Source organism: Mixophyes fleayi, chromosome 2, assembly GCF_038048845.1.
Source record: "Mixophyes fleayi isolate aMixFle1 chromosome 2, aMixFle1.hap1, whole genome shotgun sequence".
NCBI classification, from domain to species: Eukaryota; Metazoa; Chordata; class Amphibia; order Anura; family Limnodynastidae; genus Mixophyes; species Mixophyes fleayi.
The window spans coordinates 111548278-111620366 of record NC_134403.1 but is presented as its reverse complement, the minus strand read 5'-3'; the positions used below and the strand labels follow the sequence as shown (position 1 = coordinate 111620366).

General features: G+C 39.7%; 3 protein-coding genes across 5 annotated transcripts in view; 2 read left to right on the top strand and 1 right to left on the bottom strand.

The window, feature by feature from the left end:
- The window catches only part of DIS3 (DIS3 exosome endoribonuclease and 3''-5'' exoribonuclease), a 33054-nt gene extending 9080 nt beyond the window's left edge, over positions 1-23974 (top strand). The window contains exons 11-22 of the mRNA XM_075199817.1: positions 241-357; positions 666-767; positions 4319-4383; positions 4473-4557; positions 5928-6055; positions 6779-6865; positions 7335-7491; positions 8094-8308; positions 9116-9284; positions 16378-16536; positions 22504-22626; positions 23607-23974. Of these exons, the coding sequence (XP_075055918.1) occupies positions 241-357; positions 666-767; positions 4319-4383; positions 4473-4557; positions 5928-6055; positions 6779-6865; positions 7335-7491; positions 8094-8308; positions 9116-9284; positions 16378-16536; positions 22504-22626; positions 23607-23690 (1491 nt within the window). The 3' untranslated portion in view covers positions 23691-23974. The remainder of the gene's footprint in view (positions 1-240; positions 358-665; positions 768-4318; positions 4384-4472; positions 4558-5927; positions 6056-6778; positions 6866-7334; positions 7492-8093; positions 8309-9115; positions 9285-16377; positions 16537-22503; positions 22627-23606) is intronic.
- Positions 23975-44207: 20233 nt separating this feature from the next.
- On the bottom strand, positions 44208-59336 carry BORA (BORA aurora kinase A activator). Of its 2 annotated transcripts, none has more exons than XM_075199813.1 (13): positions 58934-59336; positions 57586-57748; positions 54064-54170; positions 52981-53026; positions 52170-52251; positions 51645-51710; positions 51184-51240; positions 50729-50958; positions 47401-47554; positions 46178-46743; positions 45774-45905; positions 44551-44710; positions 44208-44423 (listed from the first exon to the last, which is right to left on the bottom strand). In XM_075199813.1, the coding sequence occupies exons 2-13, from the start codon at positions 57730-57732 to the stop codon at positions 44362-44364; spliced, it is 1809 nt and encodes a 602-aa protein (XP_075055914.1). In that variant the 5' UTR covers positions 57733-57748; positions 58934-59336; the 3' UTR covers positions 44208-44361. The 2 variants fall into 2 exon arrangements, with proteins under 2 accessions (XP_075055914.1, XP_075055915.1); XM_075199814.1 differs by having other exon boundaries at positions 59124-59336.
- Positions 59337-59506: 170 nt separating this feature from the next.
- Positions 59507-64498, top strand: MZT1 (mitotic spindle organizing protein 1). Of its 2 annotated transcripts, none has more exons than XM_075199815.1 (3): positions 59507-59715; positions 61362-61529; positions 64025-64498. In XM_075199815.1, the coding sequence occupies exons 1-3, from the start codon at positions 59664-59666 to the stop codon at positions 64168-64170; spliced, it is 366 nt and encodes a 121-aa protein (XP_075055916.1). In that variant the 5' UTR covers positions 59507-59663; the 3' UTR covers positions 64171-64498. The 2 variants fall into 2 exon arrangements, with proteins under 2 accessions (XP_075055916.1, XP_075055917.1); XM_075199816.1 differs by having other exon boundaries at positions 59515-59715; positions 61362-61507; positions 64025-64173.
- The last annotated feature ends 7591 nt before the right edge of the window (positions 64499-72089 follow it).

Here is a 72089-nt window from a genome sequence, read left to right as displayed (position 1 = left end):
AATTCCTAACACTCAAATGCTTTTTTTTTCAAAATGTAGTGTCGTGGACACCACCACATAAGTATTCTAAAAACACACTTCCAGGACCTTTAATTTTTCACATTTTATATTTCAAATAATACCCTTTACTTGTTGTGCTTATTTTGGGTGGAGTAGCACTTGCTAAGCTGTGTAAATTTAATGGCATAACCTGTATGGGTAATCATGGTTTAAGAGTGCGGCAAATCTTTCCACCTGCAGGATATGAAGCATAGAGTTGATCTGAGACATCTGTCTGTGTGTAGTGTGGATCCTCCTGGCTGTACTGACATTGATGATGCACTGCATTGCCGAGAACTAGAAAATGGCAACCTGGAGGTGGGTTGTCCTCTACTATATGAAAATTACTGATATATATCATTCCGTATGCAAAGAGCTGAATTCCTTATTATAAAAATAACTATTTGTATACATCTGACCAATGCACGGTAGATATATTAATTCAGTGATGTTTCCTCCTGCAGTTAACAGTAGATAATAATTTGTATATGTATCTTATATTTATTGTTTTAGTACTTTTATTATTTTGTTAATACTTATTTTAAAAGTTTGCCTAGTAAAAGAGCAGTATGAATAAATAATGGATATTACTGGTTGAATGTCGTGAGTGTTGTAATGTATTATAGGTTGGCGTGCATATTGCAGATGTCAGCCATTTCATTAGGCCTGGAAATGCTCTAGACCAGGAATCTTCAAATCGGGGAACCACTGTGTACCTGTGCGAGAAGGTAAGTGTCATGGAAAGATATTCATAAGGCACGCATGTCGGTAACAAATTTGACTATGTATTTTTTTTACATTCGCCAACTACATTTAGAAGTATTTAAACACGCGTTCTGTTTACGATTGCTGCAATTCACCACATTCATGGATATGCTGTCAGAAGTTCTTCAGCTTTTTCAATATTCGGTGGCTTTATCTTCACTCTTTTTTTAATGTTTTTATTCATTTAGTTTCTAAATAAGATATGACTGTCGCTGTTTTTGTAGTTTTGTTGTCTCGTATTATAGTAAATCAATTTTATTTTTTAATAAAGTAAATTGAATAGATATCATCTATATACAATGTGTGCAATTTCTGCCTGGTTTTTCGTGGTCAGCAGTGTAGATTTAACACAAAGCTTAGTGATTATTTTGCTGTATAGTGAAAATCTGGTTAGTAAGGGTGCTGCTCACCCTGTTTGCTGTGGTCATAATATATATTAAAAAAAAAAAAACCCAGTGCAACAAAGAAAGCTCCATGCCAAATAGAAAAAAATGTAACTTTCATTGACTCTATTAGCCTTGACCACTAGGGATAGTCAGGTGAGTCCTCAAGGTCTCCCCTGAAAATGAAAAGTTTAAAAGGATAAAGTTAGGTTTTAGTTCCATTGGTCTTGTTCTTAGAACTACTTCAAAGTATAAAATAGCAGAAACTAAGAGCGCTAGAACTGAGTGATAGTCACACACGATGCTGAAAAAATTAACATATATTAAATTTAATATATCCAAAACATGAAACATGGAATCAACCATAAAAATAACAAATTATTAAATTGCCCACTGCAAAGGATAAAACTATAGTGAGCTAAAAGTCCAAGTACAATTGCTGCAGATAATATCAATAAAAGAGAATGGAATCACAGCCAAATTGTAAAGATCAGCTGGTGGTGACACTTATCTGAAAATATTTAGAGTCAAAAGGTGGTGGGAGCTGGTGCTAACAAACTTACAGTACAAGATCACAATATATAACAAAGGATGAGCCAGACGTATCAGCTATATTCATGTTCTCCACACAGTCGGCAATTGGGAAGCGGCTCCTTTTTACAGCCCGATAGGTGTAGCGGAGTTAAAGCATAGAAATAGATAGCCCGTCATCGCTGATGCTCACATTTCCAACTCCATACAAGGAGATGATAGTGTTGATCCACCATGCAAAGGTTAGGCTCTGTAATGAGTGCCCACCGGATCCAAATTTCAAAAGAGGTAGCACTGTGTCGATTTAAACCAAACTGAATGAGTGCAGTCAAAAGTAATAAATCGATCCAAAAAAGTTTCTGGCTTGTTTCTTTGTCGAACAGACAATTTCATCAGAGGAAGTGATAAATATAAGATCATCAAGCTCACGGTACTGTTTGGATGTCGTTTTCTGTAATAGTCCCATGTCTAATAACAAAACTATATTTTGTGTTGCCAATTGCCTCTCTATCTCTCTATACGCTTTCTAATGCTACCTAACGCTCAATATGTCCAAAACATAACACATAATATTTCTCCTCCAGAGTCGTTACTCCCCTCAACGCTTCCTCAATGATTTAATGTTACACTTGACTCACCTTCTGCTTTATTCCTCATATCCAGTCTCCCTCTCCCAGTCCTGTCACATCAGCTTTGCCAGAATATGCCCTTTCCTTTCCCAAGATGCTGAACTTATACATTCTCTCACCAGCTCCTACCTTGAGTGCTACAGCCTTCTCCTATCTGGCATTCCCCTTACTCGTATATCTCCTCTTCAATCCATTGTAAATGTCGCAGCAAAATTGATCTCCCTCTACTGCCGCTCCACGTCTGTTGTACCACTTTCAAATTCCTACATTGACTTCCTGTATCCTCTAGAATCCAATTAAAATTACTCCCTATTACCCTCAACAAAACCACCCTTTCATGTAACTGTATCTCCTGCCTACAAGACTTCTTATATACTGCTATCCACTTAAGGAATTCCCAACCATGCTGATCAGACTTTTCCACAGTTTTCAAATCTTTAAACTCTCTTAAAACTCATATTTTTATTAGATCTTGCCATCCTCTCGTCTATACTACGCACAATAAAACACCCTCACAACTGTCCCAATCTCCACTCTGAGCCAAACTCTCTCCTCTTGTCTCAGCTGTACCCACTTCCAATTAGAATGTAAGCTCTCTCACAAGCAGGGCCCTCACTACCCTTTGGTTTCATAGCTGCATTTTTGTGGTTTCCCTTGACTGTCATGGTGAGGATTCCACCCTTAGCTGGGATGGAAGTTACCCTCTGTGGGATTCAACTCACTCGGGTAGACCAGGATATATCCAAAATAAGACTTTATTACGACAGCACAACACCACAAGACGTTCACAAGTTACAGGGTAAATGGTAGCATGTATTCTCCAGCAGCCTCCTGCAGTCAGCACTCCAAAGTTATAATCTCTGTCTCTTTCAGGATCTTATCCTCCCGCAATAATACCACTACCGATTAGCAAAACAGTTAGTGTGTCCCCCAGCCTGAGATACTGGCTCACACCGCCCCTGTCCTGGTAGGGTTTCCTCCAGCGGCACCATGATGCTTGCCCCAGAGTCCTTTTTGCTGGTATCTTGTACACCAGGATCCTCCAAACTAGAATAGCTCCCCCTGGCATTCTCCTCGCCCTATATTATTTTCTGTATACACAGGAAGTAGGGTCAAATGTCTCAAACCTCCCCTTTTACAGAAGGGGTCTCCCAGTCAACAATTTAGCTGCTAGACATACTGTCCCTGTTATCTTGATTAGACAATAGAATGACTTGACTCAATTAGCTGTTTTGGCTGGGGTTACAATAGTACATCAAGGAATGACACTGCATGCTTACATGGAACAATAAGACTTTTGACACATTATATCAGCAGTGTTACACAATATACGTCTGTGATACCTTTTGATACAATTACATTTATATTGATACATATTGATACATTTCCCCATGCTATTTCAACCAATATATTACTGTGGAGGCACATTGTATATCATTAGAAGTTCTAACCTCAGTACCTCTCAGGTTACCTGTTGACCTAGCTAATTAACATGGGCTGCCAACTAGTTATCTCAGACATTGTTCTGATTACAAACCAAATCTCAGCTGCCCCCATAACAATGGACATTGGAGACAAATGGTAATTACATTAGCTAGCACAAGCAAAATGACTGCTGCTGTTCTGTTATTTTCACACAGTATGGCAATATTCTTTATATTTATACTACATACAATGTCGCAGGTAATAGTATGGGCAAAATGTACCTAATAACACTAAATAATACACCGATGCTCTGGTGTATATACTTAGACTGGGCCAAGGATTAAAAAGTACATTAAACCGTGAGAAACGGGTGATGAATACAAAGTTCTCAGTCCAGTAACAACCCATTTCCTCACAGTCATGTTTTCTGAATGTCCTGTTTTCCCCACCGTCCAGCACTGCAGAGCACTGTAAAACCTTACAAATAATAAGTATTCATCTAATATGTGTAAATGACAATGAAGCCACTTTGTGATATCTTTCCAGAGAATTGACATGGTCCCTGAGCTTCTCAGTTCAAATTTATGCTCGTTGAGATCAGAGGTGGACAGGTATGACTTTATATTTTTTTTTTTGGTTGTTTTTATCTTTCCATCTTTTTCTTGAAATACCATGTCTTATGTTTTCTCTTGTGTTCCAGATTAGCTTTTTCATGCATTTGGGAGCTAAGCCAGGATGCTAAAATTATAAATACCAAGTTTACAAAAAGTGTTATCAATTCAAAAGTAAGTATTTGTATTTTATAAACATATGGATGTAATTTGACATTTGGAGATTTCCTGATGGACCTGCGTAAAATAAGTTTGAGACTTATTCATGCGTAGTGCAACACTTTCTACATACTTTAAATTAACAGATTTAAATTTTTTTTCGTGACACAACACCCAACCTTTCTAACTATATATAAAGAGAATGTTATTAAACGAATAATATTTACAAAAAAGTTTTTTTGTCTTTGTTGCAAAATGTATGTGAACCTAGGATGATTATCTTTTTTTTAATTTTTTTTATTATATAAGACACCACAAAAGGTCCGCAGCGCCATGCATGATTTATACAGACTGCAATGATCCATAGCACATTATATAATACATAAAAAAAACAAAATACAAACACCAGACATACTCAATATACAAAAAATACACAGATAACATGGTAATGCAGATCAAATTATTTACGGGACAGTGTCTATGTTATGGTAATGTCCACTGTGAAATAGGCCTGAGTTCAATAAATCGGGGCAAGGGAAGCAGGCCAAGAGGTGTAAAAGGACAACACGAGGAAAGAGGGCCCTGCTTGTGAGAACTTATGGCCTAAAGAATGCCTAGCTATATTTACTGGCTAATAACCTTAGGGGAGAAAAATTGGAAATTTTGGCAGATATCACAGTGTTGGTCCCCAGCAAGAGTGGGCTCCTTTAATAGTTTGTTTCAATTCAATTGGATTATCTTTGCATTTTGGGAAATGCATTTGTTACATGACAGACAACACTCACTGGGTGCAATCATCAACTGGTCACACTAAATGTGCTCAGGGTAAACTGTAAGCAACTCTGTTTGGCCAGCTTAAGATCAGATCACAGGTGAGGCAAACAGTACAGGAATGCATCATTTTAAAGGGTTCACCACTGTTCTCAAAAGCGTACGTGACGGTAAAACTGTAGGTATATGATCCCATATGAAGTGTTTGTAAATAAGATTGGCCTTTTAAAGTTTGAGCAATGTTTAGCTACAATGTTGGTATAAACTACATTATATTGTATTTCTGCAAATTAATAAACTAATTTGTGAGACCACCTTATGCATTTAGTGCCAACCAAGTTTCTTAGTCATATACTTATCTGATGACCTCATGTTTGCACCTCCTCAAAGAAACTCACCACGGACACCTGATGTAACTATGAAGTATGAGAGGCTAAGAATTAACACTACAGTAAAGTAATTAATTAGAATGTGTGTGGGGAGGGTTGGGGGGTCTTTTAACTGTGAAGTGTCTACAATTTTCTCAATATAGTATATTTCATGTATTTTAACCAAACTCAAAGTATTTTATTTATGGAGTAATGTGTCCCACTATCTCATTTTCTCTCCCGCAGGCTTCCCTTACCTATGCAGAAGCACAGATGAGAATTGATTCCCCCGACATGAATGATGAGATTACCAAAAGTCTTCGTCTGCTGAATAAATTAGCAAAGATTTTCAAGAAGCGGAGAATAGATAATGGGTAAATTATTGAATATTTTTTATTTTCCTGACCTTTTGCTTTGGAACTTTGCAATCTGTCATTGACGCAGAATTGGTTTGTTAGTTAAAGGGACTTGATACTGAAAATAAATATGCCCATGTCTGAGAGATGCTTTATGCAAAGGAAATTCTGCAGGTAAAGCTAAACATTCAGTTTGACATTTTTCATATTTGTGCACTGCTCTCTGCACTGGCAGACTCTGTCTATAGCTCTATGGAGAGCCTCAACTCGTTAAAACAGCATGACTGCATCACAGGTAGTGACAGTCAGGATTGGAGAATCCCCCCTTATTGGCTCTATGCAATGGGAAGGGCATCCCCTTTTATATGTGTTTCCGTAAACTCCCCCTTTTAGCTGGGAGATTCAAACATTGTGCTAATAATTTATTGAAGGAAGCAGTACCACATTTTAACCTTAAGATGGAGCAATCTATTATCTATATAGCTGTTATGTGCCAAGCAAATTGTTCCTCATAAATCGTAATGCATGCAAAAGACCAAGATTGGATGAGGATACTTTGTACTTCTATAAAACTGAAATAAAGTGAGGGATTTATTCATAAATGTTTCTAAACAATGATGTAGTATACAACACATGTTTGATAGGAGTCCTATTATTTATTTTATTTTTTAAAACTGATACATTGCACATAAGACACAGCATTTGTTAACATGTAAAGTAAGTAAAATATTTTTGTTACAGTGCCTTAACCCTTTCTTCGCCTGAAGTTCGTTTTCATATGGATAGCGAAACCCATGACCCCATAGACCTTCAGACCAAGGAACTAAAGTATGTTGTGAGATCTTGTTGTTCTGCATACCTGGCTAAATGCATAGTCTTATTTGGAGCTGCATGTGAACTATTGAATATAATAACAAACTAGGTTCTGCAGTTTAGACATTTGGGAGAAGGTTTAAGCAAAGTGAGAAACTGTGCAAAGTCTCCCATCCCTCTACAAAGGTAAACCTAGCTGTCATGTTTTGTTGTTTCATTCATACAGTTTGGTTGTCTATAATATAGGCTGTATATAAAAATACTTCCTTTTCTGTACAAAGGATTTATGCCAGTTTAAAACACTTGTCATCTTGTTTTAGATATATTACTACTACTACTGTGTACTTAAATACCATCAGTTCACGTATAAAAAAAAGATTATCTTAAAATCTGTTTGGGATGCACTTGCATTACCTATCTCCAACCCTGAATAAAATACAATTTTTATTTCAATTAATATCTCAATATATTTTCATTGTTTTAGGGAAACCAATTCAATGGTGGAAGAGTTTATGTTACTAGCTAACATTTCAGTGGCACAAAAAATCTATGATGAATTTCCAGAGTATGCTTTACTGCGCAAACATCCCGCCCCTCCACCAGGAAATTATGACATTCTTGTAAAAGCTTCAAAGTCCAAGGTGATGTTGTATAGGGCTGGATTCGCCCATTATCCCAATAGAATGTTGGGTTGATTTATGTCTTAAAGTTGAATGTAGTCAACTGCTTTGTTAATGACCTCTGTCTGTTATTCTGCATTGCGACAATTTAGGACGGCACCCAGAGCCCACTCGTAATGTGACCAAATATTTATTCCTGTTGTATCATCCAGAACATAATGTTATGAAATTCTGTATATCTAATTTGTAAATATATTTAAATTTAAAGATTGGTAAAACTAATCCTATATATCTGTTGAATGTAAATATAATTTTCTTTAACAAATATTCTAGGTTTGTTTATATATTTTTTTTTTAAAAAAAATGATATAACAATATTGGAAGTGGAACATACTAGTATAAATATTGGAGAGAGGCTGCATCTTTTCTGTTTTTGGCTGGCTTACAACAGCTGAAGCGCTGAGGGCCACTCATCCGAGGTGAATTTCATGTCTCTGGTCTGCAGTTCTGTAATGGATAGGTTATAACATTATTTTAGTCATAGTTTAGGTAATCATGAGTTGTAGAACGTTCTTTTTTAAAACACATAACCTTTACCAACAATGCATTCATTTTCGTTCTAGGATTTAGACATTAAGACGGACTCCGCTAAGGCTCTGGCTGACTCTTTAGACAAAGCAGATTCTGCGGAATTTCCTTATTTGAATACACTGTTGAGAATTCTAGCAACTCGTTGCATGATGCAGGCGGTCTACTTCTGCACCGGAATGGACAATGATTTCCATCACTACGGTCTAGCCTCTCCTATATACACACACTTCACCTCACCCATCAGAAGGTTTGATATTAAGTAGATACTTGACATACATGGGTTGTTGTTATTATTATTATTATTATTATTATTATTATCATTATCATTTATTTGTTAGGCACCACAAGATTTCCGCAGTGCCGTACACAGTACAAACAGTAGACTATACAGGGTGATGTATAGGTGATGGGTTGATGTATATATAACAGCAAGATATGTAGATGGGCACACTGGACAGAAAGTACAATATGTCATTGGGGGTCCATCATCTCACAAGTTTTCGAAGTATGGAAATTAAGGGTTTACGGTATTCTAGCGGGGGTAATTTAATTACTTGCTGAAAAGCGCAATGATGCGCTGTAAGCCACAGCAGCTAATAAAATGCAGCTTTCTATTAGTCTGATAAAATATGATATCTGATTGTATCATGTACCAGTTAGTTCATTCAGCAAAAAGTAAAGCTTTTATAATAAAATGTTGCAGTGTGTACAAATGTGCTATACCCTTAGCAACCATCCACATTCTGTCTTTTTTTTTTTTTTTAACAGTTTAGAAAATAAAAGTAAAGTCTGTTTGTTAGGGTACACTTGCACACATGTCGTAATGTTCTGAAATAGCTCCCATATTTTCTGCCCTTAGCTTCATACTGTAAACATGGTTTTGAGAGAGAGAAACTACTTCCCATGCTGGGACTGTAAATGAGAGTAGGACCCAAACCTTTACAAATGTTATTTGTACATCATTTATTGTAGTCATTTTGGTGTAATAAATGTAAGTGTTCAGGCTTATATTGCTGTACATTTCCCATATTAATTCTTGCATTATCCTTTCAAGGTATGCTGATGTAATAGTACACAGACTTCTTGCTGTAGCCGTGGGAGCAGATTCTACATACCCGGACCTTACAGACAAACGTAAACTGGCAGAAATTTGCAAAAATATCAATTACAGACACAAAATGGCTCAGTATTCACAAAGAGCGTCAGTTGCGTATCACACTCAGGTATGTACATATCAAGTTAATTTGCTACGGTATATAAAATAAAGCGTATACCTTAAGTTTTTAGTTTTGTTTGGGAATTTTAGAAGGTTGGCTAATGATGACCGTTTGAGTAGATGCAAATATGTGGCAGGTAATTTAATATGGTGTGCATTAAATCAAATCAGAGTACAACAGACTAGAAGGAACATATGCAAACCTTGCAACATTTTGGCTCTTCCATCTCAGTCATCGCCGTGACTCAGGCAGTGAGGACTGAACTTGGTCACAATTCTTTCCCTCAGGTAACTGGGGTGATTAAAAAGCACTCTCTGGATTCCCAGCCTCGCCAGATGGGGGAAAAGGTGCAGTGAACAGAAAGCACCATAGTATGTTCCATCTCAGGAGGAGACCAATAGAGCCACTAGAATTTCCCTTAAACCAACAGTCCGGGGACACTTCTCACCATGTGGTTAGAAGGCCCTGTGTGGAGTAAGGCACTATTTCGTCCAGTCTTGGAAAAATTAACTTCTCAGGCCACTGGAGGAAAAAGTTTCTTTCTCCCAGTTGCTGCACCTAAGTCTAAGGGCAAAAGATTTCACTCCTTTCGCTTTGTCAGAAGACCTAGGAGAGTAGCCCTTCAGGGGTCCATTCAGTCCCTGTCGACACCGGGAGTGATAGTTTCTGTTTTGAAGTAGCAGTGGGGTTTTAGGAAAATAGATTTCTTATCACCCCATTCTGAATCTCAAATCCCACAAAACCCACTTGAGGGTACCCAGCTTCTGGATGGAATCAGTCTGTTCTGTAATCAACTCCATGGAACGGAATGAGTTCCTGGCTCCTGGTATCCTTGGATATCAAGGATGCTTATTTTCACATACCCATATGGGTTGGCCACCACAACCTTCTCAGATTTGCATTGGACTCGTCTCCCTTCCAATTCAGGACTCTACCATTCGGTCTGGCAACAGCACCATGGGTATTCACAATGGTGATGGAGGTCATGGCAGCGAGTTTACGTCAGGTGGGAGTTAGTCTTGCCTCGATGATCTCCTGGTGAAAGCATGTTCAATCTCTCTCCTTCTGTCTCACCAGCGTTGGGTTATCAATTTCAAAAAGTCCAGTCTAGTTCCTACTTGGCGCATGGTTTTCCTGGGCCTCTTGTTTGACACCAGGTGTCACAGAAGGTCCTCCTACCTCAGGACAAAATTCAGACAATCCAACACCAGGTGAAGTACACTGCTATCTCTCAGGTGAATCTCCATCCTTCCGTACATTAAGCAAAAGCTGTGCAATTTGCTCGCTTTCACTCATGGCCCCTCCAACTCGAGATCCTTGCAAAATGGACAAGATCAGATCCTCACTTGGAGACTCTGTTTTTCAGGCTGTCATCTGCGATTAGTCTCTGTTGTAGTGGCTGCAGACATTGACCCTCAGTCAGAGACGCCCCTTTTTGGTGTGGGATTGGACCATAGTAGGACCACAGATGCCAGCCTCTCAGGCTGGGGTGCAGTGACTCTCAACCTTGTTCTGCAGGGTCTCTGGACCCGGGAGGAGGCGAAGCTCCCCATCAAAGATTTATAGATGATCTTCAGTGCTCTAGTCCAAGCAAAATCCTTGTTGAGATGAAGATATGTTCAGGTTCATTCCGATAATGCCATGGCTGTGGCGTACATCAACTACCAAGGGAGAACCAGAAGTTCCCTTGCTATGAAGGAGGTGGCCAGAATCATGCAGTGGGCAGAACTAGTTTCAGCCATAGCAGTGGTCTTTATTCCAGGGGTGGACCATTGGGAAGCTGTTTACTTGAGCAGGCATACCATTCTCCTGGGGAATGGTATCTCTATCCAGAGGTGTTCGCACAAATTGTACATAGGTAGGGTCAGAAAGAGGTTGACATGACAGCTTCTTGGCTGAACTGCAAGGTGAACATGTATTGCGCCAGAACACAGGATTCTTAGAGGCGTCTCTAGTGGATGCCATGACAGTTTCCTGGAATTAAAGACTGGTTTACATATTTCCTCCTATCCCAATGTTGCCTCGGGTATTGAAAAAAGCACAGCGCAAGAGGGTTCCAGTGCTCCTTCTAGCTCCTGACAGGCCGAGAAGGTCATGGTACACATCTTCTCGCCATGACTATAGATTCACCTTGGCGACTCCCTCTCGGTGAAGATCTTCTCAGCCAGAGTCTGTTCTTCCATCAGGACCTAACACGGCTGGATTTGATGGTCTGGCAGTTGAAGTCTTAATCCTTAGACAAAGGTCTCAAACAAGGTCATCCAGACTATGATACAGGCCATAAAACCCATATCTAGCAACTACTATCTTATCTGGGAGACCTACATTGGTTGGTGTGAAAAACAAGAGGTTCCTCCTACTTCCTTCCATCTGGCTCTGTTTTTTTTTTTTTTTTTTTTTTTAAAGGAGGCTTTGGACAAGAGAGAGTGGCGTCCTTTAAGTAGCAGGTTTCGACCTTTGTCTGTTTACATCCACAGTTTATTTAAAGGGATCCTCCACGTTCAGCCACCTTTTGTTCCTCCAGTGGTTTTTGCAGCACTTCAGAAGTCTCATTTCTCGCTTGGAAGGTGGCCTTCTTACTGGCGACTTTCCTCTACCAGGCAGGTGTCGGAGTTGGCAGCTTTGTCTTGTGGGTCATCACTTCTCGTTTTTCATGACAACCGGGCAGTTTTACATAACAAGCCCTCTTTTCAGCCCAAAATAGTCTCAAAATTTCATATCAACCAGGATATTGTTATTATTATTATCATCATTTATTTGTTAGGCGCCACAAGGTTTCCGCAGCGCCGCACATAGTACAAACAGTAGACTATACAGGGTATAACAGTACAGAATAATAAACAAAAGTACCAATACTTCAGAAACTCCAGGCGGGCAGATGCAATAGACACAGAGCAGAAGAACGGGTAAGGAGACAGGAGGGAAGAGGGCCCTGCTCAAGCGAGCTTACATCCTAAGGGAGGGTTAAACAGACCAGGCACAAGAGGAGCCAGTTGAGGGAATGGGAGAGAGGGGAGAATGAGTGGAGGAGATGGGGGTTAAGTGGATGGTTGGTAGGCTTTGAGAAAGAGGTGAGTTTTGAGTGCACGTTTGAAGGAGCACAGAGTAGGAGAGAGGCGGATGGAGCGAGGGAGGTCATTCCAGTGAAGGGGGGCTGCACGGGAAAAGTCCTGGATTCTGGAATGGGAAGAGGTGATCAGAGTGGAGGAGAGGCGGTGGTCATTGGCCGAGCGCAGGGAGCGGGTGGGAGTGTGAATGGAGAGGAGGTTAGAGATATAAGGGGCAGTAGAGTGGGAGAGAGCCTTGTAAGTGGTGGTGAGGAGTTTGAAAAGAATTCTGTAGGGGAAGGGGAGCCAGTGTAGGGCAAGGCAGAGAGGGGAGGCAGAGGAGGAGCGGCGTGAGAGGTAGATGAGTCTTGCGGCCGCATTGAGTATAGAGCGGAGGGGGGAGAGACGGGAGTGGGGGAGGCCGGTGAGGAGGAGGTTGCAGTAATCCAGGCGGGAGATGATGAGTGCGTGTATGATGGTTTTGGTGGCCTCCTGAGAGAGAAAGGGACGGATGCGGGCGATGTTGCGTAGTTGGAAGCGACAGGCTTTGGCAAGAGAATGAATGTGGGGGGCAAAAGAGAGAGAGGAGTCAAGGGTGACACCCAAGCAGTGGAGTTGGGTGACAGAGGAGATGGTGGTGTTGTTAACGACAATGGAGAGGTCATGGTGGGATGGGAGGCTGGGAGGTGGGAAGACAATGAGTTCAGTTTTGGAAATGTTGATTTTGTGAAAGCGCTCCGACATCCAGGAGGAGATGGCGGAGAGGCAGTCAGATACCTGAGCGAGGAGGGTGGAGGAAAGATCAGGTGAAGAGATGTAAAGTTGAATGTCATCAGCATAAAGGTGATACTGAAGGCCAAGGGAGGAAGTATAGAGCGAAAAGAGTAGAGGGCCGAGAACAGAGCCCTGTGGGACTCCTACAGCGAGAGGGTAGGGGGAGGAGAAAGAACCAGACATGGATACAGAGAAGGAGCGGTTAGCGAGGTATGAGGTGAACCAGGCGTGGACAGAACCAGAGAGGCCGAGAGAGAGAAGAGTTTGCAGCAGGAGGGGGTGGTCCACGGTGTTATCCCTGCATTACCTCAAGAGCTGCAATCCACTATTCAGGATTCCCTCCTTCATTTGGATGTGGCCAGTGTCTGTCGGATTTATGTGGATCGTGCGGCTTCAGTGCAGTCCCTTGGTTTTGTATGATTAGAGGCCGGCCAGCAACGACTTCTGAACAAACAGTCGCCAGATAGATTACTGCAGCTATTTGTCACGAATATCTCCGCGGGATCTCCAGTATCTGATGTTCTTAGTTGTGTCGCGCAGTTAATCGGTCTTCCGTCCACACGTTTACCAGATTCTACTATTTTCACGTCTTCATGGCCAAAACTAAAGTTTTTGTAATCAGTTTTACGGACAGATTAATCTGAGCGTTCGCACCCATGGGGGCAGCTTTGGAACATCCCCATGGTGAGCAGTGTAGCGTAAAATCATCTGTTTCTTTTAACACAGTTGGGGACACTGCTCTCCCATCACCTTTTCTGACTGTTCTGTTGAATGTGACTTCGAATGAGCACTCAGTCCAGGCGGTATAGAGGAGAGCAGGCTAGACAAGTCTTTTAGTACCTGACTCCACACAGCGCCCTCTATATCCCATGGTGAGCAGGGTCCTCCAACTGCGTTGAGAAGCAGATTTTACGGTAAGTACAAAAATCTAATTTTTGCTGATGGTGGCTGCCACAGTGGTCCAAAATTTGATTTCTGAGAGGTACTATGACGTGTATCCAGGGGGTGTTTCTTGGAGAGTACAGGGCAATGAGGTCCTGTGCACATGACTTTTGCATCCAAAAGGGGGTTCCCTTCAGATAGCTGGCAAGGACAGCAGCAGCTTGGACCCTCTATTAGCCGCTCCATTTCAAGGAATTATTTTTTTTTTATTTTTTTTTTTAAGATCTGTGTTTTGAACTACTATGCAGCAGTTCTTTCTCACTTGTAATTTAGATAAGCGGATGGCAAGTTGACTGAGGTACTTTGTCTGAGTGGAAATGTCAGACTTTGAGGAGTGAATGCCAGATGAGAGGCCTTAAATATCCCCACCACAGTTATTCCTGTGCAAAATGCCAGATAAAGCTATCTGCAGGCAGCCAGGACGCCCCAGTACTCCTTGTACTGCCCTGCAGTCTCTGGCTGCACCTTCTGGGGGAAATAAAATTACTCTGGCAATGCCAGAGCATAAGTGAATGCAATCCTTTTCTCTGCGTTTGAACCACATTTCCCACCTTTCAGTCTTGGTGGTTGGACTCTACAGGCACAGCAACTGCTTCTGTTCTGGAACTTACATTGATCAGAACCCTGATTTCAGTCTGTTGCAGACTTGTTGCAAGTCCTCCAGGACCAAAACTCTTTGATGTGCAAACAAAGAATTCATCTATTCTCTGTATAGGGGAGTGCTATCAGTCTGCAGAACAGCCGTCTGGTCTTCACTTTGAAGTTTTGTGATCTGTCATAAAGCACTTGGCCTGCAACTTTATGCTTTTATGTTGTCTATAGTTGTTGTTATTCATCATCATCATTTATTTATATAGCGCCAACATATTCCGTAGCGCTTTACAATTGGGGACAAACACAGTAAACTAATAAACTGGGTAAAACAGACAGAGGTAAGAAGGCCCTGCTCGCAAACTTACAATCTATGGAACAATAGAAGTTTGACACATGAGGCTAAGGCTAATCTACATTTTTCATTTCGGCCCAGCCAGGCTGCAAAAGGTAAAAGTGACTCATAGGCTAAATGATCCTGTCACACAACAATGTTGGTCAGGGGGTAGTTGTCTTGTGTGAAATTGTGTAACGGGTGGTAATAGGGTAATGTAGTGAGGTTAAGAGGGTGGTTGAGGAATATTACAAGCTTGTCTGAAGAGGTAGGTTTTCAGAGAACGCTTGAAAGTTTGTAGACCAGAGGAGTCTTATTGTGCGAGGGAGAGAATTCCATAGAGTGGGTGCAGCCCGAAAAAAGTCCTGTAATCGGGAATGGGAGGATGTAATGAGGGTGGATGAGAGACGCAGATCTTGTGCAGAACGGAGTTGCCGAGTTGGGAGATATTTTGAGACGAGAGGAGATGTATGTTGGTGCAGCTTTGTTGATGGCCTTGTAGGTTAGTAAAAGTATTTTATATTGGATTCGGTAGAAAACAGGCAGCCAGTGTGAGACATACAGAGTGATTCAACAGAGGAATAACGATTTGCAAGGGAAATCAGTCTTGCCGCAGCGTGCAAAATAGATTGTAGGGGTTTGACTCTGTTTTGGGGAAGACCAGTAAGGAGGGAATTGCAATAGTCAATGCGGGAGATAAGTGCATGAAGTAAGGTTTTTGCAGTGTCTTGCGTGAGATATGTGCGAATGTATGTAGCATGATTTAGATATAGAGTCAATGTGGGGAACAAAGGATAGGTGTGAGTCAAGGATTACACCTAGGCAGCGAGCTTGTGGGGTGGGATTTATGGTCATGTTATCAACAGAGATAGAAATGTCAGGTATGCTCTTGTTGGTGGGTGGGAATATTATTAATTCTGTTTTAGAAAGATTACGTTTGAGTTGGCGAGAGGACATCCAAGATGATATGGCAGAAAGACAGTCAGTTACACGTGACAACACAGATGTCGAGAGATCAGGAGAGGATAGATCGATAGATTTGGGTATCGTCCGCATAGAGATGATACTGAAATCCAAAGGAACTTATTAGAGTTCCAAGAGAAGCGGTATAGATAGAGAACAGTAGAGGCCCTAGCACTGAGCCTTATCTTATATTTACTTTATACTATTATACCAATAGCCTTATAATTTACAGTAGGGAGTACATTGTCCATTATCGCCTCCTCCCACTGCTCATTTTCCATTGTGCCAGCATCCTACAACTAGAGAAAAGGGTACCGTACCACACTAGTGTCCTATATATAAATATTGTATGGGATTGATGGGTCGTTACTTGAACGGTCCTCGCTTCAAGTTTGTGGTGTTTTATTGATATATATTTCCTGTAACACATGCATTATTTCTTTTACAGCTGTTCTTTAAAACCAAAGGAATTGTGAATGAAGAAGGCTACATATTGTTTGTTCGGAAAAATGCTATTGTTGTGCTGATCCCCAAGTTTGGATTAGAAGGCACAGTCTTCTTTCAGGAAAAGGAAAAAGTAAATCCTAGACTGATTTACAATGATGAGGTAATTTGCACTCTGTGGTGTCAGTTATGTTACTATTTGTATGTTAAACTAGAGTTTCAGTAAAAATGGTCATATTACATATTTAGTTAATCTTAGGGAATAAAAATAAACCTCTATTTCACGCAAAGTCCCCATTGCAAGTTCTCCCCTTAATATGAAATATCACCCTTATTATGAGCACCAAAACAATGTATTAATCATATAAACATGAGTTTGCCTCCTGTAAACACTTTGGGTTTTCACATTGCTAATTGATCTGTACATTGTAAAAATTTTGTTAAGAATGTCATGGCATTATTGGATAAATGAAAATAATGCTTTAACCGTTTATAAGGTTATTTTAACCTTTAACCCTAATGGCCTATATAAATTTCGCAAAAATCTAACCCACTGTCATTAAAATCAAACCCTTACTCAAATTGTTCTGTTCCCTTGCTGACAATTCCAGGTTCACTCTGTTTTTTGTTTTTTTTCTCCTTATATTATTGAATTGACTGTTCCATGGTGATCAGTGGTAGTCAGCATATCAATGCTGACTACTACGACGAGACTTACTCCGAAGGGCTCCTTCCCGACCATCAGCGATGACAGCTCCTCTACAAAGCGACTTCACCCAATCGCGATCAAGTAAGAAGCCTCCTCCACTTGATGACGTCATTCATTATGGCGACGGTATAATCGCTGTTGTTAATGGGGTGATGTAAGCATGCACCCATGTACAATGTAGCTTACAAAGCCCTCTACATTGTACATGGGTGCATATTTACTTACATTACCCCCTTAACAGCGATAATACCGTCGCCATGGTGAATGACGTCATCAAGTGGAGGCGGCTTCTTACTTGATCGTGATTGGGTGAAGTCGCTAGAGGAGTCGTCATCGCTGATGTTCGGGAAGGAGCCCTTTGGAGTCCTTATTTCTTGTTGGGGTACTCGGGCTTCGATATGCTGTACCCCACCCATGGTGATGCCAGCAATACTGGCATTATTGTACATGTGCCTTCACGTACAATAGGTTAATTTAGTGCTTGTACTGCCAGTATTGAATTGACATGCACAGTAAATAAAAAACAGCAAAGGAGAGAGGTGGGCGTTCAAGAACTGTAGAACCAAGTATTGGTAGCAGTCTATCATTTGGAAGATTTAAAGAGAACAGAATGACAAACTACCAATGGGCGGGGGAGTAGGGCAGGACAAAATTATCAAGGCACTAGTCAAGAACATCGATGCATCAAATAGGGCATGAAAACTGGGACTTTTAAGTGCTGCCTGCTGTTATTAATTAGAAAATACTATGGACACTGAATTTAGGAGTAGAGGAAACCTGCACAAGTGTGAGAACATTGAAACCGGCATTTTGAAGAAATGGATGGGCTCTACCATTCTGAGACAACTGGATCAACTGGGAATCCGTCTGATCCTTCACTGGTGGCTGATGAAGGATCTTCTGTCCATGGTTAGTTTCTTTGCCACATGGTCAGAAGATCCATTGTCACAACAGACACAGGCCTCCTACGCTGGGGTGTCGTGGTGTTACACATGCACCTTTCCGGGATCTGGTTGCCTCAGTGAACCACTATTCCGATAAATGTCTTGGAATTGAAGGTCATGTTGCTAGCTCTGCAGTGGGCACAGCAAGTTCTGCAGGTTACTGAAGCGGTACATCTCCAGTCCGACAATGCCACGGCCGTGGCATATGTAAATCTTCATGGAGGTACCAGACGTGTGGGAGGCATGCAAGTGGCAGCTCAGATTCGGGCTTGGACGGAAAAGTTTGTTCCAGCCATGTCGGCAGTGTTCATTTCCTGGGTGGAAAACTGGGAGACAGACTACTAGCAGACATGAGATGTTGCCTAGCAAGTGGTCCCTCCATCCGGAGGTTTTCCAAGCACTGGCCCAGAGATGGGGTTTGCCTGACATCGACCTGATGGCTTCTCCTCACAACAGGCAAGTGAACAAGTTCTGTTGTAGAACCAGGGATCCTCTGAAGGTAGCAGTGGACGTACTGACCATGCGCTGGGACTTCCAGCTGGGATATCTGTTCCTCCTATTCCAACGCTGGCCCAAGAACTCAGATGAGTGAAACAAGGATGGACTACCTGTGATCCTGGTGGCTCCACATTGGCCATGTCGGGTCTGGTTCGCAGAATTTCTGCGACTGGGAAGTGAGCAAGGCCGGCGTCTACCACTTCACAACGAACTGCTACTACAGGGGCTGTTTCGGTTTCGGGACCTTCAACCGCTGGCTTTAACGGCATGGCTGGGCGTCACCCTCGACTCCTCGCTCTCTTTTTACCCCCACATTCAATCCCTTGCACAATCCTGTCGCTTCCAACTTCGCAATATCGCCCGCATCCGGCCCTTCCTTTCTCATGAAGCAACCAAAACCATTATCCATGCTCTTATCTTCTCCAGGCTGGACTACTGCAACCTTCTCCTCACCGGCCTCCCCCGCTCTTGCCTCGCCCCCATCCGTTCTATACTCAATGCAGCTGCGATGCTCATCTTCCTTTCTCGCCGCTCCTCTTCTGCCTCACCTCTCTGCCTTGCCCTTCACTGGCTCCCCTTCCCCTATCGTATCCTTTTCAAACTTCTTACCCTCACCTACAAGGCCCTCTCCCACTCTACTGCCCCCTATATCTCCAACCTTCTCTCCATCCACACTCCCGCCCAGTCCCTGCGTTCGGCCAATGACCTTCGCCTCTCGTCCACTCTGATCACCTCATCCCACTCTAGAATTCAAGACTTCTCCCGAGCTGCCCCCTCCACTGGAATAACCTCCCACGCTCCATCCGTTTGTCCCCTAACTTGTGCTCCTTCAAACGGGCACTCAAAACCCATCTCTTCCTTAAAGCCTACCAGCCTTCCACCTAAGCCTCTCTCCATGCTCGCTCCCATCCCCTTGCTCCTCCTCTGTTGGGGTGCACGCTTGCTCTCCCCCCTCTGACTCCCTTTGTGCCGGCTGTCTGTTTCCCCTCCCTTCAGGATGTAAGCTCTTATGAGCAGGGCCCTTCTCCCTCCTGTCTCTCTACCTTCTCTTTTGCTCCTTCTCCATTACATCTGCTTTGCCTGGAGCCTCTGAAGTTTTGGTACTAGTTGTTTATTGTTCTGTACTGTTATTCCCTGTACTGTCCATTGTTTGTACTGTGTTCGGCGCTACGGAAACCTTGTGGCGCCTTATAAATAAATAATAATAATAATGGCTATTGAAGCCAGTCTTTTGTGGGCAAAAGGTTTATCCACCAGAGTAGTGGACACTATGTTGCAAGCTAGGAAGTCGCCTTCTGCCCGCATTTATCACAGAGTGTCACGTATCTACATCAGCTGGTGCGAGCGTCACTCTTGCCACACGGGGGCTTTTCGACTTTCTAGTCTCTTGTCCTTTCTTCAAGATGGTTTGTCCACAGGTCTTGGCTTCAGCTCTCTGAGAGCCAATGTATGGGCCCTCTGTCTTATTTCCAGAAGAAAATTGCAGAGCTGCCAGAAGTGAGGATCTATCTTCAGTGGGTCTTGCATATCCAGCCTCCTTATGTTCCGCCCACCCATAGCTCCCAGGGATCTGAACTTGGTGCTAACTATGCTTCAGAACGCATCCTTTGAACCATTGAACACGGTCGAGTTCAGTTTCCTCCTGTGGAAGGTAGTTTTTCTCTTGGCCATAGCAACTGCACGTTGAGTGTCAGTACTTGGATATTGCCCATGATGGGGGTCTTCTGCAAATGGTTCATTCTTTTCAACCTAAAATGGTTTCAAGTTTCTTCGGAATCAAGTTTCTTTGGAATCAGGATGGATCTTTGGGCTTACAATCCATGAAATTTTTGAATGTTTGTGCCCTTCACATATATGTCAAACGAACTTTGTACATTCGCAAGACAGATTCCCTCTTTGTGCTGTTTGCAGGCTTATAAGAGGGGATGGCCGGCTACTAAGCAGTACATCGCCAGGTGGATCAGATCCACCATTATAAAGTTCTGTGTCGCAACAGATCAGCATGTGCCTATCTATATTGCCACCCATTCCATCCTCTCAGTGGGTACTTTTTGGGCTGCACGAAATAGAATTTCAGCATCTCAGCTTTGTGAAGCGGCCACCTAATCCTCTGTCCATAAATTTAAGGTTTTTGCATCACAGACGCCAGTTTTGGGTGCCGGGCTATCAGAGCAGTACCTCACTTAGGAGGCTGCTTTAGACCATTTTCATGGTAGCGGTGTCTCCCAAAAAGGAGGATTTTTATACTAACAATCCTTTTCTCTGAGTCCATACGGGGAAACTGCGGTCCCTCCCTTCTGCCTTCTGCTCTTTTCTCGGTTGTCCTACCCTTCCTTGGGGCATTATAAATACACTAAATATGCAGGGGGTTGCAGAGTGGAGGGGCCTGCCTATAGGTTAAACAAATAATTAACTGTTTGAGTGCCAATTCCTAGCTCCCGTCATACAACCCATGGTAGCAATGGCCCCAGATGGACTCGGAGAAAAGGATTTATTGTAACTATAAAAATCATCCTTTCTTCCCATTTAACTACATTAACCCTCAAGGAAAAATACACCTTTTTGATAAACTCATTGGATCGAACCTATTAAATGTTGTGCATAATCTTCAAGAAAACAAAAACATTCTCCAGTATTTTAAAAGATGAACTTTTGCAAGAAATCTTAAACTATATTAGGTCATTGTGGACACCATGCACAGAGAAATGTGATAGATGCATAGTAGGACTGAGTTACTACCCTCACGCAAGGCCGCACTGGTCCATGCTGAACATGATCTAATAGTTGCTGCTAGGTTACACAAGGATAACCCGGTACAAAAAAAAAAAAATATTCTAAATTTAAAGTGATGCATAGCAAATCTTGAACTTGTGTATAGTCCTTAGTAGTCCTTCACAAACGTACAAAACATGCAGGAGCACCGACCTTCTTATTTTGCACAGATGTATTTATTTGTCTGCTTTGTGCATATTTAGATGGATGCCCCCATTCTGGCTTTGGGAGCTGCCTATAGAATATTTGTCTCCTACTAGCAGGATTACTAGTTTGACTGGGAATTGCGCCTGAGAGTAAAAACGTCATTTTACAGTCCATCTTACTACTACCTTATGACCTTCATTAATTTCAGCTTCTGTTTTGTTTTGTTTTCTAATATACCTTTTTGATTTAGCCTAACTTATGTCTTTTATGATGAGTGAGGGGACATCCAGACTCTTATTACATGTTATTTTTGATTTTTGTTTGGCTGATGTAATAAGGACATTCAAAGTGAATCTAGTGTTCAAAATGTACTTACTAGGTGCAAAAGGCTGAATGAAAGTATAGCCTGACACCCAGTTTCTAACAACTCAGGATGTGTAAAATACAATTTCTTTTGCAGAGAGAAAAATACTTATCATATTCCTCACCCCTCTCCCAATCTCTCAGATAAGCAGAGAACACCTCCCCTAAATGCACCTTCTCCACCTCCTGAATCTCATTTAAATAATCTTGTCTTGCAAACGTAAATAATAATTTTGCCCATGGCACATAACTAGGTGCTTTCAAATGCCTAGCACGCACTTTGCAAGAAACACCCATCTGCCTCCCATCAGAAGATGCAAAATTGTGCACCCCAGCAAATGGCAACATTTTTATGAACGTTCACATCTATGCTTCAGTCACGAAAAACACTTGAATTTTGAGCAGTCTTTGTGTCTCTGCAAATGTTAAATAAAAATATAAAAAAGGACTAGTCATTTACCCAGCATTACTTTCCTTTTTATGTTATAACCTGCATCTATCCACATACCAAGATCTCATATATTCATTATAATGCTTTTATATTGCATATGGTTCGGAGTGTCAGCTGTGAATTCTAGGCAAAGGCTGTGTCCCTTCTGCACGTTTCAGTGCAAGTAATATAAAATCTCCATTTTTTTTATTTATTTATAATATTTTGAGTGTGCAATTAGCTTGTTTTTATTTTTTTCCTTTTAAGATTCCTTCTTTAACAGTGGAAAATACAACTTTCAACATGTTTGACAAAGTTAAAGTTAAAATTACTTTGGATGCATCAAACATCCAGCATCAGAAAATCCGCATGGTGCTAGTAGAGCCGGAGGTCAGTGATTATCTTATTTTTTATTTACTACATATGTGTATCACAAACAATTCATAACACTTTCAGTTTGCTTTATTTTTGTTTTATTCTCAGAGGTTAAATGTTTATAGTTTTCTTTGACAAAAACAAACACAAAAAAATGTGACTAGTACACAAAAGGATAGTGGGTTAATGCATATCATGTTTTTGTTGCAATCAGCATGGTTTTGCTTCTCAGTAACTGAAGCTGAATGGTATCATAGGGCAGGAACTAACAAATGTATAGGACTGGTAGATTAAGAGCTTATGCAAAGACTTCGTATGATTTAAGGACAGAGAGAGACTGGTGCAGTAACCAAGGGAAGGAATCACAGTAAGATGAGAAAATAGACTGGATCAGAAGTCTGCTGTGAGCAGTGATATATCGAAGGGTCAATTAGTAGTAAGGCAGAAGTTGAATGAAAACATAAGCAAGACCAGACACAACAAAATATATAAGACAAGACCAAGTTGGTAATAACACATGGTACATGTCATCCATACCACTACTGGAGAACAGCGTTTCTGGTCTCTGTGCATTTGGGCCTATAGCATCCAATTTGCCCCTCAAGATTGCCCTCAATTATGTATGCATGAAGAACATTAGATGTACATTAAGGCAAACTGAGGGTGACAGAACCAGGACAGGCCTAGAGGTTGCTGGTGATTTTGTTACACAGAGGACAGACGTGATAAACAAAAAACACAGAACAGAAGACCAGTAGTAGAGAGCAATACCAGTAGTTAATGAGCAAGAACTGAGGTCTTGGGTACAAATCTTAACAAAGCTTTACCGTATTTTTGTATTAACTGTGCATGTGGATAAGCAAATGCAATTGTGGGGTTATTTTTAGAACTTCCCCTGTACAGTCTATGGTTGACGGCTTAGTGGATGTTACATAAAGAGGATTGTATCTTGCTTATAAGAATATATTCTATAATGAACTCTCTTCTTGTGATAGATACCAGGTGTTACCTCAAATGAAGATGACCAACGGAAAAAAAATGGTGAACCAATTTCCAAGAAGAGCAAGCTAGGAAAATAAAAGCATTGCAGTGGAAACATTGTATTTTACATTGAAAGGACATTTTAAGTAGTTTTATTCTTCTGGTTTTATATATGTATATTTTTAATACATGTGATCATGACATTGGCCTTCATCTACAAATGTCTTTTCTGGTAAATTGAGCACACTTATGTGCTACTATGTTGTTTGTATGTGTTTTGGTATTTTGTCAGTTAGAACATAAGTAATATTACACTTGCTGTTTAAACTGCTTGAAAATTACAGACATGTTTTGTAGCACATAAAGATGCTTTTGAACACAACGTACATTTAGATGGTTTTATTTGCAACAGTTATGTCTGAATATCCCAGACAAGCCACCTATGTCATATCTCTCCGTAAAGAACCCTAGGGGACCTTGAAAAACAAGGTATGGTTGCAGTTGGCTAAGAAACGCAAGTTTGGTTGCTGATGAATTGAAAGCCATAGTATTGCCAGCTTTATATGCTGATGGAAAAATTAGGTTCCATCCTTCCAGATGGCAGTGTTGCATGTTCATGTTGAAGTATAGAATGTGGTGAGAAGAGCTTGGGCAAATATGCAAATAAAAGCAAGGCGGGGGTGCAGCAATGGTGATATGTCATGCTGAAACATCAGTCATTCCAAAAAAACCAAAAAAAAAAAACCAGATGTGCATTCACAATTAGCAGGAATGTTGTCAGCATGGTTACAAGATAATCACAATCTTGATATGGGCGCAAAGGACATTCACTCTTAGTCAGACCACTTACATTTCTCACTTTAGCTGTAAGTCTGTGCTCCCGTATTTAATTATAGTCTGTTCTGTTGTCGATTTGGATATATGCCACATTTCACATAAAAGGATAGAAATAAAAGGCAACAATAGTGAAGTACATCACACTTAAAGTTTTAATAGTTAAAATAAAGAAGTTTGCACTCGCAAAAATAAAGAGTGTTGATCTGTAGAACGTTGTCTTTGAAAAACAGTGGGCAGTGAATTTACTCCTACACTTATGTGTGTGGGGAGGAGACATCAAGTAGTTTCTGTCTGTTATATATTGTGAATGTAAGTGGATAATCTGACAAGTTCAAAACCTAATTTGGACCTAAATTCTATGTGTCTAGTAGGGGAGGGAGAGAGAATGAGGGGCTATATTTGCCTGATTGTGGGAAGGGGAACAATCATACATGTGCTTACATAAGCACATACATGAACGAGAAGGTGGTATGGAGGGTTTGGTTGCTATCTTATCTCTTGAGAGTTTGAATCTCAATCTGCATTGAGTCCATGCTGTGAAAGTGTTTTGAGGTGGTATATCCATTTTGGTCTCTGCCATATTGGCTTTGTTAATGTAGTCTCCTCTCCGGTTTGTGTACATTCTGAATTGTCATAAATTTAGTTACAGTTGTGGATTTGTTTGTAGTGATCAAAGTGACAAAAGGTGTTAGTCAAATCCCCATTTGATATTTCTAAGAGGATCACTTATCATTACTTTTAGGAGTCTTATTGTTCTACCCACATATTGTTTATGGCATGGGTATTCCATAAGGTAAATGACCCCTTGGGTCTCACAGATGATATGGTCCTTGACTTTGTAAGTATAGCCTATAATCTTTGAATTAAACTGCCAAGTGGGTATGTTTGCTTAATACGTAGAGCATTGCAACTTGCAAATGACAAAAACCTTTTGTGTGTTTGTCTCGTGAGTCTGTAGTAAGGTGACTCTTCACTAGGAGTTGTTAGGAGCTTTTGTGTAGACTACATTAGGATATTCCATCATTAGATCTTTCAGGAACTCATCCTTCAGGAGAATGTGCCAGGGCTTCTGTAGAATATGTCTGATGTTTTGATGAGTTGTAGTGTATAATGAATTATTTTTTATTTTTATTGGTGCTTTCTTGTACTGTATTCCTCGTATTTCAGTAATTGGTCTCTAGTAAGATCCCTAAACTCTTGGAGTGCTCTCTCTAAGAGGTGTTGATATCCTTTTGGTGTGAATTGTTCTTGTACGGACCTGCTTTGTGTGTCATAATATCTGATGTTGGAGCAGTTGCATCTTACCCATTTTAATTGTCCCATGGGTATGTTTGTAAGCCATTTGGAGTGGTTGCTTATGGCAACATCTACTGTCTTGTTGAAGGTTTTGGTGACTGTTCATAATCTCTATTCTGATGTCTAGGTCCAGGAATTCTACTCGTTGCTGACTGTATTTGGTGGTGAATACCAGGTTTTTATTGTTTGTGTTTATTTGTTTGAGAAAGAGGTTGAGCGAGTCTTCCATGCCTTTCCATATGAAGAGCATGTAGTTTGTATCTGTCATAGGACAACACTTGTCCCAAGCTCACTATGGGACCAAATGAAGTCCTGCTACTACTTACTCATTAAGAGGTGAGCATAACTTTGGGCAAATCTGTTTCCCATTGCAGTGCCTATGCGCTGTATATAGTAGGTGTCATTATTACAAAAAAAATAACTGCTTTACAATGGAATGGATTCCCTCTAGAATTAACTGGATTTGTGCCTGGGGTAAGGTGTTGCTTGTTTCTAGAATATGTTGTGCACTTGCAAAACCTTGTGCGTGAATGATCACTGTGTATAGAGATGTAAGGTCACTGATGTAACATCCACTGGGAGTGGGGTTTCAATGGTATCATGAGATGATGAAACTATTAGTAATATAATTTATTTGTTACTTCAAAATATGCGTTTATCTTTCCTTTTGTGTGGAGTTATGACCACGGATGTGGAGTAGTGAAAACAAAAATAAAGAAAAACTAAGAAGATAACATCATCTTGTTGGTTTTTGGACTTTTTCTTTTTTTTGTTTTAAAAGTTTTAGATTGCCTATATGGTAATTGACTTTATATGACAAGAATCTAGCACCTATATTTCCAACTATTATTTTTGGAATTTGTATTTGTGGATTAGTGGTTATTCTAATTGGTGTGATTAGGCAGCTAAGATTGTATTGGTGCACTCTAGAGAATAATTTATGTCTTTGTCTCTAAAAATGATTTTCCAGTCCACAGGGTAACAAACTTTCTTAATGCCTGTCTATACTCCTCGATCTAGGAGACCTAGTTTTCATTGTGTTTGTCCTTCAGGGAAGGCAAGGAGTTACATCTAAAGAGGACTAACTTAATTTCCTCTTGGAGGAGAGGTACACAGGTTTGGGCAGCTAACCCAAATTCAGTTCCCAGACCCTGAGACACACCTTCAACCTGATGGGCATCTCCCATGCTAGGAGCCTGTATACTTCTCCTCTGGTATCAATGGTTTGATTCCTAAACAGACAATAAGGTAGTAGGAATCCTATAGAAGGGATGCATATTAGATCTTCAGTCCTCACCCAGCCGATTCTTCATCACCAGTTTTCCTGGAAACCAAGCATAGCATACCTACCTGAATGATCTGCTGGTTAAGGCAGGTTCTTTGATCCTTTAAGCCTTGGGTTTCCTAGACAGTGGTTCAGACCATGCTCATGGCTAGGATGCTGGTTTTGACCAGGAAATTATTATGGATGGGACTTGAGACTTGGCTTATTGAAGGACCAAGTATCTACTTTTGTTGGTTTTCTGTCAAACAAAACTAGCACTTTATAATCTCTTTTCTCCCACTCGTTCATTCCCTGGTTCTCTTAACCAGGTGCTGACAGCCTTTCAGCATCCTCATTTCGAACCCTTGTATATAGAGTTCAGGTTCATTTCCTGAAAGTTTACCTTCCTTTTTTGTTCTGTCCTTTGGGCTTTTTTTTAGAAAAAGTCAATCACGGTATAGAAGGGGTGAAGTTTTGTGCTTTTGTAGGAAAATGTAAAGTGCCCTAGCTCCTACCACAGCACTCTATCCCGGTTGTTCCAGTGTTCCTCATTGTATTTGGAGAAAAGCATTTAACGCAAATACAAAAATCCCATGTTTTTTTGTGAGGCAAAGCTACTTGAATAACTGGAATCGTGTGCATATTAAAAATACTTTCTATGGTGAACTATGTTTCTTTCCTTGAAGCCCAAAGAAGCCGTTCACATTTCTAAATAAACTGTCCTGTTAACCGTAATGTAAGCAACAATACTTATTTAAATATCACACTAGTAAACAAAATGAAAAAAAAAATAATAATTGTTTTCACAGGATTCTCTGAGTAGATGTAGCTGTTATTATAGCCTCAAAGCCAAGGGTTTGTAAAATAAATCCATGTTCTATAATAAATATATAATTGTTATTTATATTTGGGAAAAAGCATAGCAAAAAAGTGCTGAGTACTTGAGGTACTGGTTTAGAAGCTTCAGATTAAATGAAAATGAGATTGTACAGCCTTGTGGTGATGTACTGTAGTAATTTATTTAATATTGGATGGAAGTTTCTCTTTGTGTAGTGGACCTCACAGAACAAATCAGGAACAGGGTTTCAGATTTTCAGTGTCTGGTAATGATTGCCCTGGCTGCAGTAAAAAAAAATGCTTGTGAAGGAGATAATGGGCCCTAAATTGATTTTAAGATGTATGAGTAGGTAAGCAAAACATTGATTACACTCGCCTTTTATGATTAATGGAATGTGACAATATCATCTCCCCTTTCCATTTTTTTTTTTTAATTGTTCCTCACCATGTTGAAGGATCATGTTAACACCCCTGACTTTCCATGCCAAGGACTTAGCCATGGTCACCTCAGCTAGGGCCCCTCCCACATGTTGCTAAATGTACAACCATATCCAGGGGATCCTTAGTGAGTGGTAGTCGTAGCACATATACTGCATAAGGCTAGGTACACACTACAATGTTTTCATCCAATTATCAGGCCAATCAGATGATAAACGACTGATTGACAGTAGTGTGTACCCTGGAACAATGAACAATCATCGTTTGAAAGGATTGGTCATACTGCTTAAAAATCTTGCTCAGTTATGGAACAATGTTGATCCACTTCTGCAGTGTGTATACAGCATTGGACCAACATTGCTTGAAGTAGCACTTACCTGTCACTGGAAATGTCCAGAGCTCTGCTGTCCTCTTCCTCTTCCTCTGTATCTTCCTGCAGCCATTCATAACATCTTCCAGGCTGACATGTTCCTGGTGCTTCTAGCTTTCACTTTCAGTGGAGACCTCTAGCATATTTCCATTATATTAATGATTTGCTTCTAATCTGGACTGGCTCTGAAGATGAGCTGCTGACTTTCCATAAAAACTTCAACAAATTTCACCCAATCATTAGACTCGCTCTCAACTACTCCCGATCTCGTATAGGGTCAAGTCCAGGACATGTATCTAATAAAAACAATACTATACAAACATCAGGCTATCATAAACCTACAGGTCACCCAGCATATCTGAGATGGAACAGCTTTTACCCAGGACACATAAAGAAGTCCATCATTTACAGCCAAACTCAGATATATTCAGATTTGTTCAGACAGTGAAGACAGAAAACAACACCTGCTATGACTGAGAAATACATTCCTACAACAAGTACACCATCTAATAGTTATAGATGAACAGATCCATAGAGCCACAAGGATCCCAAGGAGTAGTTTCCTGGATTACAAACAAAAAGAGGTTAACAGCAGGGTGCCCCTAGTGGTCACTTACAATCCCCACATGAACATCTTGGGTAAAATCGCTGCTGTCCTTCAACCCGTATTTAAGAAAGACAATAGACTGAAGGAAATATTCCCAGATTTACCTCTCGTTTCATACAAACAGCCTCCCAACTTAATAAATCTCCTCGTTAAAAGTGCCCTGTCACCATCAGAGACTGGCACCTTCCCTTTCAAAAACAAAAAATGCAAAATGCACCCATATCCTGCCAACAAACAGTCCACATACCCAACACACAACGGGAATATAAAATCACTGACACATTCTCAAGTTCATCCTCCAATGTGGTATACATGATACAGTGTACAAAGTGCCCTGAGGGAATTTACATTGGAGAGACCAAGCAGAAACTGCAATCCATGATAAATTTACACAGACACAAGAAAGAAGACTCTGGACACCCCCGTGGGTAAACACTTCTCTGGACCAGGACAGAGTATGACAGATTTAAAAGTCCTAATACTGAATGGTCTTTTTAAAAAATGACAGGGAGAGAAAAATATGGGAATTCAAGCTGATAAGAACATTCCATTCATTGACTAAAGGACTCAATCTAACACCTGGATTTATGACCCACTACATGGACACACTTCACACCCCGCAGCAGGGTGCAGACCTCTAAACTCGTAGGACTTTTACTCTTCCATCCATATTGAAAACCTCCTTTTTGTTACTTTAGCTTATCTTAATGATGTATCCCTCCCCCCCCCATACAAATTTCTTGATGTAACAGATCTTAAATGTGCCTTTTTCTCAGTCATTCATTTGTAAACTTGCCTGATGAAGGGGCCTCTGTGCTCTGAAAGCTAGCAAATATAATCATTTTGGGGGGTTAACCAATGAAGGTATCACTCTATAATACTTTTGTCTTTTTTGACACGAAAGTATTTAACATAATATAGTGAAGAGAGCTAGTACAGTGAGGACACACAGGGTTAAAGACACAGAGGCTGCATGTAGGGGAGGAGGTAGGTGATCTTTGTGCTGTGTGTGCATAGTGAGACTTTCCAGCAGCAGCTGAGTGTCCAGAGTGCAATGAAAGTGACAAGCCGATGGTTGACAGATGAACAGCAGACATCTGAAGGTAATCTCTATAGTGTGTATACATATATCGGCATGCTGATCGGGGCTTTTTTTTTTTTTTGTCTGTCATTTGTGAAATGTTAACTTTTCCTGCAGTGTGTACCTAGCCTAAGCCACTTGCTGTTGTTTCCTTGTTTGCTTATGTTTTCCAGTAATGTATGATATAGGAGCCTCGTTTGAAAGAACCAGGAGATTCATCCCCAGAATCATTACATTTTGTTTGCTAGGCTAGATTCCTAGAGTTCAGTGAGTTATCTGGGTTTTTGGATTCTGGGATATATTGCAGTTATGACATTCCCTTTTCTCAGGTCAATTAGTTTGAGGATGCCACATTCACATTGTACTGAGTGAGTCTTGGAAAAGAGAGCTCGTTCTTAGTGGCTGGATTTAATTTTAATTGTTATTTTGTGCCAGACTCTCTCACAGGTATCACAAGGAGAAGCAAAGAAGGAGATCTTGATAAAGTGTCAACACATCCCACTAATGAGACTGGATAAATACACCCTTTGTGGAAGTAGCTGTATTCTGTGGTACAAAATATGTGATGATTAAGGATCGACTATCGGATCTTTTTCATATCACATCAACTTGACAGTATAAATCACAACTTGTCCCTTGAAGATAATCATCTCTTTTCTTGAACCCCCAGCCTTGGATTTATCAAAAGGTGGATGAGAAGTTATAACACACTAATCATCCTTGGTTGAGCCCTTGATTTGGGACAGGTGGGATATACTAAATATTGGAATAGAAGGAGGGGGATGTTTGTAGAAATCCCAAGCAATAATTTAGTCTTCTCAGTGCAAAAAATAATAATGACGATGATGAGATAATCCATGTTATTCACTTCACTTGTCAGTGGTTTTAATGTACTGGTTGATCAGTGTAGATATATCACTTTACACCAATCCTAGCATCTGCTTGGGTAAACAAAGCTGTAGAGAAATGGGCTGAGCAAATTGATGAGGGCTTACAATCTGTCATCCCAAAATCAGAATTGTTGCCCTTAGCAGTCATCGATGCAGATCTATTCAGAATATCATGCTTTGTGATGACAGCCAAATTCATACTTTTAAGGCTTGGGAAACGGATGCTGTAAGCTTTACCTTTCTAGGGAATGTTTTCTTTGACCCAGATTTGCACAGGGTTATCTCTCATGCCACAGCGGAAAGAGCATTTTCTTTCCAGTGAATGCTCAAAAACGTAGATATTTCTATCCTTTCTTCGATGAAAACAAGAGGAACTTCCTCAAGGGGCCATTCCTTTTACCTGCTGAGTGGTCACCAAAGGAGCAAAGTTCCAACCCCCAAGCCTGCTGAAAAGCAGACTTCATAATGGGCTTCTTCCACACCAAAGAAAGTTTGTAGCTCTCCTGCTATTTTAGGACAAATTGATCAGATCTTCAGAGATGTGGGTCAAAGGAATGATAGACCTTTTAGGGCCTCCACTCAAGAGATTTTTCTCCACAGTCCTTTCTGAGAGATGGGATGAGGAAGTTGGCCATTCAGGAGGCTATGCAGTCCCTATTGTCATCAGGAGTTATTCTTCCAGGCCCAAAAGAGCAAGTGGGTTTGGGTATTACATTAACAATTGAAACAGATTGGCGGTTGCTTACTCTGGATTAATTTCAAATATAAGTGCAGGATCGCAGGAGATCCAAAATAGGTTGAACTTGATGGACTGGTGTCTTTTTTCAACCTCATCAACTATGTTACTATGTTAACCTTATATCTAGTAGAGAAACTGCACTTTACTTTTTGACCCATCTTGAATCTGAACTCTCTAAACACTCCTCTGAAGGTGGACAGATTTAAGATGAAATCTTTTAATATTTGTCATCAATGGCCTCCATGTACATAAAAGGTTCCATGTACCTTTCTTTTTGGCTACAGCACAAAGCATATTCACCAAAATGAAGGCAGCCTTTTAAAGGTCAAAATGGTTAACTATTGTATCATACTTTGATGATCTTCTAAAAAAGGACATCTGCATCACCTCTCTTGACCAATTTGGGGATAACAGTTTAGACGCTGGAATGTAACGACTGCGTGAATAGGGACAGGCTTATTTGCACCAGTCGGAGAGCGGCATTGTGTATGCTGTAATGTGCATAGATCATCATGAAGCTACCGGTGGAACAAAGGGTGGTGTTTCAGTTTGCAGGGGCTGAGCAGAACCATCACCCTTTGTTCCACCAGTAGTTCCGTGGTACCTGAACTTGGTCCTCTCATTTGAGCATTTAAATTCCATTAATTTTGGTTCTTTACTTAAAGTGTAATTTTTACAGGTTATTGCTTTAGCAAGAAGGGTGTCTGAAGAATGCCCAATCTTGCAGGTCACCATGCTTTGAGGTTTTATGTAGATAGATCGTCATCCTTGTGTAAGGCCGATAGCCTTCTGATTCTTTATGATGCACAGAAGAGAGGCTGACCAGTGACAAAACAATCCATGCCAAGATTGATTAAGGCTATGAATCTGCAGGTGTATGTTTCTGCAGGGAAGTCCGTTCCTAAGAACATTGCAACTTATTTTACCAGATTGGTGAGTGCTGCCTGGGTGACTCCGCAGGGGCCTCGGACTGGACGAGCAGTTGTCTAGAGAGGCAACCTAGTCTTCCATCCATCTATTTATCCATTTTTTTTCTAAATATTTATATTGTTACGTTTCCATAATAAAGCAAAGTATTAAAAACAATTGTGAGATGAGATATGAGCAGGGATGTAAGAACAAAATAAATACATTGGAGGCAAACTAGTTATGGTCCATAACAGTAATTGCGTCAAATCAAATAAGAAAAATATAATCTTGCCTGTAACATAGAACAAACAAGAGATGTTATTCAAATGGCAAATCGCAACAACAAAATATATACACTCTGAGAATGTGGCTAACCATGCAAGATTAGGTAGGCATCTGTGTTCGGTGATGCCACATAGTCGAACTCTATCCTCACCTTATACTTGAATGGGAGGATCATTGTCAATGATTCTTAGTTGCCAGGATGTAGAAGAAAAACATTGATAAAGTTGCAATTTAATGTTTGAGTAAAGTGAAGTAGCTCTCCAACATCTCCAAGAACTTCTTGACTCTGGTTTGTTTTGCAAGTGTGGCTTCTAACCAGTCCATGTTACATATATAGATAGAACAATTTCTCTCTAAATAGCTTGAATGGAGAAACTCCTGGTTGGCACCACACCTGTAAGTTTCTTTTTTTTTTTTTTTTTTTTTTTAAGCTGCTGCGATGATAGCCAAAAGGAGCCATCTGCTACCACTAGAGATTTATTGGCCCTGAGGGGGTATTCCCAAAAGTGTCCATTCTGGTGTGAATGGAAGGTAATCCACTAGTTCATCAAGGGCAAAACATCTGACTCTATGTCACAAAGATCGTACTAATGGGCATACCCAGAGACGAAGTATATCTGCCATTGCCTTATGGCATCTTGAACAATAGTGGAAGGAGGACGAGCTCATTGAAAAACTGCGATTGGAGGATAAGCAAAGCTTGTGATATGTATTAAGGATTAGTTCAGTGTACAAACTCGCTGGCATCAGACAGCTTGAGTTGTATACATTTTTTAGGAGAATTTCCAATGTTCGTTTTGGAAACTGTTGTATTTACTGTGAGAGACACATGGTAGTGTTTGAGCAATCTAGTTGATCTCTTAGAAAATTATAATGAAAGGTGAATGCTTTATGTTGAGGAAGTTTTTCAGATAAAAATGAGTCCAGGGGGTTCTGCCAATCGTTATCCAAGAAGTCTCTAACAATGCTGCAAACGAATTGTTGGGCTTGAAAATGGTCAAAATGGAATGGACCGAGGAAAGGACACGTGCATGTGTGAGAGGTCGTTTGTTAAAGAAATCTATTAAGCAAACTATTTTATTGATACCGTTTGTCTTTCCAAGTCACAAATGGGTAGGATAATGAAGTCCCCTGAAATTTAGGTTTAAACATCAAATAAATTCTTATTTGTGGGAATTTAAGTGTGCTTTGAGCCTTAGAATGTGACAGACTTTTCAAGTGTTCCAGGGGAGGTGATTATCTTTTACGTCTTGGGATATTTCATGATCTCAGAGGTTGAGAAAGGATATTAGATCCATGTTTGGGAGAAAACCACTCTCTAATGCAGTGTTAGTGTATATTTCTGTGTCATCAACCAGTCTCTAAGATGGCAAAGTAGAGCTGAATGATTGTGTTATGTTTTGTAAAGTTGATCCCACCATTGGTTTTTGGAGGGTGTTGCAGCTTAATCAATCAACTAATTCTGGGTCTTTTGTTATTCCTGATAAAATTCCTGAAAAGTGAGTTCAGGAGTTTGGTATCTCATTGAGTGAGAAGAAGTGGCAGGCATTCGATGAAATACATGAGTTTCAGGAAATTTTACTAATGTAGCCCTCTCCAAATATGAGAGCTGGAGACAACGCCAACCCTCTCTATCTTTTTGGTCATTCAAGAAATCATATTGGAGATCTTCAATTGTATAAAGAGGACAGGTTTTTGAATTTCTAGATAAGTAAAGCTTTGTTTGGCCTATTTAAAAGGGGTTTTTATAATCCACAATGGGTTTCAGATACGTTGCCTTTGATTTCTAAGTAATAATTGATAGACCTGAGACTGACCCTAATTCTTCAAGTTTGTCCAGTATATGGTATAAAGAGAAAGCCGGATTATATAAGTAAAGCAGAATATCTTTGGTGAAGGCCGGAACTTATATTTTGTGGTCGCCAATCCGAATAACCTGAAAGTCACATGTTTATTGTAGTATATCTAGCAAGGGGTCTTGGGACAAATAAAATATGGCATTTCCAATCTCTCACCTTGTGGACCATTCAAAAGGAATGTGGTAGATGGTGTGTTGTAGAAATAACTGTTCCGAACCAATAAAAGTATCTCTGAATTCCTTACGCAACAAGACATCTTACAAGTTTGGTCATAGAACTGTAGCAAATGCTTTGTTAGCCTCGAGGCTAAGAAGCATTGCATGTGAGTCCGGGTTGCTAGGGTAAGCAACAGTAACTGCTATTCAAGCTCTAATAACTTTAACCAACCCTCCATGAAGCCCAACTGGTGCCCCGACAACAGGGTAGGTAGGAATGATTGTAAGCGACTGGCAATAATTTTCGCTAGGATCTTAAAATCAACACTCAAGAGTGTAAAAAGGTCTGTAGGAGGATACCAGCTGGGGGCTTTGTTTGATTTTGGAGTGAAGATCATGTGGGCCTGACACAACTCAAGAAGTGCTATTGTGATATTATGTTGTCATTTTATTATTGCCATTGAAGTGATTCGGGCCAGGTGCTTTCTGTGCCTGCAAGCCTTGTATAGTGGAGCTGATTTCAGCTAATGTTATGTTCTTGTCCAGCATATCCCTCTGCGCTGGAGTTCAGTTCGGGAGGTGTACGTTTGTCATTTATTTTGTCTTATAGGAAAGGGTCAACGGGACGTGATTGATAAAGAACTTCATAGTATTTACAAAATCGGTCTGCAGTCTCAGCAGTTCTAGTGTGTAAATGACCCCTAATGGCAGTAAAATAGCTCTTCATTTTCCACGTTTTGGACATGCTGGCTAGAACCCTGCTTGGTTTACCTCACCACCGAATAAATATTCCTTATATCCCAATTACAACGCAGTTTAGATTACACTAACTTGTCGATTCAATTGACCGTGTTACTGTTGAAAGTAACGCGGACCGCGCATTAATACTGTTAGTATGGTCATTTCAACACTGATTTTTTTTTTGCCCGTGGCTCAGGGAGCAGAAATCCGGTAATAGCGCACAGGCTGCGTTACTTTCGAGAGTAACATGGTCAATTGAATCTGCCAGTTATATAAGGAATGTTTCTAGCAGATGGCAGATTTGTTTATATAAGATGAAGGAGTCGCCACTCGGGTGGTTCACATATGCTTGGAAGGCAGAGGAAATTGCTTACTATAGGGAGCAGTATCAAACATTAGCTTTTCTCTTAATCTTAGCTATGTAATTAATAACGTGGCCTCGCCTTGGAGGTCTCCCAGAATAAGATCAGAAATATAATGGGAAGTGCCAGAGGCATGTGAAGTAGGATGGAGATGAATGGTAGACAGAGATGTGTACTGGGAAGTGATCAGAAATTAGTATTTCTCCTTAGATACATGCAGGGGTGTAGTTACCAGGGTTGGGGGGGGGGGGGGGGCACAGGGGGCAATTGCCCCTTCCATGATTTCTGTTGGTGGGGCAAAAACTGTGTTAAAGGGGTGTTGGTAAAACCATTAACAAAATGAGTCACTAGCTACAGGAGTAATTCCAGAGGACTGGAAATGAGCGAATGTAGTCCCACTGCACAAAATTGGAAGCAAGGAAGAGGTGAGCAACAACCGAACAGTGAGCCTTACATTATTAGTAGAGAAATTGATGAAAACACTCTTAAAATAAAGAGTTGTAGAATTCTCAAATCCAGTAACTTACAGGATCCCAAACAGCATGGATTTACTAAGGGGAGATCATGTCAAACAAATCTTATTAACTTTTGTAACTTGGTGACTAAAGTAATAGATCAAAGGGGGCTTAGGTGCAGCTTATCTGGATTTCAGTAAGACTTTTGACACTATCACACATCACAGACTGCTAAATAAATGTAAAATTTGGATTCTAATATGGATCATTGGATTCTAATATGGTTGAATGGATAAGTCTTGGTTGCAGTATAGAAAAACAGAGAGCTATAGTAAATGGAGTGCATTCACAGGAGGGAAAGGTTATCAGTGGACTACCCTAAGGATCTGTACTTGGACCAGTACTTTTTAATGTGACATTGAAAATGGTATAGAAGGGAAAGTATGCCTTTTTGCAGATGACACAAATATATGCAACAGGGTGATAGACACACCAGGAGGTGTGAAACAAATGATTGATGATCTAGGTAGACTCCAGGAATGGTCAAGAGAGTAGCAACTACAATTTAATGCCAAATCATGCACTTTGGTCTCAAAAACCTAAAGGCTAAATATAGCATTAATGGTACTATAATGGAAACTACTGGGGAGGAAAGGAATCTTGGTTACTTTTTCAGGTGATCTGAAGGCAGGTAAGCAATATCACAAAGCAATTAGGAATGCAAGTCCGATTCTTGGTTGCATAGGGAGAGGAATCAGTAGCAGAAAGAAAGACATAATCCCCCTGTATAGGTCATTGGTACGGTCTCATCTAAAATACTGTGTCAAGTTTTGTAGATTGTAAAAAGAATGGCAACTGAAATGGTGCATGGCCTACAGCACAAAACTTACTCAGAAACACGAATAGATCTTAATATATATAGTTTGGAGAAGAGAAAGGAAAGGGGGGACATGATAGAAACTTTGAGGATTTTAACAAGGTACAGGAGGGAAATGTTCTTCAAAAGAAGAAATCTTAGAACACGAGTACATGCACTAAAACTGGAGGGAAGTATGGTCAGTGGAAATTTGAGGAAAAACGACTTCACAGCAAGGGTAGTAGATAAGTGGAAATGTCCCTGGGGCACTACAGGTCCCAAGATGGCCAGGCTGCCATTAAGTAGCAGAGAGTGCAACGGAGAACAAGGAGCTGCAAGTACTACATGTCAGGTAATAACATGGGCAGATTGCTCGCTAGAAAGCTGCGAGGTCAAAGAGTTCAGAATCGTATCAAGTACGTGGTTGATGACTCTGGGGCTAGAATGTCTAACCCTCGAGACAAAGCTAACGTGGTTATTGCTTACTACTCCAAACTTTATAATCTTTGCAATAGCGACTCCACTGCCCAGCCAACCCCATCCCCAAGTGAGGGCTTCTTGAGGGAGCTCCGCCTTCTATCTATAGACCCTGACTAACCCTGCCCTGAACGCTCGCACTGGACACAGCTTGTGATCATGTCTGTCATCAAATTGCTGCCTACAACAACCTGCAGACAACATGGCTTCTGGTTGGTATGATGGTAGCAATAGCTTGTGATTTTATTATTTTAATTGCCAATATTCATAGTGTTTTCTGAGAGCCTAGCTCTTTCAGTCGCACCCACAGTGCTTTTCATTTTTTTTTTTACTTTTAGAATCTTGATGGATTCATTAGCAACTTCTATTCCATGTTTTGGGTTGAGCCCGCCCCGAGAACAATTGTTTAATGCAGGTACATACCAGGGGAGTTTCCCTTCGGAGATGCTGGATTTTCGTATTGTAACGATTGCTAAACAGGCTCCAACTGCCATAAATATAGACCAATTACCCTCAATTCAGACATAAAAATATATGTCAAATTGATCGCAAATAGACTAGGCCTACTTATTCACACCAACCAGGGAGGCTTCGTCTTTGTATGCCAGGCATCTGATAACACCCATAGAGCGATCAACATTATTGAACAGGCCAACAAAATGCACAGTGAATTGCTGATATAGTTAAATGTGGAAAAGACCTTTGATAGGCTACATGCGTGAGATCCTGGCCTGGTTTGGATTCAGTCATGGGATCCTCAATTCAAATTTGGCACTATACAATGGGCCACCAGCATGTGTTTATAGCAACGGCTTCACGTCAAACAAGTTCATAATCTCCAATGGCACCAGACAAGGGTGCCCCCACTCATCCTTCATTTTCCTTCTAGCTATACAACCCCTGGCTGAACTGATTAGTCACCACCCACAAATTGTGCCTTCTTGCAGATACTTTGTTGTTTATCACCATGGTGGTGGCCTCATTACCAGTCCTACATGACATGTTGCAGGGCCTCATACTAGAAACTTAATACCTCCAAGACAAACACGCTCCTGGCGCGCTTCAAGGTGGCCTTTCCACACTCTTGGAGGGCCTCTTGTTTACCGTACCTCTGGATTTTGATTACCCTTCATGTACACTCTTTACTTGATGCTAATTATACTCCATTATTGTTGCACCTGACGAACTTAGCAAGGTCATGGCAGTGTCACCAGGACTCCTGGCTGGGCAGAATTGTTGCATTTAAGATGTCTGTTATCCAAAATGATGTACCTGTTCCAAACATAATGCATTAAAAGTGTAACATTTTATTGAGCAGCAAGTAACAAAATACTAAATGTGTACTATTAAATAAAAAAAATCACTTGTAAAATAAGAAGCTCCCACAAGATCATCACAAGTCAACATTTCCAGCAGGAATTAGCAGCAACATGCAGCATACAATACTGCTGTTTCCTTCAATCAGATGTGGCAGGCCACGTCCCTAACATCCAGATTTATATACTCAAAGAGTGCAAAGTTCGGGGGGTGTATCTTACTGTCCAATCAAGTGATATTCATTAACCCCACAGATAGCTCTCTGCTTTATGGGTCAGAAATGATATGAAACAGAAAATAAAGTAGAAGATCTATAAGCAAGGAAATATGAATAATGATTGTAAATTGGAGAGCAATCTGTCCAAATTCTGGCTGAATCTGAAAAAAGAATACTAATTGTATGATAGCGCCACAATTGGCTAAGTAGACACAAGACACCACTTCCTTATTTAAAACTGATGATAATTTGAGTGGGGTTAACAAGATGGATATACTGTACATTGTCTTACCCTTCATTACGATATATACTAATAAGAACAGCTAGTTTATTTTTTTTTGGTTTTTTTTACACACTAATTGTAAAGAAAGCTAGATTCATAATATGGCTGCCAAATTTGCCCCCCAAAAATAGTTTAAACCCTTCACTTCATTACATAGACGACTCTGGGGGCTGATTTTGGTTATTAGGCCTCAGACCGCTTTAATGCTCATTTTGAACAACTCTTGCTTCCATCGATGAAATGATCCTACTCCTTGATCTCACTAGATGGCACTTGGTGTTACAAGCATGACTACTACATAATGCTATGTAAAAATCTGAGATTCTTGGCTATGGCCCGATCTGATGTATTTATTCATTACTGGAACACAAAAGGCAACCTGAACCTTGTTGGTATACGGACAAGTAGGAGGATGGTTAACCTGCACTTTGATGAGGAGCAATGGACAACGATGAAGGACAACACATGCAAGTACCCCTTAAACATAATTAACAGAAACATGATTGGTAGCTTTATTCTGTAAAGCTTATATCTGTATTTCAAACTTTGTCAATACTTTTTGATTGTGAGCACATTTCTCACTTATATAAGTTTGGTGGATTTGTATCCTGGTGTAGAATGTATGGAATAATTGTTTTGAAGTAAAGAATTTACTTTGCACTAGTTACTGAAAGAAAAACAAAACACACATGTAAAACATTTGCTTGACAGATACACAACACATGAACACATTTAATACATCACTTAAGTACCCCCAACAGATGCATCCTGGCTCCTATGTCAAAGCAACCTATCCCTAAACCTACTGTAATTGACATTGGGTGGATATGCATTAATGAGCACAAATGTACTTCTTACATAATGAAATTCAAAGAAATCTGAGTGACGTCTGGGTCAGGCACAGATGTGCTATAAGGCTTGGCTCGCAGTCAGTGTACCAATTCATCCCACATGTGTTCAATGGGGGTTGAGGTCAGGGCTCTGTGCAGATCAGTCAAGTTTTTTCACACAAGAATCTGGAAACCTTAACTTTATGCAGTGGGGGATTGTTGTGCTTAAACGGTTGTTTGGAAGCACACAATTCTCTAGAATGTCACTGTAGCATTAAGAATTTTCTCAATTTTAACAGAGAGGCACAGACCAGACCATTATTCCTTGTCCACCAAACTTTGCAGCTGATACAATGAATTCAGGTAGGAAGCATTCTTCTGGAATATGCCAAACCCAGATTTGTCCATCAGTGCCAGATGGTGAAGTAGGATTCATCATTCCACTTAACACTGGTCCATTGGTAACATGCTTACCTCCACTCCAGTTAACTTTTAGCATTGTGCCCGATACCAACAAGCAAATCTTGTGTCAACGTTGCTTCTAGAGGCAGTTTGGAACTCATTAGTGAGTGTTGCCACTGAGGACAAACTGTTTTTATGTGCAACATGCTTGAGTACTCTGCAGTCCTGTTCTGTGAGGATGTCTGGCATACCACATTCGTGGCTGACTTATTATTGTGAAGTGGAAATGTCTAAGAGCAACATCAGCACTTACAGTTGACCAGGGCAGCTCTAGCAGAGAAGAAATTTGATAAAATGACTTGATGGAAAGGTGGCATGAAATGACAGTGCTACAAAGTCATTGAGCTCTTCAGCACAACCACATACTTTTGGCCAAGTAGTGAATAATTCAAATCACCATTATAGACCGTTCTCCACTGCTTCACAGATTTAAATGCATTTGTAAACAAAAGGTCTCTAAAGAAGTATCGGGTTAATAGAATCAAAGAAACCCTGTTTAAGTAGCTCTTAAAAAATTATGAAGTTGTATGGCCCTGTTCGATCTCAACACTTATCATGCCAGATAGGTTGTATAGTTTATAATGTATTATACAAAACTATCTTTGAAGACCAATAAAATTGCATTTAAAAGAGTTAAATTTATGAGCTTTATTTTTGTTTCTTAGAAAGGTAAAAATTGACACCACATCCTTATCCCCGTTTCACTGGAGTCTGTAAAGACTACTCTAGGCTGTTGGAGGGAATCTGCTCCTTCCACAATTAAAGGACTCAATCTGAGGCTTATTCCTTGCCTCTATTCCCCTCCTTACAAGGATATTGCCCATCACATGCAGTTTGTCCTCACTTATACAATCACATGAGTGGATAGGTCACTTCCTCCCACAAACTACCCTGCAATATTCTGTTCTGCTGTGAACACCGAGTATTTCATTGACAACAGGTTGATCTATCCCAACTTCAAAAATGGATACAAAACTGTTTACTAAAAAGAGTTGGAAAGATAATTAAGAAAACAAAATCCACATTTTAGATAAATCAAAATGTACATTTTGCACAAAACAGTAAAAAATAATTTTGACACTTGTGTAAAAACATACAAGAGAAAACAAAATTAAAAATCAAATAGAAATATTTTATTATAATGGAAAATCTGACATGGTTTTTGCAATAATCTCTAAATGTAAAATTATAGTAAACACTATCTTCCAATCCATTGGTCATTTATTTCCATAAATATAAAAATGTAAAGTCCTGCCTAGGAAATAAGCAGCAAAAGTTTGAAAACACAATATTAAAAATTGTACAATGGATTAATAAGGTGTTATCTTATCTGTATACAAATCTTCATGTGTAACATTCTTATGTCAATAACCACAGTCACATTTTATGTTACACTCCAGCAGCAATTATTCCCATCCCTCCCGGCAGTTGAACATAACCATATACAATTACTTCAGTCTCCATGAGGCTAAAAGCTGGGGCCAAAAGTCTATTTTTAACCAACCAAGGCTGTAAGACATCATGTTAAACAAATCTGTACAAAATAAGCGACATTAATAATTTCAGAAACAAGCTAAAGAAGTTAACTAGTAAAGGGACAGGATAAGATGCTATAGGCCAGTGATGGCTAACCTGTGACACTCCAGGTGTTGTGAAACTACAAGCCCCAGCATGCTTTGCCAGCTATCAGCTAGTTATCTACTGGCAAATCATGCTGGGGCTTGTAGTTTCACAACACCTGGAGTGTCACAGTGTAGCCATCACTGATATAGGCCATATAAGTGAATCCCCACAAAATACATGTTGCGTATTAAAGTAAAAATTAAAGGAAAAAAGAAAAGTAGCTTTAAAAACATACTATTGGACACAGCATCACTTTGATTCCAATGCCAATAACCCAAATTTGTTGAACACTGAGGAGCTTGCATTGCTTACCAGTCCTTTTCCACCACTAAAAAGTGTAGTACGGAGTTACTGAGGCAGTAACTCCCATCTATTTTAGAACCATTGAAATGTGCAAACCATGCAAGGACGCCAAGCCCAGCCATCAAGATTTAATTTGTAAAATACCATCATACTAGGGAATGCCTCAACCACTCTCTCTCTCTGACCACGGCACAAGGATATACAAAAAGGCTTAGTAAATGCAGCAATGGCTTTTGGGTGGGGACAAATAAAAAGCAAACATAACAGCAATCAATAATCATTACATAATAAATTGGCACTGGCTGGTGAAATGAGGATTTTAAGTAAAATGTCTAAACATGAAATTCACGTTGAAGACATTGCAGTGCCATGTGGTAGAAAAAGTTTGTTCTTGAACATATACTCAATGTAAAGTGAGTAATGTCAATAAAAGGGCTTGTGACCTAGGACTGAAATGATTTGAAAAGGTTTCATATTTGGAACATTTAGACTAAAGATGGTGCATGCTTATTGTCATAATAGAAGTGACACTGGTTTTATAAATGGTTTGAGTAGGTGGACTCTTTACAGCTCCACATAGCTCAAAACGGAACAGGAATCTGCCAGAAATAATTGTGGTGAGTAACATTTTCAATTATATTTCCACGTACATAGAAGTGCACATGCAGAAATATCTGTAAACATTACAGATCAGGAAAAGGCTGTCAACTGCAGAAAGTCATGGAAATTTTCTTAAGGCTTATGTCTATTGAGCACAAAGGTTGCCTTGGCAGAGGCTTACGTTTGTAATGTATTTTAATACAGTAATTGAGGATTGCAGTTAGCTACATAAGTAATAATTGGCTCAGTTTGTTTACAGTAATCTTTTTACTTGATTGTACCCATCAGTCTGCAATTTGCTTACTTAGCAATGTTAGGTCTATTGCTCTCCAGCTGTCCTTTGAGTTATAAGGGGGCGAAGCAGCACAGTATGATCAAATGTTAACAAAGAACACATCAATATTAGAATCATAACATGTAGAAAAATACAAAATGTCTACTTTCCAAAGAGAACATGTTCTCTAAACTCACTTTATTCTGTATCTTTTTATAGTTCTAAACTCTGGGGAAGGGGAGGAACCCACAGATTCTTCAGAGTCATTGCTCTAAATTAATAAATATGCTTTAAGTTAGTGGATCCATACCACCTCTTCACATTCATATGTTCGATGTACATCAAGTTTATCAGTATTCACAGAAGTCAGGAAGTCGAACCATTTTCTTGTCAGAACTTTAGTTATTGCATGTAATGTGACACAGGTTTTCCATCGACTGTTTTGTGTGGGCTCTGGAGCCGTGCTAAAGAGAAGATGAAAGGACTAAAATGTTAATAAACTTGTGCATTGAGAACCACCCTTACCCTTCATTTTCTAAAACTCTGGCTTAGAATAGAGCCTATTTCTAGAAAAGAAGACTGTAAACATACCATTCTTATTTAGTCTGTTAAATAGAGGGTCACTACTCAGCTTCCAAGTCCCAGAGTGTAGTGCATGGGATTTATGACTTGTTTTCCGAACCAGATGTTCTGATTCTGGAGACTCGGGTTCTCGCAGTCTATGTCCATTAACTTCGAATGCTGAAAACTCCTTGGTCGAAAAAAAACAAAAAAACAAGGAGTTCATAAGACACAAATACACACAAAGCCACAATGAAAAAAATTAAACTGCCCTGTTTCAGCAAAAATGTGCTTCTCATCCACGCAATTTTCTGACCTTCTTGAGTCCTCTTTAATGTAAGTTAATGTTTAAAATGTCAAATATCATTCTAAAGAAAATATTTCAGATACAAAATGGTCATATATTCCTCATCTCCCAAAAATATTTCATGAGGGCCTTTCTATATCAATGATCTAGTACAAATTATTTTACGATTTTCTTTTTACTTTCTGCACATATTTTAGTACAATAAAAGGGTCCCAAATATTAATTTATTTATTTTTTTAAATAACAAAAAATCCACAAGTGTTAGCATACAAAAACCATAATTTTCTCAGGCCAGGAATGAGATCAGAATGTAACAAACTTTTTTATATACCACATGACCGGGTTTGAGGAGGCTAACATTTCAAGGATGCATTTGATAAATGATTTCCAAACAAGAAAACCAGGAGTTAAAATAAAAAAAAACATAATTATTCCTTCATGTTTTAAAGACTGTCCATACCAAATTTAATGTTGAGATCTGAATGGGATCTTATATTTTTAATGACTTTTGAAAACAGTGGGGGCAAGTTTACAGGTGCAGTTTTGAGACATTTACAAGAAGTGCTGAAAACTTTGTCAAAATGTTTTGTAAACTTCTAACATGAAAAACACACTTTTATAGCTCAACAGAAGTCAGCGAACTATCACCATCCTAAAAAGAAAAGAGAATGCTGCGGTCATCAGTTTAAATTTCTGAGAAAAACGACTTTTTGTGTTGCAGGACAAAGCTTTGTAGAGTTTTCAGAAATTAAGTACTGCATATTTCCTTTCCCCACCATTATGATATGTGAGCCAAATACACAAATGTATTTGCCATAAACTGAGAAGACTGGCTGAAGTAGGAAATAAACCTTTATCTAGGAAAAAGGTTTAGTCCCAAGTAACGATTATAAAATAGAAGTCCATAGCCTTTGCAGAAGCTACTTGTATAAAACACCCTACATACCTTTGCCTTGAAATGTTGAGATCCATTCTGAATATCACAAATCTGTGTATCATTCTCTTTGTAAACCCCCTCTGTGCCAATTCCATCCATTATACTGGATCCACATGTTTGTGTAGTGTAACCACTGTCCACCTTTACATAATAAAACAGAGGAAAGTTATGACAAAACAAGTAGGACGGTGGGGAAAAACAAGTTTATATATTTGATCCATTTACATTAGACAGCCAGTTACATTTCTCCAACGCTAAATTATTTTACCGACAATATCAAAATCCCCTGCTCACAGTATCGTCGCTCAGACAGACCCATTGCTGAGAGAACAAACTTCACACTAGCATTCACTGCAGTATCAGTTATTGTATTTACTCAAAGTTGTTAATATTAAGTGCATAGATAACATTACCTGGATGCTGCTGTTGTCATAAGGAATTACACTGCTCTCAGCTAGAGGAGACATGCACATATGAGAAGTCTCAACGCTAAATGTATTGCAGGCCATGAAACTAGTCATTGGAGTGTTGTCAGATACTACAGTATCCTTAACCCAAATGTGATCATCTTCAATTTCCCCAGGATCCACCATTTCTACAGTGTCATTGTCTTTCAGTTCATCTATGACTTCTATAGTTCCTTGCTGAGTGCATACTTTTGATGATACAGTGTCCATTGTGCGAGTATCAGGGGAAAATGAATCCATGTTATGTAGCTGTATTACAATACTGCCTCCAGGTGACAACAATGGTGTAAGTGGAGAGTTTTCTTTTTCCTCCTCCAAATGTTCAATGGATAATGGTATCTGAAAAAGGGATGTCCGATACTGTGCGTTTTCGCTGCAAGATTTTGATTTAATCTCAAAAATACTTTTGATTGGAGAACAGCCTTCAATTAAAGGACTTTTGGTACATGAGTTAACCATTGATTTTGAAGCAGGAAGTGACTCTGGTGAAGGAAATGATAGCTTCTTCTGTTCTGTATACAAAATGTAATAAAGAGCATTAGATTTAGCAATATCTCCGGTATGCTTTAGACTACTAAAGGGATAATAAACAGGAGGGAACAATCATATTAATTTATAGAATGATCATTAAAAGTTGCACAAAAGTTGGTAAAAGCAAGGATGCTGGAATGTACTATTTTAATTGCTAAATATTTATTTTGCGTTTCAATGGAAAAGTCCACTATAACTAGAAATTTGGGGAACATGTATTTTCCAAGGTACAATAATTGACCTTAATATATCTTTCACTTATAAAGCTCCAACATATTACGTAGCGCTGTGCATCGAAGGGATCATAACACAAACAAAAATGTGTTAGATTTGGGATTACTTTTCATGTAATTCTCGATTATGTTTTAAGGTTCCATGTCTTTCATAATTATGAGAGAAGGTTCAAAGTACTAGGGAATAGCCCACATCAAATACTTAAGCAAGATCCTATGTACCACCAAGTCAAGAACGTATATACCAGATAACAATAATATCAGGTAATAGGAGATTGCGTAGCAGTTTAAGAGATCAATGATTTAAAAATTTGAAAATTAGGACAAATTACAAAAGTCACATATTATAAATAGAGAAAACTGTGCAAATACCCATTTAGATGAATTGTAAACACTGACACTCACCTGCCATTGGAGTTTTTCCCAATAGAGAAGATATTGGGGAAAATGCTGGTGATGTGGTTCTGAGGGGAGATTTTTCAAAAAATGTCGGGCTCGCTATACTCCCGAGACTATATGCTCTTCGTCCACCCTGGATTGGACTTGAAGAAAACTGACCCTTTAGTTGAAAGCAAAAGATGAGTGGAAAAAGACTTAAGATTAATATATTAACCATACTAGCCACATAAATATACCAAAGTTGCACATTAAATTACACAATTGCTCCAGCACCTGTTTAATTGTAAGTAATGTAAAAAAACTGAAAAAACCCCCAGAATATTCCAGCTAAGCATTTGACACAACTGTATTCGGTCTCAGTACGTAAAGCACAGCACTGCCTATTTTGAAATAAGACAAACCAAACCTTCTGTATTTTCTGATAAATCTCTTTCTTAGGTGATAAATGTGGGGTTAGGTTACACCCTTGAGAGGCAGGGCACTGATTACATGAACAGACCCCTCCTTTATAATCCCTCTGCTTCCCTACTCCTCAGTTTACAGCCAGCCCAGCAAGGAGGAGACAAAAAAAAAAAAAAAAAAGAGTAGAGAAGACCACACACCTATGGTGGAGTGAACCCCTACAGCATTGAAGAAAGGGATTTAACAGCAAGTATAAAATGTAAGGTAGTCAATCTCTCAACGTTGAAACTGTCAACAGGTTCGGCACAATACACGTAAGGATCCTTGCTTGGCAAAATAAAAAATTAGTTGCAACAACGAATACTAGCTCTTGACAGCAAGAGCTCCCCTTGATTTTGCTAGTACCAGTCTAGACAGGCAGCACAAGGGTTAATGTGTGTGGGGTTTTGTTTTTTTCTTCAAATGTTTTATCGGTCAACCGCTCTGTTTGAGTATGCCCTCAACCAAGAGGGGACTAGTACTAACGCCATAAAATAGGCCCGTTGGATTGCCCGAGTGGAAGATCGACTGGGAGGAGTTAATGCATCCTTTCCCATGACACTCATGAAAAGGACAAAACAGGGTGCCTGAATGATAGAACTCCTGAGCTCTGTACAGATTGATCTGAAAACAAAGAGTGAAGTGTTACTTTCTTGGAGTTGCATGGGCATAAGGATGGCACCACCAACTCCTGTATGATGAGAAAAACAGAGATGGCATTAGGTTGGAACAAATAAGTTAAAAGGAGCATAGAAGTCAAACATGGCCCAGGCATTGTGTAATAAAACAAAAAACAAACAAACACGAAACATTTGGAAACAACACCAGCTGGTTCTGCAGAAGAAAAAAAAAAAGCATTGGAGGGTTGGAGCGTAGACACCCCCACATCTTAAGAACTCTGAAGCAATGAGAGCTACAACCCCCTCCACCCTCAAAAAAAAACCTTTGGATTAAGCACTCAGCTCATTGCAGCAGGCTAGGCAGGATTTCCAATCCCTAGGATTGACATAGGAAGTAAGAGAGCCCATAGCATGGTCTGAATATTGGGATTGGCTAAACCCATTTGCTTAAGGACAAGGCTTGAAAAGCCATGCTGCTAAAGCAAGTTACCAAGATCCTGAAAAAGAATATCTCCGAATCGAAGATCAACCAGATCTGTGTACCAAGGTCCCTTCAAAGTTCTTCGGGACCTTGTGCGTATCTGGGACGTCTTTTGAAATAAATATAATGATGCTGCAAATAAACATAGATCGGTTCCATGTCCACTTCTTCTACCGATTTATATGATTCCACTGATCCTTAGGAAGGTTAAATTTGAAAGGCTCAAGCATGTTTGATCGGCCCGGGTGTTCCTGGTACACAGATCTGGTTGATCTTAGATTCGGAGATATTCTTTTTCAGGATCTACTTAGGAGACAGCATACCCAGGGCATGATGGTGGAGAAAAACCACCTCCCCACCCCCATTTCAGCATACTATAATCCATAGTGACAACTTGCCACACCACTCAACTTTAGATGAGAGATCAATTCAAGGAAGCAAATACACAGACAGAGAAATGGAACTGTGGAGATGCCCGAGAAATTTGTTTCGCAAATGTGGAAGTGCATTTTTAGTCGTGTGCATATGGAACCGTGAGTACAGCACCGCTTCCAGGTTTACCCAGATGTAGTCCCAGATGATTTCGCCATCCTGCGCACTGAGATAATATTAGCTCCAGGAGAGCGCAAACATGGGCAAGGAACACACTCTAAGACGGACTCAAAATGGAGAACCAGGAACATCATATACATTTTGTCCAGATACAACATGCTCATAACTCTTTGGGTCCGAATGTCCCACATGTACCTTAGTCAGGCATCTGGCACAGATAAAAATGTGGACCACCAAAATTGGTAAAATAAAATAAAAGAAACAAAAAGGTAAAACATTCCTATGCCTACCTCATATGAAGGGCACTGAAAAAGAACTGTGGAAGAATGGAAACAGGGATGAGGGATGTGGTGTGGAAAAATTGGCAGTCCATTCTTTTTCCCAGTGTCCCGAAACATAACCCACTGTCTTTGCCTCTCTATGGCTAAAGGAGAAATGGGTCTTGGCAGCAGGACGGGTTGAACAGGAAGCAGAAGACGTTTTGTTGGTGTAAGTGCTCTTTGCCTCCTAGGAGTATAGCTTAAATGTTTATTGTATCACCAATGTTGAACTGCTATATACACTGTGTGTAAGATGAGATAATTGAAGATAGATGTTGTAATATTGTTGTGTAAGTTAAAGATTTTATACATATACAGTACATCTGCACTGTGATTGTGGGTTTTCTATATTATATAGAGCCTTGTTACATTCGCTATTGAGGAAAAAACTATTAAGGTTGTAGGTTATTTAATGGGTACAAGTTAGTGTAGTCTAAATGCAAGGGAAGGTGTGGACGCAATTAAACAATGGAGGTATTCTAGGAAGAGGACAGCGTTAGAAATTATTTAGTAACATTTTTAATATGCTCCTATTTCTGGAGATATGATGTACTTTACAAATACACCCTCTTTGTTAACCATAACATCTATTACATGTTCACATTGCTTCTCCAGGCCAAACCCAAACCAACAATGCAAAAGCATTAGGGCACACTACACACAAATGTAATTTATACAATGAAGGTGGAGCTCCCCTTTAAAAATCAAGGATTTGCCTTGATCATTTCCACATGTATAAACCGTTTCCTCATGCATTCGTTTTAAAAATAAGCAGTGTCCAAAAGAGATTTAAAAGGCATTCTACCCTACTGAAAAACAATCTACATACTTATCACACTTCTTCTCATCAGTGCAATTTCACTTGATTTTATTTTTTCTAAAATGCAATTAATCTTGAATTGGTATGTACAAATCATTACCGAACTGGGAGTTTGCATAGGACTTCTGCAGCGAACTGGAGAAAGATCAATTGAGCAAAGAACGCCAAGGGAGGCTGGTGGAACATCATATGGTCCTGGTGGTGGGGAGCTTGGTGATGAACACTCCGATCCACTGACTTGTCCATCCAAAAATAACTTTCTTCGTAGTGATAAGGAGCTCAGGTTTTCCTGTGATTGATCACCATTTTCTTCCGCCCTAAAATATTCGCCTTTGGCCAAAATGAACAAGACACAGATGACTATTTGATAGTGTGTATTTGCTTGTTAGCAAAAGCAATATTGGCAAATATAGTGGATGCAATATTAGCAGTGAATGAGTGCAGGCAGCAATATAAGGCAAATTACAGCACTAGGTGGGAGGGAGATGTGGGGTGTGTGCATGCTGAAATTTAAATTTCTCACCCTCCCTCCACAAACTAAATTGGCTTACTCACCTAGTACTTTCTCTAAATTGAAGTCAACCGGTAATGATAATTGGGTTTGACAAGCAACTGCAAAAAAAATAAATAAAAAAAAAATATATTAGACAAACCTATACATTGTGAAAAATAATGTCCCTTAAAGACGCACAGCAGGTCATAATTTGAAAATGTCCTTAGTTTGGAATGTAGTCCTCCATATATAGGATGCTCGAGGCAAACACTTTGCGAGTCATTTAATTGCCTGCAATTTGCACTTTAGTAAATACTCAATTACAGTTTTAGAAGTGTCTAACTGGTTTGATAATTGAAGCAACTTCATTTGCATGGGCTCACTGTACATTAAAAATGCAAGTTAACATTCAAATATTTAAAAAGTTTTTTACACACCAACATTGTTTAACGTACATGTTTACAGTTTGAAGCAAGTAAAATATATCTACAATTGCTGGTTTAGATTTTTGGGTCATGGCTACCTGTGCTCTTTCCAAGGGTCAAGGCTTGTTCTCTCCCAAGGGGTGATTCATCAATAAGGTCAACACCTATAAATGCCAATATATTTGGTCATTATCCAACTTTAAAATATATTGTAAACTTTCATATGAATTGAATTACACTGAAAACATACAAAACTAATACAAAAAACCCCATAAAACTATTTTTTTTTAAATGCCACACAACTTATAAAGAAGTAAACACCATATAATGCTCTGAAGCAAACGTGATTAAAGTACTTCTACACTTCCCTTGCATTACTGCTTTTTTTCTAATATTGAATAGCCCTGGACCAGTGTGAAAATGTGGTGTGGGAATCATTGGCAGAGAAAACATCTATTAGTTGTTCTGTGGAGAAGCCGACATGTAATTTGTAGCAAATCAGTCAGAAAGCCTCATTTCCTGACGCATTAACATGTACACAGTAAAAATAGGCCACTTACCAATCAATACATATACACATATGACATATACACACATGTATATGTCAAATATCAGGGACTTACATTTTGTTGAATGAAACTGGGCAGCTTGCTTCTCATCATTCTGCGTCCAAGGTGATGGAACAATTGTCCTTTGCGTAAAAAACTAAGAACAGAACAATTAGAAAAGAGTATCCCAGCAATCTCAGACCACAACATGTTACTATGCAGAAAAGCAAAATACATTCTCAAAACTACTGACGAATTGTCAAATGTCAGTAGGAATACGCCGGAGCTGGCTGATGTGCAAATGACTTGATCAAGCTCTGAAGCAACACACAGGGGTTTGTTTAATACAATAAGTAGAGACCAGAAAAGTGAATATATAGAAACTACCATAACTATGACTAAAATTCCATCAGACGCCACAAGAAAGCACATTATGAAAAAATTTCTAATCCTTGACAATGCTTCAGATATTTCACTTGCTATGATTACATGTCATTTATGCAGTTCCATTATTAAACAGTTTAGTTTCCAAAAAGGCTCCATGAAGTGTCAATAGGCCTAGAAAGCGCAGAGTCTAGCATGAATAGGACAGACTTCTCACTGTTCAGAGTTCTGAGAAGTTCCTACAAATTTGTCACAATTTTCAGGTAATCCGTAACAGATTTCATAAAAATGTGGAAAAAAATATAAATGTAAAATAAAAAAAATCCCTTCCCCCATACACTGATTGAACTGTTTCCCATTCACTCACTGTTTTGTAAGAAAGCTATACAAATCTAGCCATACCAAGATCAAAAATGTAATTTCTTCTCTTTGAATGAGAACGTTAGTTGAAATGCAAGAAACTCCTATTATTAAAAAAATTATTAATAGAGCAAGAACTTACCTCTTCAATAGCCTTTTGTCTTCTTTCTTCTACTTCTTTATCTAATCTGAACAACAAGAATATTAAATAGTTACAACAATGACATTGTCCCACTGATCCATCTCAGCAGCAGGCTTGTCTATAGCTCAAGTATCTATCTTCATTGCAGAGACCAAAAAATATAACTCATCTACACTTTAGAAAAGACCCATCAGTATTGGTCCCTTTCCAGATGAAATTATGGTGCAACTCAGTTGTACAATACATCCATTCAGGTATTGCACTAAATAGAGGGTACTTCATAAAGAAAGGCTACCTGGACAGTCTATATTTGACTTTCAACTTTCCGTTTCCCTCCCACCCTTCTCCCTTTTTAATATCCCTTCCTGTTAGGCTCGCCACCGCTTGCATATGGGCAAATTTTTATTGTTTAAGAAAACATAAGTCGCACAGAAAAAAAAATAAGTAGGAATAAAAAAAGAAAAAAAAAGAAAAAATTACTGGTGAAACTACAACTTGTGCAAAAATTTTCCAAGCACCAATGCCTGGAGAGTGCAAAGTTTGGCAGGGTCATCAAACTACTGTTCTTCTGAAGTGACCAAGAAGTCAAAGCTTCAAATAGATTCATACTTTTTCAATATATTAGTGACAATTTCCTTTTAAGGGGTTTACATCCACCCTCTGGCAGACATATTATTTTAACATAAAAAAAACATTGGATATAGTGAACATATCTGAAGAGAAATATGAAAATGTCCCAAATAAAGTTTTGGGGCAAATATTTCATTAAATCTGACAACAGAATAAGACAAATGTTACATAGCTTTAGCTCTCCAGCATTGTTGCATGCTAGCACTCAGCTGGTTTTAAAGGAGAACTCCACCTCCGCTATATATACACATACAGAGACCTCCCTCCCCACCACTAGTAATACAGGGACTGCTGTCAATGGAGCTGGATGGACAAATAGCAGCAGCTGACCAGTGAGCTCCACTTACAACTAATCCATGCCTAAACTTTCTGTTCACAGTTCACCAAGTGTCCATTTTATCTGGTCAGTCTATATGATATGTTTACATGTGTGAACGTTTTAATGCAGCTTACTTGGCATGGCTTAAATATAAAGCCTGACGATGAATATCTTCAGGGTCAATGTCAACAGGGTTTATTGCGGCAAGCTGATCAATCGACCATCTAAATTGCAGAGGAGTCTGGAAAACATACATGTAGCTATAAAATAGATCATATTTATTAAGCTATTGATGCCATTTAAGCAGTTGGAAGAGTCTAAGTTTCAATTTTTGTATGTTAGCTCCCCAATTAAAGCCAAACAAATGCTACAATCATTAAAAATTAAAATTGATATACTATACACACGCTTCTCGTCACATTTGCTGGGGTCTCCAATAGCGGCAACAGTCCCACTTTGCACTCCTTTTACCAAAAGACTTGTTTTAAGCATTAGGGACCCTGGCATGTCCAGCAATCGGTGCATACAAGGCAAGTACAATTTCATTTTTATATTTACTCCGTGAACTCCACCAAAAGCAACTTTTAGATTTGGGTGCAGTCATCTATTAAAAAGGTTTAATTTTTATGCTTTAGGGGTTGTATTTTCATGCATGCTCCATCCTGCTTTATGTAAAGAGATGTGCATGAATCTCTACTCAAAATAGCAGAAGAAAACAGAAAGCAGCTCGGGTGTATCAAAATTTAATGCCCAGGCTAATATTCACATTTCTATGGTGTAAACCAGTGGTTCCCAAACTTTTGCAGTTCGCGGCACCCAGAATTTTTTTCAAGGCACCCCTCCAAAATAATTACTGAGCAGTCCGGTTTTAAAAGTATTTGGGTGAAAAAAAACGTAATAAGTATTTAGGTCAGGACAAATACTTATTTAGTTATATGCAACAATAATACACATAAATCCAAGGAAAAATAATATTTTTATATATTTTTTTTCAATTATATTTCTGTCAAAGAATAATTGACAGCTAACTTACACTGTGCCCTCCTTCATCTCCACACACTCTGCCCCCACTCACGCTGCCCCCTTTTCCACAGCCAGCCAGAGAAAAACACACCAAAAAACCCAAAAGCTTACCAATCCGCACGGCGCCATCCTCCTCTCTCCCGCAGCTTGTCACTGAATGTCGAGCGCGCTGTGGGAGAGAGGAGGATGCTGGGTCCCAAGCGCCGCACGGATTGGCAAGTTTTTTTTTTTTGGTTTGTTTTTCTCTGGCTGGTCGCGACACCCCTGTGACAGCGCATGGGAGCCGCTGGTGTAAACCATTTCTCTACTGACAACTGAATCTGTGTTCCAACCATTCCACCCACACACTATCTTCAGGGTTAGAAGTGCCAACTATGTGCTATATAGATGACAGATATAGAATACAGGAAAATTGGAGTTTCTGAAAGGATTTTGCTTTCTGCCGGCAGAATAGTTAAACACTGCAGCAAAATACAGTCAGAATAAAATGTGAAATTCTAGCCTTAAACTTCAATGGCGTTCATAGCCGCTTGCTCCCTTCCTCTCCAAACACTTCTCACAATACCTCTTCCAATGCTCATCATCAATCCCCCCCTCCATACGTTTTCATAAAACCCAATCCCCAGTAATGTTCATTTCCTTTTCAAAATTCCATGGCAGCTATAACATATGGGTTTACGTCTTTGTCATTAGACTAGAGACATGAGGAAGAAACAACCCCGGAAGGTATATATTGTGACACCTTCTTCCATTTGGTGTCTTTTCTGTCTTTGACCCGTACACCACAGACTTTCCTGTGTACTTTTAGGAAGAGAGAGGAAAAATCTATAATGTTACATCGCCCCGAAGTGTATTCATGACCGTTCCATGGGATTTCACAGGGAGTTAAGTTCCCCCGTAAGAGCTCAAGGACTGTCCCTCTCACATCCAGAATGGATTGCGCTCAACGCAACATTGAACAGGATCTGGACAACAGTGTATAGTACTACAGATCTTGAAGGGTATGGTTTGTTATTGTGCCACCAATAAAAACATGTCGGGTAAGTAGCTTCTGTTGGCTGGTGGAAAGATTGATAGATTTTGAAAGGTTAAGTTTAAGGATGTTCCAAGATGAAATGACATAAAACATTCAGCCTTGATAAAGACTCTATATGAAGAGTTGAAACACGTTGGTAGTTCGTTCTTATTCTTACATCTGCACCGTGGGAGTTGCATTGGAAGCACTGGAGGACAGTCCTATCCCGGGTTTTGGATCCTCCTCCTTTTATGCCTATATGTTCCTGTTTACCAACATCCTCCAGTAGGAGTTTTAAGTCTATAAATGTTTTAGGATTATCCATCCTTGTGAGTTTGTTATTGGCATGGTTTTAAGCTTGATATAAGCTAAAAAATAAAAAGAATGTACTAGATACATTTTTTTTATTCTATATCATGGGTGTATACTGGATGCCATTGGGCTACCACATCCCAGATGAGAGGAGCTGTTTTATATGCCCACTACCATATTACCTCTTGTACACATATTTCTTTTGGGGAATCAGGTAGAAGTTGTCTACACACAGGTGATGGATTGAAGGAACGAATTTCTCTTATTGGAAGAAATTACATTGAACTTTCTTACACAGGGGAGTTGTTGTTTATTTTATACAGGCTATATTATGTGTTTTGCTTTTTTCTGAGTCTATTATAGATATCCTGATTGTGGATTGAACTTCTCTGCCTAATAAGGAATTAGATCCACCTTCTGCGGATTCATGTGAGCGCATGATGCATACATACTTTTATATATAATTGTGATTTTATATTTGGGATTGTGTGGAGTCCCATCTGTATGTAATAGGCAGCACACTCTGTAGAGCACCTCTTTTTATTCATCATTTATTCAGTAACACAAGTCAACACAGAGGTGATGTTCAAATCAAAAGCTTATTAGTTTTCCCAAGAGAAGCGGTATAGATATGGAAGAGGGGAATAGGACTCAGCCTTGTGGTACTCCACTTAATAAAGGAAGTACAGATGAGGTTGATCCAGAGAAACCAACAGTGAAATAGCAGTTCAATAAGTAGTAGATAAGTAGTAGGAGAACCAAGATAGGACGGCACACTTAAGAACTAGGAAATGCACCATTTCTATGAAATGTGAATAATCAAATGCAATAGAAATGTAGTGACCTTTGAATTTAGCAGTGATAAAATCATTCTACCTTAGTCAATCCAGTCTTTGGAGGCTCAGGAACAAACCTTTGACTGAAGAGGGTACAATAGGCTATGTGAGCAAACAAAGTGTATTAGGAGAGCGTATGCAAACCTTGCAAGAAGCTAGGAGGCCAAGGGAATCGAGAGATGGGACGATAATTGGAGAAAGAACTTTGTTCAATTTTCCCCTTCCCTAGAATAGGGGTAATTACTACATGCTTAAATAATGAATGAAAAAATATACCACATCTTGGTAGTCAGAAAGGTAACAGCTTTTATTTCTTCTAATTGATAGTCATTCAGGATGCAAATTCATCCTGTTCTTTTCTGCTATGGATATATATATTTTCTCATCCTTTTTTTATCCCCCCTACATATTATCTATATTTTACTTATAAAAGAAGGCGTGCTGTCTACTTCAGTCCATTCATTACTTACCACTGAAGACTTTGCTGGTTTGAACACTGTTGGGCTGGATACAAACGGCTCATGCAAGCTGCAATAGTCATTCGGACTCTCAAAAGGATTTAGAATTGCTGTGCGGCCTGGCGTCTCTGGTGTTAACTGAGCGCGAACATCCCCCATGACAAATGGAAAACAACTGTAAATTGAACACAAACGCAAACCTAGAATGAAAGGCCAATCTATATATGATTACACATAAATTAAGAAGACCTCAAACTGCATGCCATAGGTACATTTATGAGCTTTATTTCATATAGAGGTATGCATGATACCACAATGCTTCTGCACCAGTATAATTGGAGCCCCACACCATTATACTATGCTGTATTGGGGACTCTGCTTCTTTCACAATTTAACCCTCAAGGGGTATATCTATCAACCTGTAGTTCTGCAGTTTATTGACGGTTTTCCATCATTTTTTTCAAATGGCAAAGTGGGTTTTGTCTTCAATAAATTTGCATTTAAAAAACAAACAAAAAAACAAAACAGCACACCTCTGTTGTTTTTCAGAACCACCACTTGATAAATATAGGTATGTTGTTTTTAGCTAGCCTCTATTTCCCTTTAAACATCATGACAATCCATTGTCAAATGCAGCCTTGTACTCCTTTAGGCCTCCTACTCACTGGTGTTAATTCTATGCATTTTAGTATTGATTTTAACTATACTACATCTAAAATAGACCCATACCACCTTGCATGGATGCTAGTGTTAAAGCGCTTTTAATCCATGCACTCGCATTTACAAGTAAAATACATTGTGGAAGCTCCAATAACATCAAAAACCACTAGTAACAATATCATGTTAAATACATTTGCACTCATGTTTTTATTTGCACTTTGTAACAGAAACAAAGTTATTGGGTATAAGACCTAACAATAACAAGTGGCCAGGTCACTGTTTCTCAGAAGCCTAATACAGACTTACTGCTGCTGTGAACGTTATGATGTTCTGAATGCCTAATACAACTTCAAAGTTAAAAGATTTATACACAAAAATTGCTTGCACTAACTTAGTCTACAGGACCTAAAAGTATGTACTGGAAATGTTGTATTGGCAAGATTTATGAGCTGAATTATTTATACTGTCCTTCTGGCTTTCCATAAAGGGAAGCAACTTTTTTTTTTCTTTTTTAAATGAAAAGCATATTCCTCGAGTTATACTACACAAGTCTGCACTATACACGGGTTAATATTATGTTTACCTTATTTTGCCCTATAGTTATTGAAGGAATTTTTAGTACATTTTAGTATATTAAATATAGAAATTGCATTCATCGTTCTATATAAAACCGTAATAACTCCATGTTGTGTATGCTCACCGTGCACAGTTTAAGTAACTTTTCACTCTCCAGCTGTAGTGGAATTACAGAACACACCAGATCAGTAGGTTTGGCTGGGACTTGTAGTTCCACAACACCTGGATTCCCCAAGGCTGTTTAGGACTAGCTCTGGCCGGTATCAACAAAGAAGCTATAAATGTTACTATTGGGGTGAGAGCATGAGTGTTACCTCAGTGTACTGTGCCTGCTGCTATACGTATAAAGGGATGCGAGGAACCATGTGAGATGCCCAAAGCATAAAACTGACTAGCGACTTTCTAAACACCGTCCTAGCCTTCCAGCGCCGCGTCCTCGTCCCTCCCGCTAATAACCCCGCCACCGCTGCCGAGCCACGCTAATCCTGCCGAGTGCCGACTACTGATACTGTCCTGCTACCGTTGCCGTTCTCTATAGTAAGCCAATCAGCATGCCAAGGTTACACCATGAACCAATCAGATAGCGCGGAAGGGGCGTGATACCAGCGACAGCAGCATTGACCAGTGAGCAAACAGCCGCCGCACAAATTCGAATATTGACCTCGCCCCTGTCGCTATAGAAACCGTACTGCTTAACCCCTGTCTTCTCCCTAGACAATAGGCGTGTTCTCAGTCCTTCTATCCCCGCCCCCTCAGCTCTCCTTACCTATAGTGAACGTTCCACAGTCTCAGCCTCAACGTCCCCTCGTGTCGTCAGTCTGACAGCACTTCCGGGTGGCTGGGCCGGTGTAGTCATGGCGAGCGTACCGGTCAGTAGTGTCAGCGCTATGCGGGAGACCATGGACGGTGAGTGTACTCTGCCTCCGGTTAGGGTGGTACCTATTGCGATGCAGTTCCTGAATAGGCGTGTTATGCTGGTATGATATCCTGCAAGCTGTCAGTACATGCATCCCATGGAGTGAGTGGTTATTACAGCAGAGAACGTCACTGAATTACTTGGAGTACGCTATGGGCTTTGTGATCCTGAGAGACCTTATACCTCATTACACACAACGTCCCTAAACACTGGCACTTCCAGGAGCTGCGACAATGTCTGATTTACTTTGTGTACAGAATGACAAATCAGTCATTATATTCCATGTTCATTATACATAGATCTCTGTGTGACAATAGGCTGCATAGTAACATCACACACATACAGATACACCTGCTCGTGCAATTTTACTATATAGGTGCTGTAGCCTAACACATTCTATTTTTTTAATATAACCTATTGTCACACAATGTTCAGATTGTTTAAACAACAGTTGCTATTTATTAAGCATTGTTTAGTTCTTATATTGTGCCTGTGTCATGTGGGTGCACCTAAATGCTGCGTTCTTACAGCTATAAAAGCGCAATGTCCGAAGTATTCAATCACTGTTGTGATGACAGGTTAAAGTGAAGGGTGAATGTTCCTCCCATGTAACACAAGAGACAGTTAAGGTCTGAAGATGCTGCATGCACTGGTCTCTGAGCTGAGGTTCTCCTGTGACCCCAGCAGTGTCCATCCTTTACTTTTAGCCTGTCACCATGACACCATCTGGATGCTTATGAACACTTCACTTTTCTATTTTGTAAAAAACTATATTCATGTGCTCCCTTGTGATGCCACCCTAAGGCTACATGCACACTAACATCTGTAATGTGTTTTTTTTTACAGCAAGTAGAAATGCATCTAAAAGGCATTGCATTTATGTATGCATTTAATATGTCTGATGTGTATTTACTATGCGTTTTTTACACACGTGTCCCTGACATAACGGGAAGATGTTTTGTTCAGGCTAACTGCTTATAGATTGTAGTAGTAAATCATCCTGCAAACTGAAGCGGTTGGTCGCCTGTGGTTAAAACAGGAATATATTTATACTACGTGGACTGGGCGACCACTTTGATCTGAAATTACATTAAATAGCACCATATCTCTTTTTAATCACTCTTCCTTTTAGTTACTTTCTGCTTAAGTTGAAGAGTGACTGTCCGGTTATGTTTTAATACACCCTACACACAGGGCCGTATTAACCATAGGGCTAACTGGGCTACAGCCCAGGGGCCTATGGCATCCAGGGGGCCCTTGCAAGTGCTCAGCAGCAGTATTGATGGGGCGGGGGCGCCCCCGGCGCGATCCGTACTTTCACTGCGCTCCTCCCCGGCGAGCTGTATTCTCCTTACTAAGGAGATCTCGTGAGGCTCACTCTCACGAGATCTCCTCAGTATAGAGTGTACAGCGCGCCGGAGAAGGAGGTAAGTGCCGGGGGGTCGGGCAGCTCGGATCACGGGGGGGGGGCCCTCACGGGGGAATGGAGGCCCCCTTAGCCCAGGGGCCTCCATTCCCTTAATCCGGCCCTGCCTACACACCATAACTTGTTCCTAATTTATTATATATACACATAGTATATTTTAATCCTGTTGTAATGTTCATTAATATGATCATGTCATTTATTGTCTGGCAGTGTTGCTTGAAATTTCAAGACTCTTGAATACCGGTTTGGATATGGAGACTCTGTCCATATGTGTGAGACTTTGTGAGCAAGGAATTAATCCAGAGGCTTTGTCTTCCGTTATAAAAGAACTGCGTAGAGCAACAGAGACTTTGAAGGCAAGTGATCTTTCTAATCCAGGTGGTTTGCCATTCTTATTTATTGGGAGCTGATTCATATAGAAATTACAGTTGTCTACAATTTTATCTTGTCCTACTTATGTCTATCATAAAACCATTTTTTGCTTTAGATACGTAAAGTATGTTTGTTTTACATTGTAGAAAACAGTAAACAGTCCATTATCTCTAAACACTGCTTCTCTATCTCTGACACTGCTTGTTTTTAGGATATCACTGTTTGACCAGACAACATGATTCATTCATGGCACACATACATCAACCAATCCATTAGTCTGGCTGTGGTTAAACAATGATATGCCTAAAAATTGCCTTCAACAATCCCTGTGCAAAAAACGAGAAATACAATGTATTCATCCTTCTGACTTATCCAATTTATTGGTGAAATACCAATTGTCATATAAAAATAATGGGTTGAACAGTTTTGTATTCAGATCTGTAAATGTTACAAAGAGTAACTGTTTTTAACACAGGAAAATTCTACTCAGTTTAGAAATAAGGCATATATTTGTAGTGTCCCTATAATTATTCAATAAAATGCTTAGGTTATTGCGTATACTGTTACTTTTGCCTAAGCCATGTGCTGCTAGTGGCTAAATTATCACGACAGTGCTAGACTACTTGCTTTCCCTTACTAAACAATAACTTTAGAACAGGGCAGAGGAAATCCTGGTCATCTTGGCGACTAAGTAATGCGCCCTGGTGACTGGAGCATGTCCCTCATCTGTGCTTCCTTCTTTATCTCCATATTGTAAGCTAGCAGAGAATAATATCCAGAATTCCAGAGCCTATCCGGGAACCATTAGACCTGCCTCACATGGGCTACATCTACTGTACACAGCCATATGAAATGCTTTGCTGTTACTGAAGCCAGTAGTGCTGGTTGTAATAACAGTATAGTACACTGCAGTCTTCTCTCTAAGTGCAGCCCCTACAGCAGGTGACAAACATAATTTCATCGGGTTTTAACTGACAATCCTGAACAGCTTTTTAATCTAGTCCATTCAAACCATGACTTGCTTGACTTGCTAACTTCATATGAGTACCAGTGATTTCTGAATATATTGTGAGTCAACATATGATAGGTTGGCTAATAACTTCACACAGTTTTCTAGTGGGTTAATTGGCTGACCTGACTTCCCTGCCTTAGTGATCAAATATGGTAAGAATTTGAACATTTAGATCAAGAGTGAACAAAGTACTTTAGTATTCAGGATCCAGTCAGTTAAATCTGGGAGGCAGCAGCCTGTGTTTTTTAGCCAAGGGAATTTTATGCTGTGTAAGCAGGGACTTTCTATCACATTGGTGCCTATAACATTCACAGAGCTTTTCAGCTAAGTTTACAGAGTGTATTTGCTCTTTTGTGACATGAACTCAGAGCTTTTACACTGTCTGCCAGCATATAGCAGGCAACACCAGCTCTCTTTCCTTGGCTAAAAAACATGGACGCAAAAGCACCTGTGTGATACAAGCCTAAGAAGATATAAACAGATCAGCTACAACATTAAAACCAACTGCCAAATATTATGTAGGTCCCCTCGTGCCGTCAAAACATCTGTAACCCGTTGATGCATGGACTCCAGAAGACCTCTGAAGGTGTCCTGTGGTATCTGGCTTCAAGACCTTTAATTCCTATAAGTTGTGACGTGGGGCCTCCATGGCTCGGACTTGTTTTTCCCGCACATCCCACAGATGCTCAGATTGAGATCTGGGGAATTTGGAGGCCAAGTCAATGCCTTGAACTCTTCCTGGCCAATTTTTCAGTTTGGGAGGTGCATTATTGTGATGAGAGGCCACTTCCATCAGGGAATACCGCTGTCATGAAGGGTTGTGCTTGGTCTGCAACAATGTTTAGGTAGAGCAATATCTTTTCATAATATGCCTAGGACTTGTGTGCTTAAATGTTCACTTTGATAATAAAGGCAAAGTGCTGAAATCCTATCTAATAAAGTGCTGTACTGATCCTTTTCAGTAAATTGACTGAACTGGGAGGAAACCTGTTTCACATTGGCATACCATATGTTGGGTAAAACAATAGGAAATGAAACACAAAATGTTTGTGTTATTAGTCATTAGTTCACCTTTACTTTCCTGTAGCTTTCCTTAAGCCCTGGTAACAATAAGTGGTGAAAATATGCAGCTCTATATCAATCCTACTATCTTCAAATATTCTAGCTAGATTATGCTTATGATTGTACCATTATTTTATGTCAGTGATTGTTGGTGACTGGCCTCTCCAATGGTTACTCTTTGTTCTATACACCTCTCTCGGTAAGACAATACATTAGACAGACTAAGCATGTGGCATTGAAGCTAACATTTTATATACTGCAGTAACATATATTTTAGATATATTTTTTTATTAAATCATTCTAGTTGTTAGAATACTTTTAAACAGTGAAAATCATGTTGTATTTTTTTTTTTTTTTATAATGTGTTCCATTCATTTTTAATTCTTTGCTCTGATTGTTTTCATTTATTTTTCTGCATTCTTTACAGGCATCGGAAAACCTGGCAAGTTAATCATGTGGAAATACATTTCTCTAGTGGATCAAAAGCAAGCCTATACAAAGAGTAATCTCTATTTAAATCGAGCTCGGAAAGTTGTCTCTCCAGTGAATTTGCAATTGAACACAAAATGTTAAAATCTGTATGCAAAAATGAAATTATGTGACAGACTTTGTTTTTGTTTTGTTACCTTTTTGTGTACTTTAGATGGTTTAAGAATTCAAATTGTAGAAGCAAGCTTTGAATCAAATAATTTGTTGTTGCTAGACAAACATTTACTATTTAAGGATAATGGAACATAAATATATTTTGAAATATGTATGTTTTAACTTAAATTGTGTTGCAATTTCCAAAGTTTTGGAATACATTTTTGTTAATCGTTTAACAAACACAACTATGGTAAACTGTGACTGCCTATATAATCCTTATGTGCAATAAACACAAAGCATTTTATATATACTGAAATTTAGACATGACCGTGTACTGTCCTAATGTATTATGTCTGTGGCTTTTCTGTTTTACTTAACACATTTATATTTATAAATGTATTACAACTTTTCTCTATGGTGTTGTTTAGTTCTGAAGTACAATATTAATTAGCCTTTTATTCTTTTGGTTTCAATGGCTACTATCCATCTCTTATGGTCTTATGCCTTAGTGGTCAATAATTTCTGCACAATTCATTGTCTAAAAATCCAGGTATAACATAAAAGGATCTAACCTTCTTAAGGAACACTAGTGGTTTTGATGCTTGTGTCTTAACTTTTCCTAATGTGTTTTTTTTTTGTTATTTTTCCCTGGATATTTTTTCATTAAGCAGACTGAGTAAGAAATTTATCTTCGATAGACTCTTGCCTAAAATTGGTTATCCTGCTATGCTAGTTTATGTCGCCACTTGAAATGATGTTATATAAAATTCAAACAGTTGTTGATAAGGAGTATGCACTGAAAATGGCACCTGATCCATTCAGAACAGTGTTTCTGGTGGAAACTCCTTTCAGGTTGCAATGAATTAAAGATTCGTGAACACACATTTAAAATATTAATCTTTTATTGTAAACAAGTTAAAAAGATAATAAGATGCTTCCAGTAGTATTCTTAGCAATATGTTCAATCAGCTGCAATCATCCAGGACCCCTGCTCGATTTGGATAGACAATAAATGACACTTGACACCGTCTGCACCCAGTCCAAGCAAGAGGAACCGGATGTTGCAGCAACCCAGCTTTTATAGATAGGAAACTAAGGGTGCTGGATATCGCCAACATATAAGGTATAAACATGATTCAGAGCTTCTTATTGATACAGCTACAAGCATTAAATAATTTCAAACACTTTTTCCATGTAGGTTCAATAGCAGTGAAGCAAAAATAAAAGCTTTTGTTAAACCACAGATACTTTTCTATCACAGAATTTTCCATTACTTTCTGTATACGTGTAGTTAGCACTGGGACAACGCCTAGCTGATATATATTGACATGTCCCGGCTTTGCCTTAGTTATTTAAGCATTTCATGATACACACATAAAAGTACAGGAACAATAAAATGGAGTTCAGCTGCTGTTTTGCTTGGCCTGTCACAAACAGACATTCTCAGTTTTCAGTGAACACTCACAATTGACAGCTGTTTAATTGTACTAGGTAGCGCTTGTTGAAGTCGTATAATTGGATGAACGAAAGTATATTGGTTTAATATTGTTTAGCCATGCGACTCGTACGCTACGAAACACGTGGCGTGGTGCGTTCGCACGGTAAAATACGCACGCACACACTCGCATTACAACATTTAGTTATCTATATAATTCGTATTCATATTGGTTTCGTCACACTAATTTGTGAGCAGATAATATTTGGTTTATTAGTAGTGTGTATATATATATATATATATATATATATATATATATATATATATAATGATTATACGTACACTTCAGTGATCTATATGGTTCAGGTTGTGGGAAAGGTGGCATGTCTGGTATCATACTAAAACCCTATTCATTAGCAGCTGTCCGGTGCAGTCGGCGAAGAGATCGCACATTGCATACTTTAGTTATTGATATTAGGGAATAATCCTTTGTATGATGCTGGCTATGAAAGGAGCAGATCCCCTGGAGAGACGACCCCCACCTTTGGATTCCTTAGATTGAATCAACCTATGATCTGTTTACCCTGGACCCACCCAATGTCTGGACCTATAGAAACAATCTACGTCATCTCTATTGTTTACTGTGTAACTGTACTGTATATAATCATAGCTGCACACTCCCTGGCTCTCCGTCAACTCTGACACAGTATTCTAACAGATATACTGTCCACCGGGTCCCGGGGGTGCGCAGCGAGCGCATGCGATAGCATTGGTATGTACTTATCTTTTGGTATTGGCTGTACTATACTTTATCATAATATAATAATGTATTGAATTGTTGACTATTTACATCTGCTAAAATAAATCACTTTGTGCTTTGGAAACACATACAATTGATTGGGCAATGCTTATTTTAAAACGATAGAATTACTTTAATATGCTACTACCCTAATGTCTGCAGCCTTAGAAAATGGTAGTTGCATCTGTTCAAATGGTGATTGCAAGGTAAGGGAAGATACTAATGGGTGGGGGGTTTGTCTAAGATTTTACAATTAATTTGTATACACTGGCACTTGACCCCTTTGAATTGTTCTATATTAGAAACAATACAAGTCTGAGCTTTTTGGAAATATATATTTGTTGATTAGGTTGCAATTAAAAGTGGTGTCCTTCTTTGCATAATATTTGCTTGTATATGCAACCTTTTATTAAATGCCAACCTTCAATATTTCTAATCTGCTTTTGTGCTTTCTAGCAGGTCTTGTATTTTAGCCATGCAGAGTTTTTTTGTTTTTTTTGTTTTCATTTTTGTTTAAACTTTGGCTGTAAAACAGTTACTCTGTGCATTGGGTACAAAGTACCACCGAGAAGTTCTGAATTTTGACAAATATCACCGACTATGCTTTTCTGATTGTGTGTATTGTCTTTATTTGTTCACAGGGCCTTTTTGATTTTTAAAAATTACACTAAATATTTCAGAGATTGAGCACTGTACTTAAAAATTAGGGAGAATGTCAGGATAAAGCACATATTTTATGTGTCACAATCCAATTTGTGTTCACTATAGTGTAATTTTGAATAATGTTGCAGTGTTTTATGCCTGAAGACAACTTTTATAATGGTGATCAATTACTGCCTTTACAGTCAAGTCTAGCTGATCGTTTTTTATTTAACTTTGTGCTGCTTTCCAGCAGGTGAACCAGCTTCTACTACTTTTAAGGCTTTGATTCTTGGTCATTTTACACCTCTTTGGTATGTTTTCATGGGATACCAAAATCTACCAATCACCACTATACAGCCTATGCCGGGCATGTCAAACTTAAAACCCCAATTGGGCCACATAATGAAAGTCTAAGATTGTGTGGGCCGCAAGAAACGGAAAGTCTCATTTGCATTTTTAAAAAGAAAATATGCAAAAGTGTATAAGGGTCCAAATAACACTATGAACCATGAATAAACCATCACTGTTGACAACTCATCTATCTCCCCTGTTCCCCAACTCCGCTGCCTAGGTGTCATCCTCGACTCCTCTCTCTCCTTTGCCCCTCACATTCACTCTCTCGCCAAATCCTGCCGTTTCCAGCTTCGCAACATTGCCCGCATTCGGCCCTTCCTCTCCCAGGATGCCACCAAATCTCTCGTCCACTCTCTGATTATCTCCCGCTTGGACTACTGCAACCTTCTCCTTATCGGCCTCTCTCATCTCGCTCCCCTTAGATCTGTACTTAACGCCGCTGCTAGGCTTATTTTCCTCTCTCGCCGTTCCACCTCTGTATCCCCACTTTACCAAGCCCTTCACTGGCTCCCCTTCCTCTACAGAATCCTTTTTAAGCTCCTCACTCTGACTTACAAGGCCCTCGCCAACTCCACTGCTCCCTACATCTCTAACCTTATCTCTATTCACACTCCCTCCCGCTCACTGCGATCGTCCAACGATCGTCGCCTCTCTTCCCCTCTGATTACCTCCTCTCACGCACGTATCCAAGACTTCTCCCGCGCCGCTCCCCTCCATTGGAACAAGCTCCCCCGCTCCATCAGAACTTCCCCTAATCTGTCCTCTTTCAAACGAACATTAAAAACCCACCTTTTCCTTAAAGCCTTCCAGTCTCATGCCTAAACTCCCACCGGTCGGCTACCTCTCTTTCTCATCCCTTCTTCCCTTCTCCCCCTTCCTCGACTCCGTCTCCGTTTCTCCCGTCTCTCCGTCTCATCCATGTGTCTGTCTGTCTTCCCCTCCATTTAGATTGTTCGCTCCTTTGAGCAGGGCTCTCCTACCTTCTGTTTCCATCACTTTAACTGCGCTCTCCAGCTACTCAGCTCACCTCCTCTCAGTCCCTCTGCCCTCTGTCTCTTCTCGCTTCTCTCCGCTCCCCTCAGTGACTCTCAACCTGTCATCCGTGTCCACCCTCTTGGGCCATAGTTACCTGCCTATACTCACTTTTCCCCTCCCTCCCTCTCTTTCATGCTGTGCCTGAGCTCCCAGAGTTATAGTGCTTACGGTTACTTGTACTGTGCTGTTTCACCCTGTACTGTGCCATTGTTTGTCCTTGTACGGCGCTACGGATACTTTGTGGCGCCCTATAAATAAAAATTAATAATAATAATAATAAATATAAATACCAAAGTTTATTCTAATAACATCAGTAACCACGATCAATAGTGGCCAAACATCACTGTCATGTATAATAAGACATTAAAATTAAGAAAATATATATAAATGTACAATAAAAGTAATACATTGGATCACATGTGTGCAAATACCAGATTAGTTCAAGTGGCTTTAGGAATCAATGCCCATATAACTTGCCCAAAAGCAGTCATTCCACTAGCTAGAACCAGCAATCCAAAAAATATATGAAAATAGTTATGTTGCACCATTGGCAAATATGATCAGCAGATGAGATGGTAATAAAGGCATCAGCTTGCCCAATATCAAACCCACCGTTAATGCGTGAAGTGATGTAACTGCAATGTATAGTCACTTGCCTCCTTACCAGTTACCTGGAAATGTAATCATTAGATGAACAGAGAAAGTGATGAACAGATGTAACAGTCTGATCCTTACGACAAACTCCACATCCCTGGGGAGGAAGATCGTGAACAGATTCCTCTAGCACAAATGAGTTCCTACCACTTGTAGGGAGTGCCGCTCTCTGGATGGAAATGATGGCTGTAACCTCACAATCTGGTGATTTCACCCGTGAAAGAGAATGAACTGGACTTACACTCGTGTTAGAGATGACAAGGAACCATCTGATATCAGAGCGAGAATGAAATCCTCTTCTAGTGTGAAACAATGGGGTATAGCCAAATATATATCACATTGTGTCACATAGAATTTGTCTGATGCGTTTCATTGCCGCTGTGCGATTTCCTCAGAGACATCTGCATTTTTGTAAGGTTTATTATTAAGAAAAAACAAAAATATAGTTTAATATTTTCTTCCAGATACTTGACACTGTCGGCGATATTTCTTAAGTGGTCAGTGATCAGATAAGGGGCTTTCAACACTGTGCTCTCCATGCTGCTCTTTACCCCCTTCACCTGTCTTCCCTGTTTCACACTGTGCCCTCCATGCTGCTCTTGACCCCCTTTACCTGTCTCCCCTGTTTCACACTGTGCCCTCCATGCTGCTCTTTACCCCCTTCACCTGTCTCCCCTCTTTCACACTGCGCCCTCCATGCTGCTCTTGACCCCCTTCACCTGTCTCCCCTGTTTCACACTGTGCCCTCCATGCTGCTCTTGACCCCCTTTACCTGTCTCCCCTGTTTCACACTGTGCCCTCCATGCTGCTTTTGCTTCCCTTCACTTACCTTTCTATTGCCTTCTTTCTTCTCTTATGTTTTCTTTTCTTCTCATTTTCTCCTGGCTCTTCTCTGTGCGCTTCTCATTGCAAGTTGGGCGTGATGATGTCACGCCCAACATTCAGTGCGAAGGGAGGAGGGTGCCGGACGCCGCCACGTCAGTTAAGTATTTTTGTTATTTTTTTTTGTTTGTTTTTTATGGGCCACAAAAAATATGCATTTAGACAGCGAGTTTGACTCGTCTGTACGGTCTTATTATGTTCCTTGTTAATATTTCATGGAGAATTCGCATTTGAAGATAAACATAGCAATCTGTTCTAATAGCCAATGCTGCCTATTATGGTTGATGTAGGGTGAGTGAACCCAGAAACGAGCACCTGATATGTGCACTACAGCTTTCCGCTGACTATAAATTCTGAGTTAAGCTCTATCATGTTGTATTGCACTGAGGACTCCTTTGGTGACTCAACTGAATAAACTTTGGCTATTTTTTTCTTAAATATTATTGCTGTATTATTTACATTTTCCTACAAGGAAAAAAAATGGCGTCATGTAGTCTTCTAGTCCTAAATGTGGGTCCTTCCCTTAGACATTCCCACAAGGGTATGGTATAGTGTTCTTTCCACAACTCTCCCCCAATGAGTTGTATCCCGTGGGCCTCCAGTCAGTGTGATCGACTTTTTTGGAGGGCCTAAAGGGGTAAATGAGATCATGAAAATGGTGGGGAATGCTAATGTCAGTTACATCAGTGGAACTTACCCCTATCCCCATCTGGGCTGCTGGTTATAGATGGCTAACAGCCATTAACCTGGTATTGTAGCCCTATGTAAGTAAATTAATGATGTTGTCCCTTTTCTTCATTTTGCTTGCACCAGACGTCCTTTGTGTGTATGAAAGGGATTAAGGACTAGCATAAGAGAAAAAAATATTACTGGGGCTCATCGGTACCATTTCTATGGGAATAAAAATATCTTTGGTGTACAATTTCTATCTATCTGTAACACCCACCACTACTAAGACAGTATCTGTAATTATTGAGGGCCCTATACTATATATGGCTATGAATCCCCATAATTGGAATTAAACTTCCTTATTTAACTCTATGGATCCCAAGCCAAAGTGTTACTTGAGGATCCAGAACAGTGATCTGTGTGTGCTATATGAAGACGGATTAAGAGATACTAGATGTCGTATGAAAACTGTTGGTATGTGACTTAAATGAATCTGTTGTTTGTTGATCATGAGTGTATTCCTGACAGAGCCCCCACTACTGGAGGACTATTACATTATGTAACCAATTATGAGATGTAAGAAAAGAAAGGACTCAAGGACTATCTTCATGCAACAATAGAGAGAATGCAGCTGTATGTATTTTGCGGAGAGTCTTCAATGCTAACACATGGATTTCTAGGGATGTGCAGTCTATCTACTTTATCTGTGTTCCAATGTTTGCCCACTTGCTTTTGTAAGTGAACGCGCTCCCCTTTTCTATGGAACTAATGTGGTGGTTCCCATATATGTGACCTTTTTGTGTTTTAATGGCTGTTCCTTATTTGTGTGCTATTCCTTTGTTTTACAGTGACGGGACCCTTTCTATCCCCATTACAGGTTTGATTACCGCCATTGTGTATTTACTACTGTTTGAACCCATATGGAAGTCCAGGATTCCACACTGGAAACATCAGGGCCCCCAGGAAGTAGAGTGAAAATATGGGTAGAAATCAAAACCTTTTTTTATGAATCATGGCATTGTGGCTTGTGTGAATGTGTACTGAAGTGAATCATTCAATCGTGTGCATCCTTTATAAATTCAACTTTTCTCCTGCTATGTATTTGATAATCTCATTGGCTACTTATATAGTGCTTCTCCTTAAATACATACTTTCATAAGAAAAGATAGAGTTCTAGGCTGGTGCAATCTCTACTTATACTGTATATCTGTCTCTGACACATTAGGGATTTTTTTTATATAACCGGATGCACAGATGAAATAGGGAAAAGTGGCCTTCCTGCATGACACATAGAAAAATGAAATAGCTACTGTTTGTTCTAATTTTTTTTTTACTTGTTTAAATTCCTTTTACACCTGTCATTTTCCAGGTATGTACTGATGTTAAATATGTGTGTTTTTGGGAGCTTGAAAATGTTGCAAAATGTAGACATGTTGG

Bases quoted from the DNA above. Each gene is read 5' to 3' on its own strand.
- BORA (XM_075199813.1), bottom strand. From the start codon at position 57,732: ATGGGGGATGTTCGCGCTCAGTTAACACCAGAGACGCCAGGCCGCACA. The intron at 52,252-52,980 runs GTAAGTTCTTGC...TTCTGTTCTTAG, and splicing joins GACAAAAGGCTATTGAAGAG to TTTTTTACGCAAAGGACAAT. The intron at 50,959-51,183 runs GTGAGTAAGCCA...TTTTGGCCAAAG, and splicing joins CAATTTAGAGAAAGTACTAG to GCGAATATTTTAGGGCGGAA.
- MZT1 (XM_075199815.1), top strand. From the start codon at position 59,664: ATGGCGAGCGTACCGGTCAGTAGTGTCAGCGCTATGCGGGAGACCATG. The intron at 59,716-61,361 runs GTGAGTGTACTC...ATTGTCTGGCAG, and splicing joins TATGCGGGAGACCATGGACG to TGTTGCTTGAAATTTCAAGA. The intron at 61,530-64,024 runs GTGGTTTGCCAT...CATTCTTTACAG, and splicing joins AAGTGATCTTTCTAATCCAG to GCATCGGAAAACCTGGCAAG.